This window comes from Haliotis asinina, chromosome 5 (assembly GCF_037392515.1).
Source record: "Haliotis asinina isolate JCU_RB_2024 chromosome 5, JCU_Hal_asi_v2, whole genome shotgun sequence".
Lineage (NCBI taxonomy): Eukaryota > Metazoa > Mollusca > Gastropoda > Lepetellida > Haliotidae > Haliotis > Haliotis asinina.
Window position 1 is genome coordinate 21,980,815 of NC_090284.1, and position 72,089 is coordinate 22,052,903.

A 72,089-nucleotide genomic window follows, 5' to 3' on the forward strand; every position below is an offset into this window, starting at 1 on the left:
TGTAACTGTGATTCATTTTCAGTAAGATCAAGCCTGCATTTTTAAACACAAATTCAGGCTTTTTTTATGTCATACAACTATATTGTGTTATGGTCTTCGCTACCATTCCGTTCCGATTTCTCAAGCTCCATGTTCAACCATGTTTTTTTAATCGTAGAACATTTGTTATTTTAAATTATGACTAAATTTCTGCAATCGCCAGTGGCAGAAAGGTTGGTCCGTGCAGATAGCAAAGATACTGTAAGTTCCCATGGTCCCTTGTGTGTTGTTCTACCTTCAGGTGCTGGTGATCGATGGCCCTTTTTTATCCTCTATGATAAAATCGTTTTACCTTAGCTGTGATACCCTGGTAGTTTTCTATTCATCGTCAAAAATTTTACTTCTTAAATTTACTAATATGAAAGATGACAGTTGCTTTCTCCCGTGATGATATGGCTGAAATATTGCCGATGTGACGATAAATATTAACTCACTCACTACCCCACGTACTTTTCATAATGAATTACTACATACGTGTGATTAATTGTACCACACGTTTCTCCAAGACATTGTGTACGCTCAGCATTATGTACGCTACTGCAGGTATGACGGTGATCTGTAAATAATCGAGTCTGGACCAGACACTCCAATGATCAACCGTATCAGCATCGATCTACGCAACTGAGATACGATGACTTTTGCTAAACAAGTCAGCTAGCCACACCACACCACGCATGCGTCACTGAAGATAAATTCTAACCCGGATCTTCTCAGGTCTCAAATAAAATGAGATATTGGGGACATTTCACGGACAATACGTAACGTGTGGCGGGGGTGTGTCCTGCTACCTAAAAAACCAAACGTGGACATTACTGTTAATATATAAATCAGGCCATTTCAAAGAAAACTAAGATACAACGCTCAAGAGAAGACCGTGCTCAAATAGTAAACCAGGCATTAATTTTGAAAGCCCGAGACCATCGACCTGAAGAAAAACTACACCAAAACACAAGATACAGATTGGACTGCCTTGGGTTTTGTATTGACTGTGCTCTCACAATTCAAGAGTTGATGGTTGCACCAAATCTCAACCTTGAATTCAATGAAATTGGCAAGAGTAACTATTTTCGATTCAAACACAAGCTACTTGAGCAAATCAACACTACTAAAGTCAACGCTACTAACACTTGTACACAGTGGCTCGGTTGTGGAGAGTTATTGAACGGCCCACTAAAACACGATAATGAACTTGAAACAAATTCTCCCTTTTTTTCTTTTTTTAAGACAGGCTTAGGCGTACTTTCTGTGAAACGCCTCCTGTTAAGATCCCCGTGATGTCCCTATTCGGTTCGTAAATAACACTAAATCAGTTCACAAGCGGAAAAGGGTGGATTTTTTGTTTCTTCTGGATGTAGGTGTTTTCATCAACAACACAGTTACGAACAACTTTGATCAATCAGTTTTAGTTTTCAAATAATAGTTTTGTATAGTTCTGTATATAATTTATCACCAGCAAGCTCAACGGGACACACGACTCTTCCTTGTGACTCTCTTTCAATTTAACGTAATTATACTAGTCACTTTCAGGGAGTGTATTTGTGACGCTCAGTAGAGAATCATAACGGATTATACAGAGGATCTTGACGATGGAAAAGAATGTTGGATATTCATTATAGAAAGCAATAATTTTTAGATCGGCATTCTAGAAGATGAAGAATGAGGACATTTTTATGGATATACAACATCTTTATTCTGTATGGGCGATGTTTCGACATCGATTCTAATGCCACTAACTCACTAGGTGAACAGAAACATTGAAATCTATATCGAAACTTACGTCCATGCAACGTGTCTTCATTCTTCAAATAATTTACAAGGTAAGCGAAAACCAAGGTAGGATTTCGAAACCTCAGATATAAACTAGCTTTGGTCAGATCTTTTTCATTACATAAGGGGCTGGGTACAGGAGAAATGATATTGTTCAGGGGTTATGAGACTGACTACAACCCATAACTAAAGCTTATATAAGTAGTCTTATCTAAACAAATTATATTTTTCTTTTTTAAATGAAAGGTCCCACTGGGGTGATAGTTTAAGAACTTGAGGTAATCTAAACATGCTTCATTTAGGACTCTACCACTGCAGGAATGACTGGGATGGGAAAATATTGCGGTTTGGGGACTATGAGAGAGTTTATCTTGCCCACGCCATTGCCTTGGTGAAATGCGACATGCCTTAGGGCAGTGTGGCTGGCTTATGACTACACCAGCTTGAAAGACGTATTATTTACCGTCCGATCGGCATGCTGCTAGCTATGTAGCGTACGGTATATACTAATATACTAAAGCTTAGTCTCTGAATATCAATAAGTTTGATAGTAACAAATAACTCCATTTGACGAGCCTAAGGAGATAGGAGATTCAGAACTGGAGGAAATGTAGACTTGCTTCATTCAGAGCTTCTGCACTGCAGGAAGTGCTAGGCGGGCTAGGCAGAGAGGGCTGGTTCAGTGACTATGAGAAGGACTACACAGGACAGGGTATGAACACCCATACCATAACGTAATCACGGTGTTTGTTAAAACAGGGAGACTATGTTGTAGATTATCCCTGGTTATAAATATTGGACTGTGGGCGTGAGCGAGTGTAGTTCTAGGTCGCTTTTAGTAATATCCCAGCAAAATCACATAAGAAAGAAAGACACTAACTACTGTGGGTAAATATATACCTACTCAAGAACACTGTTGTATCCGGGTCATATGGTACGAGTCGACAATATAACAATGCATGACGTCACATGCTGGTTTTACCATGGTATACGAGCCGAGGACAGGTGCCTGATCAACATATCGGTTTTTAGAAGGAGCTCGTTCCTTACAAGCTACACGTCTGTATTGTGACTCTGACTATGTACATACGTCACTGTTAATCCGTGGAATCTCACAAGTGTACTTACGGAAGTGAATCGAGTATGTGGGTGACTCGCTAATGTTGTGTAGCTTGAAAGTATTTTACTATATCCCGAAAGATATGTTGTGTTCGAAAGGCGCTCCTCCTTAAAATGTAATAGTTCGCACGTCTTGAAACTGTAACAGGAAGCATTACTTGTGATGCTAAACATTTCCACATACACTTGCGTACGCTCACACACGCAAACAAGCGTATATGTACGTACACATACATACAAATGCGTACACAAATATATGTATAATTACTATGATAGAAACACACTGCGCAGTAACAAGCGTACACAAATATATTATAATCGCACGCACGTACGCTCGTGCGAACACATCCGTACGCACACAAGCGTTTAAATGCTGCATGAACATACATAAATGCGTCTACTGAGATTATTGTTTCATTTCTTGATTTCGAAACATGACCTTTCTTTTGAAAGGAAAGGACATTGTATGTCGATGTCTGATTTAATTCTAAATTCTCAATTGTCATCCAAAATGTGTGTGCAATTAGTGGTGCAGTTTAATTCCAGATAAACCTTTTGTCACTGACAAAAGGGGCAATATTCTTCCAGTATGACCAACGTTTTTCATTATATTCCAGCAAAGTGGCGGTATCTTAGTTTGTAAATAATCAAATCTGGACTTAACAATCCACTGATCAACAACATTAACACCGATCCACGCAACTTGGATACGATAGCATGTGTCACCTCTCGCGACAGGGTTCGTTGGCTGATGGCCATTTCTAACTCGGATCTTCTAGGGCCTTTCATTTTAAACCATACAGTATTAATTGAGTGAAATGGATTTTATAGATAAATAAAGTTTAACATTGTGAGGCTTTTTATTTCTTAAAGGAGACCAGGGAATGATGCACTAGGGGTCACATGATCAACGCTAAAGATAAATCATGCGTGTCTCATCCCAGCTTCGTCAACATGCCCATGTCACAAGATACGTATCAGAGAATCATACATTTATTACTAAAGTGTTTCTTTCTAAAATCGTGAAAGGCCACTGAATTCAGAAATGTTGTTTAAGACTGTGCACATAGGTTTCATAAAAGTTGTGAAGCAACTCTAATGGTCAGTGGGTTACCTCTTACGAATATATCTTGTATGTTATCAAAATACTCTAATACTATTTGATACTTTACCCATTATAAAACGATTACTTATGATAATACACCGATTAACTTACAATGAACTACTGAACCGTGTTTCCCTTTAAATAATTAAAAACTTCATTAATATTACAAATATGTCGGGGAGGGAATATTTGTCAAAACTCATATTTCATTATGACGGAAAGCTTTTGTTTGGTTGACACTGAACGTAGGCAGGCTAAGGGCTGACGGTGTAGGATTGTCACTTTTTACATCACCAGCCACGCTCGAGTGAACAATGAATCGGGACAGACATGTTTTCACAATGTACGTATGATATGAAAGCAAAGAGAGTACGACGGCTCATCATTTGGCTTTCAATTCTTGAGGCTTTTACACGAAAGGAAAATTTCACCTTAAAATGGTAAGTGGGATTACGAATGTACAATTGTGAGTGCGGGAGTGAGAAATGTTATTCTGATGACTAAATCAAGATGATATAAATGAATTAATATTGCTGAGTGTCTATATATGTATTTGCATGTATGATCTTTAATATTTTTAGTTCATTCATTCATTCATTCATTCATTCATTCACTCATAAGAAAGTATACACTTAATTCTTTAAAGAGGAGCTATTTAATATTTATTTGATTATTCCCATGATAAGTGTAATATTGCTTCTGATATCCGAATATCTTAGATCTGCCTCGAATGACCCTAAGGCCTTCCTTTTGGTTTCCTGTTTAAACACCATCAAACATGAACGGATATCTTCTTTTGCTGTGTAGTTCATTATTTTTATCCATTCATTTTGATGCACTCAATCATTAATATTAAGTTGTCATAAGGAAAATAATTTGATTGATTACAGTAAGAATTTGCATCGCTTATTTATTATTTTTCACTGTATATACTTAAACATATTCACAGAAAAACTTTTCACATATTCTCTGGTTTCTTAGCATGCCTACGAATATGCTACGGTCTTCGAATTCTGAGGATGTTGGACCTTACCCAACCCTTGAAATTTATTTGTGTGTGTGTGTGTGTGTGTGTGTGTGTGTGTGTGTGTGTGTGTGTGTGTGTGTGTGTGTCTAGATCTGTCTCTGTGTGTGGTTACATTCTGCGTCTGATATATGTGTGGTTACATTATAAATCTCACATATATGTGAGGTTACATTCTGCGTCTGATATATATGTGGTTACGTTATGCACCTGACATATGTGTGTGGTTACATTCTGCGGCTGATATATGTGTGGTTACGTAATGCATCTCACAGATATGTGTGGTTACATTCTGCGTCTGATATATGTGTGGTTACGTTGTGCATCTGACATAATTATGTGTGCGGTTACATTTTGCGTCTGATATATGTGTGGTTACATTATGCATCTGGTATATATTATGTGTGGTTACATTTTGCGTCTGATGTATGAGTGAGGTTACATTTTGCGTCTAACATGAGTGGTTACACTAGGATACTCTTGTCTTTTTGGACTTTGGTAGGTTTTTTCATGCATTTGTAATTCAAAACAAAATGCATTTCCAAAATTTCCAGTTTTTTCTGTTTTATGAAGCACATTCTCAAGACAAGACTCATACTCTCCCCATCTTCTCAACCCCGCCCTTGTCTTATCTTGTAACACATGCTGCGTACCGACAGTTCTTCTGTGGACAAACACAATATCACTGACCTTAGGTCAGCGCTGTGACGTCACACCTCGTAGTTCGTGCTAAAGGAACATCTTAACACAAAAAAACATTGCTATAAATAAATGTGGGTCAGTGTTGGCGTGTCCTTTTGGTGAATACATTTGTTTACATTATCATAGAAAGACCAGGTTAAAAAATCTCATCTCCAATGTGTGAGGTTACATTATATTAATAGTTCAACGATGAAAACAACCATGACTCAAGGATATAGAAGCATCTCCTTTGAGGGAAAATGTAGTAAGAATGATAAGAATGAATCTCTAGTCCGTCAACCTAAGCTCAAGTTGTCTTACAAATAGCAGCACATTTATGAAATAAACACGTTTTGTGTGTGAAAGCAGGTTATTCGGATAAGGACAAACTTTATGGATGAAAAGCTTTTTTATGGATGAACAACTTTTTTGTTCATCCATAAAGTTTTTCTTTATCTGACTCTCCATCTTCGAAAAATGCCACTCAAAGAAGTTAGGTTATTCGTTGAATTTGCGTTGATTATGCATTTAAAGTAGCAAACAATTCAAATGAACTGTTTTGCAAGAATATGAAAACGTATATGAAATCCTTAATCGTAAAGGATTAAAGCATCCTTTCTTTCAACCAAAAAACCGGGTTCGATTCCCAACATGAGTACATGTATGTATGTATGTATGTATGTATGTATGTATGTATGTATGTATGTATGTATGTATGTATGTATGTATGTATGTATGTATGTATGTATGTCCTATTATGACATGCATTTTATGTTATATTTTAGCATCGCATTACAATTGTGTTAACAAGACATACATTTAATTCAAAACTGTACGCTGAAGACTTCCAAAATGTACAATAGAAATTGGACATAAAAACACAAAGTAGAGCTGTCGTTAAAACACAAGGCATCAGTCTGAAGGGAACGTACGTCTATGGGGAGACCATTATTTTCCAGTGACCATGATCGCTATGAAAAAAACTGCGCACTTCCATTGTCCAGTGAGATATGTTTCATCATTACATCCCACATCCGTATCAGTACGTGTAAGGTACGGGGTAAGGCGAGCCCCATCAACTATGTATGACGCGGACATGATGTAGTGAGGCTTGTGTTTCACACAACTCCACCGCTTTGTTTACACGCTGACTATAACAGTCATCAGTTTGGATACCTCGTTCACTGATATCGAGCGTATCTTGTTATTAAAGGCTTGGTTTACCAGTAAACGAAACCAAATAGAACCGCAGATATAATCTAAAAGTATTTCGGTCCGTTGAAAATGATCTCATTATGATCTGCGAGGTTGATTTGAAATGTAATAAGTCCGTTTATTAGAAGAGACAACCTATGCTGATTGTAGGATGCAACAAACAGACGCAGGTGATATCACGCCTTAGTAAGGCTCAATCACTTAAACGTTTGAGTGGATTTTATAAACAACAAACGAATCAATTTTAACAAGACTGGGTTACTGACAAGGCTGTTTACTAGCAGCAACTGCAAATTTGAGCATTCTCTCATCACGCCAAATTTCAGGTGAAATTCCATCCACAGATAAGATGTCTGAAACTCATCCCAGGTTCCTGATGTAGTTGGAATAATGGTGAATGGCATGCAACTATCCCATTCATCAACATCCCAGTCGGCACAAATTTTAAACTGTAAAATAACGAAAGATGGTAATTATATTAACTTCCTTCAGTGGGAGTTAAGAAGTTAAGAGTCAGAGGACAAACACATGAATGAACACCTCATTCATTTGTATCAAACATCTCATCACCTAAATATATAAGTTTTTCTTCCATAAAGTTTGTCCTTATCACTAAAGTTTACTTGTAAAGAGTGGAAATATCAGTACAACAGACACAATAAAGATGCTTTACAGATATATTTCAGTCTGTCTTCATCAGTCCTTAAAGCTCTATTTCCACCCGTTTCATCGGCATTCTTAAAGTTAGTGAGTAAGTAATGAAACTTAACACGTGATGACTGTGTAAGAACATGCACCGACATATCGCCGTATGCAATAAACAGGAAGCTGAAGTCTTATGCTTCATCGCACCATCTCTAACAACGTGGCTCGAGAGAACTTTGGGTTGAATACAGCGGATGTTTAATACTCTCTCTAGTATGTCCATAGAATAATTCACACCATGTCACATCAAACCTATATCACAGCATGGGGAAACATGTTTGATGAAGATGAGAACTGTCCTTTTAAATCTATCCTTAAAGAAATGTGTAAGTCTCTATATCTTCTTAGTAACGAGTCTAATTTGGGTTTAGATGCAGGAGGATTCGACTGTTAATAAGATGACCTGTCTACAACGTGACTGATGCCGTCTGAAGACTCAGAACCGATTCCCTCTGTCCTGTGTCTAGAGGTTAATGAGCACAACCTATCATGTCCTACCAGATTCAGCGGCCACAACACGAACCTATTTCCTGCTTTAAAACGTATTCTTCAAATGACAAGTGTTCCGTATGTCTTCATACGCGTGGCTACTGCTTGTGATATGATTAATTGTTTGATTTCGATTGTAGTCGGGGTTTTTTTCGTAATGTCTTAGGGTAATCGTCACTGGAGAGGTGTCATGAACGTGGAAATCTGTGTACCTGTGGCGCTACAATCGATGGTGAGATGGATTAGGGTGATGTTGACAGTTGTTTATTTTGTTGGTATGCCCAGCCATGTCTGTTTCGTGTCACATGCCATATGTAACGATGTGTCTGTCCTTGATGTCGATGTCTAAACCCTTATATTTATGTCCTGGATTGGATATTTCATAGTAGGAGAAATAGCGAAATGTCTTTGTGTGTGTGTTTCATGGACGCATAGGAATATGTTTCAATAATGTATTTCGACATGTAAAGGATACACATGTACACGTGTTTTAGTAACGATATGCATACTTCAGTTAGGGACTAGTTTGTCTCACAGTCCCTGAACCACATTATTATGCCCAGCCTCACATACAGTGCGACAGCCTTAAATGAAGCAAGTCTACATTTCCTCAGATTTAGGGAATACATGTGTTAAATTATCACAAAGGGATCAAGTTTCTCGATGGAGTTACAAAATGTGATGAACCCAGAACCATACAAATTGGTATCATGTATTTGACTTTAGCTTTAAGTATGTAGACGTGTGTGAACAAGGAGATATATAGTTCAATTACTATCATGTATGTATAGCTCAAGGACGGAGACGTTGGTGAACAAGTAATGTATAGTTCAATTAGTATCATGTATGAGACGTATAGCTCACGGACGGAGACGTTTGTGAACAAGGAGATGTATAGTTCAATTACTATCATGTATGAGACGTATAGCTCAAGGACGGAGACGTTTGTGAACAACGAGATATATAGTACAATTAGTATCATGTATGAGACGTATAGCTCAAGGACGGAGACGTGTGTTAAAAACTGGAGGTAGTCTTCAGTTATGGACACATTTCACTAAATAGACGCATAACTCAAGAAAGAATGCATGTCCACCATGCATGTCAGTATAAATGTATGCATGTGTCAATAACTGGATATATGGTGATGGAGGCACATGTACCTCAATAACGAGATGCGTCTTTCACGGACATGCATATATGTCACTGGCTGGATGCATGTTTCAAGAAAGCATGCCGATTGATTATTATACATTTACTTTATGGACTTGATATTGTCCATACACTACAGTGTCACTTACTCCTTAGATTGTACATGTTCAAATTGTACATGAATGTTACTGTTAAGACTCAATATTTCTGATTGTTCATTCTGACCTACATTCATAATTTGGCAGCATGCCTACATTTCTATCAATATGTATCGAACTAGACTGTCATGTTTAGATATTCCAAAAATAGGAATGTCAGTGTTTCATATTATGTTTATGTTACTCGAGGCGGCGTAATCCATCATTATTTTATTGTCAAAAGCAAGAGTGAATCTTTGATCAGTCTAGATACTGCTCTCAGCTATTTAACTTACATGTGTAGCCACAGAGATGTGAAGGGGAGCCGCTCCACTGATGACTGAGTAAGCTGGGTTTAGCAATATTCGGGCAATATCACATACACTTCAGTAATAACATTTATTCAAATCAGCATGCATTAAGTTTGCAGAGGCAAATGGCAGATGCACTGGACGGGGTGGGCGAGTTGGCTAAGGCACCAGGCTAGTAATCCAACGAGATTGAGGTGTCGGGATCGACCTCCACTAGTGACCGTGTGTCACAGAATCTTGGGGTCAACTTTGTGTGCAGACTCTACACCGTGTTGTCACAACCCCAAGTGTACACTAAACAACCCTGTGCACTTAAAAGAACCCACGAATCCACTGGTGTATGACCAGATGGTAACCACACGAATAGGTGCAAACACCTAGACTATGTGTCCTAGTCCATCCAGCTGTCAATGGGTACCTCGTTAGGATAAGAAAGTCACAATAACGTCCGTGCACCTTGTGGAAGCAAGAGTTGGATACTCCTAAGGGAGTTGAGATTGACAATATGATGTGCCGTTGAGACTGACATCCAGTGATCAAGGGGAAAATGCCAGCGCCTTGAACAAGCACTAGTTGCGTGGATAAGCGCGCTATATAAATATACTATAATGATATCTGCGTGATGTTTCTGTATATTTGTATATAAATGTTTGTGTTTGTTTAACACCACCCTTACCGATATTTGAGCTATATACTTCTAGTCGCTCCCTACAAGAATGGGCTGCTGAAAACCAATTTTAACTCGTATCTTCACAAGTACGTCAACAAGGAACCAAGAACATGCAAAGAGTTTAAAAAATTGTCACCCTCGTTTTCTAGTTAATGGAATCAAATCTATACTCGCATCCCACCAATATCTACAGTAAAGGGAAAATATGAGCATATATGCATGGCTACGAAACTGCTGTTCAAACAGCTGACTTGATGACAGGCTGTACCACAGGACAGTCTGAAGTATCGTGCTGATGACATGTAGGCTTGCCTCAGTCAATACACATACATGAGAACCCTGAGGAAGGTAGATGTCTGTGTTTATATTAGCCTCTGTTGAAGCAATGTTTTCTTTTCTCAGTCACAAAAGGGCAGACATGTCTGTGCAATTGTCAATGGAAACACCTTGAAATCTAGACCTATATGACATGACCTTGACCTTCATACCTTTTGGGTCACCGATCATGGTGTTACCCTACGTAACATGTACCTCACTTTCATGAATTCAACTGTATTTAATGAACGCTTTATCATCCTATTTTATTTTGTGTTATTGTGAGACCAAGAGTATTTGAGACGTATTTATTTGACACAGTACAGAGAAACATCACTGTTGGTCATGCAGTACATGTGTAACTACCCCTTTTGTTGTTTCTAACGTTACGTACTATAAATAATTATAGATACCTCCCTATATTTCTTAACATGGCCTGAACCTAGAAAAGAGCAGACATGTAAGGTTTTGTGACTTAGTATCATGATTGCCATATTTTAATGAGATGTAAGTAAAGCCAGTGCAGTTGCATCGCCATGAGTTTAGGGATGCGGCGAGCAAAATTATTCTAGCAGTCACCTACATATTTCACATGAGCTTTGGATGAATTGTATATATTCTTATCTATAATATACAGGAGACTGTACTAAAGAGCATGTTCAACCAGACAAACGCATTTATTTCACGATGGCGTTCAAGATCTCCGCTCCTTTAGCGCAAAATAGTATTTTATATCTCCATGATAATTAGCTAATGTATTCAAGGAACGACTGAACAGAACTGCTAAGAAATATTGACTAAACATACATCTGACATGGGTGGTATTTAAGACCTGATAAAAACTTAAATCTGAGTTTTTACTTAAGTTCCAGTTTTACTCAAATTCGAGAAAAATGCATTTCCCAGAATGAAATGAAATCAATATTAAACGCAAATATATAGAAGTCAATTTGAGTTTGGACAACAGATTACTTAAATCGTTTTTAAATGCAGTTTAGTTTTAAAAATCAAAATTGTCAAATTCGGTTTGAAAATTGAGTAAAAACTTAATAGTTTTCGAAAAACATCGTACCAGGTTTAGGTAGTGATCTAATGCGGTTCCATATTTTTCAGCCTCGTCAACAAAAATGTCGGTTACGTCTTTGATCAGTGTGGTATTCTCATTAAGCTAGGATTGGGTTATGCCCTTGGGTTCATTTCAAAACAATCAGTTCTAAACTCTTTTAACACAGATAAGAGGACTGTCACATCATACCATTAAGCGAGGTTTATACATACTCGTCCTTAGCGAACCTGTGAAGATCCGGGTTAGAACTGAACATCAGTAACCAATCAATCAATCTTTATTCATCTTTTGATTACCCAACTGGGAAATGATAATGACTGTCCTAAATAACAGCAAGGGATAAGATATCTCTTTGGGTGATAAGCGGTATTCCTCCTGTTGATCTTTCAAGACTCCATAATAAAATCCTTTGCTTCTGATGTCACATACGGCCCTCTTCAAAAGTGGATGTCGTCAGAGGTGGTCGGGTGGTTAAGTTCACTGACGCGGTTGACACATGTCATCGTAGATCGATACTCATGTTGTTCATCAATAAATTGTCTTTTCCAGACTCGAGAATTTACAAACCGACGCCATATAGCTGGAATATTGCTGAGGGTAAAGCTTAACTCATTCACTCGCTTGGCGAAAGTGTCAAACAAGGTGACACATTACAGGTCAATAGTTCGAGTAAAATTGTTACACGTGAGTTTTACATCTATTGATCTGACATACAGTTTCTCACGGGTCTTTTTTAACAGATAAACAATCACTTGTGATGGTACACATGGAGTATGTAAGGAACATAGATGATATCAGCATGTTAGAAAAATGACTACTATTGACCAAGGGTGTCAGAGCTGGGCATGATAAATAGACAAGAAGTCTTCCCTCGCGGAACATATTTTGTTTCAAAGCTTCTTGAACCCTCAGGCCTTCCTACGTTTTAAACCCATCGTTGATAAATATTAGTAAAGTCGTGAGCAAATAAGCGTCGCTTAATCACTTCTTCTGTTTATATTTGATCATAAGAGTGAACAAGTACTTCACTTCCTTAGGATATATGTTTACTGTGTAAACAGCACAGAAAGTACATTGGGAGTGAACGAAGTTGGACACGATAAACATTGTTTGGAAAGATACATCATCGGATTACGTAAAGTGATCAGTGGGGAACAAACGGCCCAGGTTGTCTGAAATGTTTGGGAAAGCATGAGTTCAATGGAACCTCGTCGGTAGACTCAAATAATCCATATTACTCGTTCCCGTTTACCTCAAACCTGTGGCTCGTCTGTATTGCTAGGCGCAAACACGAAGCATGAATAGTAATTCTAGGTGAATTAAATGTAGCTAAGAGTAGAGGAAGCCCAGTCTCCGGGTTAAACTAGGGGTAGACAGTCGACTCAGCCATGGTAGGTTGTAGCTTCATGTTTTCTATTTAATTGACGTCGATGTGTAGGTATTTGTATGTATATGTCATAATAGCTGACTGAATTTATCATTACAGATATTTGTATAACAGATACGGTGACATTGTCTATGGAAACAATAATATGTCCCCTGGAGAGATCTTGTGTTCGTAAATATGTACTAGAGGTGGTCGCGTCCTTCTAAAATTTGATTAATTTTAAAATCATCTTATCCGTTATATGAGAAGAACAGCTGACGGGATATATGGAGGAAGTTTAAGAAAAACATTCCTCGAGTTGCTGAAGCTATTGGTGTGTAAATCTGTCAAAATTTAACTGCATTGTTAACGGACATAGGACCATCGCGAGAAGTAAACTGATCAAAACCATGTTTCTAATATTCTTGTTTCTAATATTCTATTCATGACGAATTGTTGGAACCGCTACTCATGAAAACTGTTCAAAATGTAATGCAGGACAAATTGTAGATATAACAAAAAGTCATTTTGGATCAAACGTTGCATTTAAGAAATCATAAAGCATATATTTATAAATATATTAAGAGCACCCAGCGTGACTAAATATATGATATAAGGAAGTGGCATACATGACAAAATGTGACCAATTATTGGATATATGGCATACCTCAACACATTTAGCTTTTTAAGTTGACACGAATGGTCCAATGTTGAATATGAGAAAGTGTCATATTAACGAAAGTAACAAAATATTGGGTATAAGAAAATATCAAGAATGACAAAATGTTGTCTATAAAATATTCGTTATAACGAGGGAACATGTCTTAACAACATGGATATAAGAAAGTATTAAATTTTGTACAATCAAGTATAATATGCAACTAAGTGACTTGCATGGCACAGTGTAGAATATAATAAGGTGACAATTACGTCCAACTGTTGGATGTAAGGAAACTTCAAGCATGACAAATTATTGGGTATAGTGAAGTGACATGCAGTACTAAATGCTGAATATCGGAAAGTGTCGTCTTTCAAAAAAAGGATACTGCAGCATAAAATGCTTGTCTAGATCCTAAATATAGGAAAGTACCATGTTTGATAAACGAGAGTGTTAGGTAAAACCAAGTGCTGGTTGTTAGAAAGTGCCGTTCGTGACCAACAAAATGTACATGCATAACAAAATGTTATATATAAATTTTTTTAAATGGAATTTTATATGAAAAGGTGTTACTACAAAACTTCAATTTACATAAGACAAAAGTGACATATACGTATGTCCTGCATGACACGAATATAGGCAGACTAAGCAACATCAACATAACACGTGAGGAAGTAGTGGGCAAACCCCAAATTGAAATACTGACCCAATTTAAGAAATGAATTAGTACATTCGCAAGGCCAAGACGTCATATTGACCGGTTCAGCAAATTCTGACGTGTAACGTAATGTCGAATTATAACACAAGATATTTTTTTAACCATCAACGCTGACTGATGTTATAAATATTCTTACGATCTGAACTTGAAACCTCCTGTTTGAAATTGATACTAGAAACCATATTTACGTCATGGGGAAGAGTCGAGTTTTACGAACGTTCCCAAATACTAAATATATTGAGCTAACCATTGCTTCAATTGATATTAAGCTTCCAGTCCTAAACATCTACACTACCCATCAAAAGATTAGACTCACTAATGTAAATGTAGCAATTGTTTCAGTCAACTGTTCTAAACTGGATTTTGCAAAATGTTCCTTACTGTTTCAATGTACTGTTTACACATGATATCTTAAACATGTACTGTTTACACATGATATCTTAAAATTGTACTGTTTACACATGATATCTTAAAATGTACTGTTTACACATGATATCTTAAAAATGTACTGTTTACACATGATATCTTAAAAATGTACTGTTTACACATGATATCTTCAAAACAAATTCGTAACGTTGAAAAGATTATTGTCATCAATCGTGAAACTCAGTTACCAAATCTCCGTTAATTCTTAACAATTATTTCCAAGCTGTTCACTTGCACAATATTTGCACATGTTTTTTAGCAGTTTGTATGATTCTTGTGGATTTCATCTCCATATGGTTTGCAGTTGGTTCCCCCAAGTAATAGACTAATTCGTCTTTGATGTAAACACACGTGCATGCATATAGTGAATGTTTTGAGTAAGTCAAAAGTTTTGATGGGTAGTATATGTGTATTGCCCTAGGTCTGGGTAATTGGTTATTCATATCACATACAATGGATGTAAGTACAAAAGTACATTAAAGGATCATAAATGTGATCGAGCTGTCTTGTTCAACTGACACCATGCACAGTAATCCCACGTGTAATACATAGTAATCGGTCAGTAAACACACCACGACATGATGCCCTGTTTATAGAAGCTACAGTACATAGATCAAATACTCCCCACTACACACCTGGGCTCTTTTAATTACTTGAAGGTGTTGGGATGTTTTCTGAGCTCACCTCTTAGGTGACCTCGACCTTCAAATGAACGTGTAGACAGGGCATGTTCGCCGTTGCGTCAACAGACTCTGTTGTGGTTTTAGTGTCTTTCCACTCCCTTTGTTTGATGTTTTATTTGCAACAAAGATACGGATAGCTGTGTTGGGATGAGTTGAGATCTGACGCCAGTGTATCCGTACGGGTAATCCCAATAGTGTATATCTGCAACTCAGAGACTTAGACTGTGCATTCGTTTGTATTCAGTGTAGATGTAGTATGTAGAAACACTTATACCCTATTTGGTGTATGAAAATGTTACTCAGTGCTAAACGATATAGTTGCCTTTCAATGTCGTTCATGACAGTATGTATTATGAATCCCGTATGGAGTACAATAGATGTTACACGGGCTTTTCGGTGAGGAAGACGTTGTCTATCAATGTAGATCTAGCATATGGCTACGGGTATTACCTGTTTGACGTATGATATACACCATCGCCGAGAAAATCGTTCTCGAATCATCAGTTGTGAATACCCAAACCAAGATGTCAGATTATTTTTCAAATGTGTTAAAAATGTCTGAATAGAAGTGAATGTGAGTTGAAATCTTTGTCTTGTGGAAATGTGTTGCATTTGCAATGGGTGCAGTAAGTGAGAGTAGTTGATACAACAATGTTCAGTTCTAGTCGTACGTAACCTTGCCACCTCTACAATTCGGCACGTTGTTCAAACCGGATTATTTCATCAGTCCCCAAAGCGTGCCGGTTTAGACAGCTTGCACTGTATGCTACTACGGATCTTAAACAGTGTAGTGGTTGTCTTTCAATGTGGATCAAGATAGTATGTTTAGTGAATCCTGTGTGGTGGATGGTCTACAAGTCGGGTGCTCAGTGGATGTCTTTATTTGTTGATCTACTATGTGGATAGTGCTATACCTTATTTGGTACATACTATATGTTCCTAATTATAAGGTGCATAGGCGGTAAAGCGTCTTTCAACATGGATCAAAGTATGTCAGTACAGTTCATTCCTGTTGATGTATGCACGTTTAGACGGGTGCTTGAACGGCGTGCTGGTTGCCTTTCAAAGCATATTAAAATAGTCTGTACAGTTAATTCTGCTTGGTGCATATCTGTTATGCTGGTGTTTCGACAGTGAGGACGTTGTCTTTGAATACAGATCTAGTATGTCGATATATTTGTTCCCTGTTTATTGTATGATATCTGTTACCGCGGTGCTTAGACGGATGGAAAGGTTGTCTTTCAATGTAGATCTAGTATGTCGATATATTTGTTTTCTATCTGATGCATGATACCTGACACTCACACTGGGTGAGTGAGTATGGTTTTACACCGCTTTGGGCACTATTCTAGCAACATCACGGCAGGGGACACCAGAAATGACCTTCACACACTGTGAGGAACCCGGGTCTTCGGCGGGACTAGCGAACGCTTTAACCACTTCGCTACCCAGTTGCCCCATATCTGACACTAAGGTGCTGAAACAGTAAAGAGGATGTGGAGCTGTTATCTGGATACATTCCATCCCTTGGTGTACAGTGTCTGTTGACTGGTGAAAAGGCGACATGGTTATGTTTGAATGTTAATGTAGTTTATCAATATTGATAATAAATGCTTTAATGACCTAATACATCGTTCAAGCCGAGGTCACACCCCTGTTACTGTAAGTAACCGAAAAAAGGCGAAATTATTGTCTTTCGCTGTCATTTATCCTTCTTGTGAGACTGTTTGTTCCCTGATGTTACATCTGTAACAGTTACATCTATAACTGTGAAACTGAAATGAATATTCGTTGACTTTTAGTGTGGACTTGGGGTTCGGACCTCGGTGGCTCTATTGACTGTCTTCGTTCTTGCATCAGTCCTGCAGTGTAATGGTAAGCGGAGTGTACACGTCTTGACACGAGATAGTTAAAATCCTTTAAATACCATTTTGACAGTGTGACCTTTCGAAATATTGCCTTAGTGTTTGTATCTGCACAAATGTGGTAAAGAAAGTTTCATATTTATTTTAATTATGTAGACATATATGATTACTTTTGCAAATTCTTGCAAAGTTTTTCCTTTTTACATATATCGTGGACATTTCATTGACTAATAACGGTAGTTATCATACCTTGTCTTTTAATACCAATCGCGGGTATGTACATTTGTTTGTTAGTCCAAATTCATCCTTGCTTAGACAAACATCTAGTCTTTGAAAGGAACATATTTCACAGAAACAAATGAAATATAAAAAACAATGAAAAGTAGGCCAGAGAATAGGCCATTTGCAGAAAATGCGGTAGTCTAGATCTGCCACAAAAGTTCGATTTACGTGAGTTGTATTGGACACATTGTCTCAAGATCTGTATGACAACTATTGGTTGTAAATGATGTAAGTGTTCCTGGCGTCTGTAACATGGATCACGTGCATATGGATCACATCTCTACCCTCAGGTATGACCAGCTTCAAGCGGGTATGCTACTACACAAGCTGGAGCCAGTACAGACCAGCTGGAGCCACCTTCCTCCCTGGGAACATTGACTCCGACCTCTGCACCCACATCATCTACAGTTTCTACCTGTTCAACGAGGGCAGCTGGGATCTCCGGCCTGATGAATTGAACGCTGGGTCTTTGTAAGTATTACGTTGATTGGGCTCCAACATGGGCGCTTTTGAATAGCCAGTAATTGGTTTGGGAGAGAGACGTTTTGGTAACACTCGAGAAGAACATCTACGATAACGTGCTGATTAAAGGTCCCCACGGACTACGTAGCTGTGTTGGGGCAGTGGGGTAGCCTAGTAGTTAAATCAATCGCTCTTCAAGCCGAAGATCCAGGTTCGATTCCCCACATGGGTATAATGTGAAAAGTCCATTTCTGATTTTTCCCCCACATAGTGTTGATGGAATATTGATAAAGCGGGGTAAAACCAAAGTTACTCACCCACTTACTCATTGGCGCTAGGCTCAACAAAAACAAATTCCCACTTGTCTGGACAAGTATTGAAACCACTAGGCGCATTGGGTTAATGTGACATTCCCATCCTTACGTGTTACCCCTTCAGAGCTGGGTTGACTGGGACACATGCTCACAGTAGTTTGTCCAAATTTAGTGCACGTTGCTGTACCCACAACAAGGTGTTTGCACGTATTCATGTGGCTACCGTCTGGTCATTTACCAACGACTTGATTGATTAATTAATTAATTAATTAATTAATTAATTAATTAATTAATTAATTAATTAATTAATTAATTAATTAATTAATTAATTAATTAATTAATTAATTCATTCATTCATTCATTCATTCATTCATTCATTGATTGATTGATTGATTGATTGATTGATTGATTGATTGATTGATTGATTGATTGATTGATTGATTGATTGATTGATTGATTGATTGATTGATTGATTGATTGATTGATTGATTGATTGATTGACTGGTTGATTGACTGGTTGATTGATTGATTGACTGGTTGATTGACTGGTTGATTGATTGATTGGTCGATTTCATTTGAAATTTGATTGAAATCATTTCTTTTAAATCGAATCTTCCAAAGAATTATCGTCGGTGGTTATTCAAAAACAGGATGTTGATTTCTGTATCTTAAACTTACCTAATTTGTAGATGTGATCCTTGAAGATCTGGGTTAGAATTGGTCTTCAGTAACCCATGCTTGTCGTAAGAGGCGACTAATGTGATCGGGTGTTGAGGCTCGTTGACTTTGTTGACACGTCGGTGCTCATGCCGTTGATCACCAGATTGCCTGATCCAGACTCGATCATTTACAGACCGTCGCCATATAGCTGGAATCTTACTGAGTACGCCACGTAAAGACTGTTTCCAAATGTTTTGCAGGTTATCCGGTCTCACTGCGCTGCGCAGTTCCAACAATGAGCTGAAGATCATGATAGCTGTTGGCGGATTCAGCTTCGGCTCGACACCGTTCTCTAACATGGTTACCACTAGAGCCAACCGAGCGGCCTTCATTTCCAGCGTCCTGTCCACTCTATCCAGGTACAGTCTGGACGGCCTTGATCTGGACTGGGAGTACCCGGGAACAAGAGGAGGAACGACGGAAGACAAAGACAACTTCGTGTTGCTCTGTCAGGTGAGGCTGATACCAAACTACGTTTCTTCACATGATTGACACGTGAAGATCCCGGGGTACAACATGCCTTCAACACATGCTTGCCATAAAAGGCGACTGTGCTTGTCATAAGAGACGACTAACGGGATCGGGTGGTCAGGCTCTCTCACTTGGTTGACACATGTGATCGGTTCCCAAATGCGCAGATCGATGCTCATGTTGTTGATCACTGGGGTGTACCAGACTCGATTATTTACAGACCGCCACCATATGGCTGGAATATTGCTGAGTGCGGCGTAAAACTAAACTCACTCACTCACTCACCCTTCACATGATTACCTGGTCTGGTTTGTTATTTTACATCACACTCAGCAATATTCCAACTGTATGTCTGTGGTCTGTAAATAATCGACTAGGCAATATTGATCGACGGTATGAGCACCAATCTATGCATTGCCATTTGTCAAGCAAGTAACTCGCCTCTTACGCGGATCTTCACGTGTATGACAGACATATTAGTGAGTTCGGTTTTACGCCTCTCTCGACACTATTCTAGCTGTATGGCGGATGATTAACAGGTACTAGTTAGGCGTATTCTTTCCAAAATCAGTAGTCCCAATGGACTGGGAGATTAGCTTGACTGTGCCACATCGTAAAACACCCGCAATATCAACCACCGGGTTGTCTAATCCAGCAGTCGTCATGTAACAAGGAATCTGGTCGTTTCGTTAAAACAACACGAAGTGTACAAACGTATCTGTTCTTAGATCAACCGTGCCCTTATCTGGGTTACACTTTCTCAATAAAGTACAGATTCTAGAAGGGGGTTTGAAACGCATCCGGGATTCGAACCCGCACTCTCAGACTGAGGCCCCTAATCACCACTAAGTCAGCGATTTAACCCACTCAGCCACAAGTTTCCGTAAGGCTGAGTGGGTTAGACCGCGGACTGGGCATTCACTTCTCCGAATTATAACTAGACAATTCTTTGCTTTCATATCGCTATGCGCTTCCTGTTCCATGTTATCTACTCACTACAATTACATGACTCCAGTTCATATACGTGTATTGGTCCATCATCTGACAGACTTACAAAGCCAAAGATGTATAATATGATTTCAACTTCTACTTTCAGGAGCTGAAAAATGCCTTTGAGCCATACGGCTACCTGCTGTCCGCAGCCGTTCCTGCTGGATTCCAAAACATATACGCAGGCTTCAACACCGAGTCGGGAAAGTAAGTGAGTGAGTAAGTGAGTTTAGTTTTACGCCGCACCCAGCAATATTCCAGCCATATGGTGGCGGTCTGTAAATAATCGAGTCTGATCCAGACACCCCAGTGATCAACAACATGAGCATCGATCTGATCAATTGGGAACCGATGGCATGTGTCAACCAAGTCAGCGATTCTGACCACCCGATCCCGGTAGTTGCCTCTCACGACAAGGACAGTCGCCTTTTTTAGCAAGCATGGGTTGCTGAAGGCCTATTCTACCCCTGGACCTTCACGGGTCGGAAAGTATGTGAACAGTTTATTAATTGGCCGGAATCACAGCTACTTATAATGTTTGTTATGGCGTTGTTGTAAGTTCCTGGTTAAGCCCCAGGGATATGAAACGTCCTTATCTGTCAGAAAAAATATAAAATGATGAAATCTGTCAATTACTTAAAAAATGCCCACCTGCTCTTCACGTAAAAAATATTCCAAGGCAATTTCCACGGCAAATAATCAATTCATGTCCTTGAGTATTTTCATGCTATATTTCTCATATACATTTCTATTGATATTTTGCATGAACCAGTGTGCAAATAATGAAACAAGGCTACATTGATGTCTGTCAGTACCGTGTTTCCTTATTGAATTTTCCATCTACAGGCATGTCAACATAAACGTATGTGTTAAAGAAAATACACTATCACTTCAAACAGTATTTGACAAAATGCCTTTATCAAAACAGTACTAGACGCAAAACATTCATCTAAAAACGCAAAACGTTAGGTCTATAGCTATACTGAACAGCAAAAGAAACGCATGCAAGTTTCAAAAAAATGAAATCTCACAAAAGTAAGCGTTCATGTTTATTTCTTCTGTACCACCCATCAAGAGTTTAGAGTAAGTGTAGCCACTTATTTCAGTCAACTGTTCTAAACTAGGCTTTTGCAAAATTTTCCCGACTGTTTCAAGGTACATGCATTGATGTATTTGCAACAAATTTGTAGCATTGAAAAGATTATTGTCACGATTTCTGTGAATGAAAAATTGGTGAATTCTTAACAAAACTATACTCCAAAACAAGGTTATTCACATGCACGATATTTGCACATGTTTTTCAGCAATTTGATTCATGATACTCATTCAGTTTATCTGCATAAGGTTTGCAGTTGATTCCCCAAAGTTGGTGGAGAAATTTATCTTAGGTGTAAATGTATGTATAAATGTAACATATAGTGAATCCTTTAAATGAGTCTAATCTTCTGATGGGTAGTAAAGCAAAAAGCCAGAGTTGCGTTTCTTTTGCTGTTCAGTATATGATACCTGCCTCAAAACATAACCATCGAACTAACCATTTATTGTTTGTTTCAATTTTTGTCACCATCAACTTCATTTTGCCGAGCAGGTTTAGACTGTATTTTACATATAATATGAAGGTAGAGATTCCTGGATATACTTACAGGTACTTAGACTTCGTTAACGTCATGGGCTATGACTACTACGGCCCCTGGGATTCGACCACTGGACACAATGCACCATTGTATCCTCAGCCGGACGACCCCAATCAACGTTATACTTTGGTTCGTACTCACTGCCCTTATAACTTTGTTACGTACTTACGATCTTCATCACTTTCCTACATACCCTCGGCTGTGATAACTTTGCTACGTACTTACGATCTTCATCACTTTCCTACATACTCTCGGCTTTGATAACTTTGTTACGTAATAACAACTTTGATACGTACTTTGATACGTATGGCTTTTATTACTTTGACTGGCACGTACTAGGGGCTTTTATACCTTTGCTACTTACTTTCAGCTGGTATTACATTGCATCGTACTCACGACCATCATTACTTTGATAAGTACTCTCGGCTTTCATTACTTTGGTACCTACTCATGACTTTGATACTGCTACGTACTCATGGCACTGATAACTTTGCTACGTACTCACGACTTTGATAACTTTGCTACGTACTCGCGACTTTGATAACTTTGCTACGTACTCATGACTTTGATAACTTTGCTACGTACTCATGACTTTGAAACTCCATTGCTTCGCAGCAGCGATGTCATTTCCCACGACAATCTTAAATATATACCAGACACCAGGTGTTATATATATGACATAATATACACCTCAAATGTAGCAGCACTGTCGCATTTTTCCACGCTCCCGTCTTCCAGCGATATACCCAATAAGTCATATAGGCGTTGTTGAGCTCGCGTTACGGAAGTTTATAAAATATAAGAGGACTTCCAAAAGGCAACTTTAATAATAATACTGTCATGTGAATAGAAATATTCAGATGTAATATATGTCAGAGTTTAGGAGTTTACCGTACAAGTATATACATTTATGTATTTGTCGCTAGGGTGATGGCAAGAAACCTGTGGTCTCGGGTTCGAATCCCAGGTGGGCAATGACTCTCAGTAATGCTTCTAAACTTTTATATAGCATTTAGAAGCGATGTTGAGGAAGGTTAAGATTTATGGATCTGAACGTTTGTGATATGAGGAGCACGAGACTAAGAAAATACCCCGAAACGTCAAGTTCTCTTATTACATAAGTTGACATTCATATTTTTCCACAGAAATTGTTATTGCTTGGTTTTCCTCCCACGTGAAACAAACACTTCGTGGTATAACTGACATATTGTTCAAAGTGACATTAAGTCCGTTCATTCAGTCATATAACGTGTGTCCATTATGTGCTTTTTCAGACTGAAACTCTTCGAATCTACAACGAAGAACTTGGGATTCCAAAGTCAAAGCTGATTGTTGGAATGCCAACATACGGCCATGTATGGACCCTGGCGAACCCCTCCCAGAACGGCGTCGGATCACCTGGCACCCCAGGACCAGCAACACCCCTCGTGGCAGCCCCGGGGGTCATCGCATACTTCGAGGTAGGCAACCCGTTTCGTGGGCAGGGAAAGTGTGCTGAGAAAGTCATAATGTGTAAGCGAAACACCGCTGTGTCGAAGCTGACCTGTATAAATACTTCGCGTTATCCGACGTTCGACACAACCGCATAATGATGGTTACTACGAGACAAGCGTACATTCGATATAAAGGTATCTGTGGTTGGTAAACTCAGGGGCGTGGCGTAAACATCAAGCATATTACTTTTGGACATTTATATATTTCAGGTCTGCAGCAATACCTCCTTCCAGCGCGTGTTTGATAACGTAGCTCTCGTTCCATATGCTGTGTTTGGACCCGTTTGGATCTCTTACGATGACGTTGTAAGCTTGGCCATCAAGGTAGGTTGCACATCGACAAATAATTACACTAGTCATGACAACGTTAACAAAGGCATGGTAGCTTCAACCCCTAGGGGATGTTTGTGATAAATGTAATCTCTCTGTAAACTGTTGATCATTGCCCTTCTACAAGTGAAAAATGTCTTGTCCGAGTTTACAAATAACAAGCACAATAGTTTGATGAGTAGAATGTCACTGTACTTGGACCCTTGAAGAATTGGTCTAATTGGTCTTCAGTAACCCATGCTTGTAGTAAAAGCATACTGATCGATTTGGGCGGTGAGGTTGACTGACTTGGTTGACATATCGTACCCCAATACCGTAGATCGGTGTTGATCACTGGATTACATGGTCCAAACGCGACTGTTTACAGTGAGTTGCCAGCTGGAACATTGCTGAGTGCGGCGTAAAACAAAAAAAACCTGGTCATTTATTCTACATACAGAAACCAGTGTTGTTGAATGAGTAGCAAGTTTCAACAAACATTCTGAGATAAACTAGCGCTTCCGATCTATCCCAAACCGAAAACATATGTTACTCTATAATGACGTTTTTCCTTAAGAATGGGCCTTTGTTCGAAACACACCGTCTAGGTAAAAGATACCTGATAGGATGAGAAGGCATTGTAACTGTTATATAATAACAAAATAATGCAGCTTTGACTGGACATTCCCCAAATATCTGAAAATTTCAATTCAAGTGCACACAAGGTAATTGAACGTGGTAACAGTGCACATGACATCTGACCTTGACATGTGTTGTTGTTGTGGTAGTTGCTGTTGGAGGTGGAGGTGGAGGTGTTAAAGCCGCCCTCTTAGCAATTTTCATCACGAATTCGGACAACCTTGATTTCTCATTTCTGTTTCTTAATACGGAGAAGAGAAGACAGCTTCAGATCGTTTTCAGTGTGACGAGGTCACTTTCCTACAGATGTCGACCTGACTCAGAACCTCAGCAGGTGCTAATGATGAGGCACAAGTAATTCACTTTCCATCAAGCTACATACTGACAGAACTGTCCAATACTCAGAGGACTGACCACTGATTAATGGCCCTGGCCTCGTCATCTTTCCTCTTTCATCCTGTTGACTAATTGGCAGCTTCAAATAACGACTTAATATAGTGGAAAGAGGGCAGGGTGGCTCCCTTACGTCGTGCCTGAATATCACACTCGTTGTTCATTACGAACATTGCTTGTCCAGTCATCTCAGTTCCAAAATGTACTCTTGGTCAGTATAGGAGGGAATCCATATTGGGTCGCTAGTTCGCGTGACTATCATATAATATCAAATTGTATACCTAATTTCTCAGAATGACAGAATTACAATATGTAAACGGATCCATTTAGAACTTTAGACCAGTGTGATCAGCTTCTATGGGTGACCGTTATTCGTCAGTGTTTAATATTTGAATAGCTTTTCTTTGTTGTTTAACCGCATTCAGCAGTATTCCAGCTAAATCACGACGGTCTGCAAATAATTCAACCTGGACCAGACAATCCAGTGTTCAATAGCATGAGCATCGAGCTGCACAAGTGGGATAGAATGACATATGTAGACCAAGCCAAGAAACCTGATAAGTTGCCTCTCATGGCAAGTATGGACTACTGAAGATCAATTCTAACCCGGACCTTCACGGATGAAAAGATTTGGATAAAATTGCTTTGTAGTACCTTTGTGACATAGATTTGATACAAACTACCAAAATCTCGACTCCGTTATGTCCAAATGTATAATTTTCTTACGAAATAAACCGAGTGGATCACCTGAGGTGTCGCCTCATAGCTGTGTACCATTACACTCGACGTCCTTGGCTACAGAAGCTACAGTAGTGCTTCCATTTCGTATACAGGGAGATTCCTGTTTCGTATATGTACTAAAGTGTTGCATACACGATCATTTTTGGTATGAATGTATTGCTCCTTACACGGCACCCGTGAAGATCCGGGTTTGAACTGGTCTTCAGTATTCTAACCTAAGCTTGTCCTAAGATTCGACTTGCAGGGTCGGGTGTTTAGGCTCGCTGACTTGGTTGACACAAGAACTGATTCTAAAATATCGATATAAATATTATTGAAGCACAATGTCTGTACAAAGCGTAGTTCAGTAGTGTTTATGGACAACATGTTCACCGCCCTGGAGTAACTTAACATTTATAGCTTAATTATAGCTTAATTCTGTCAGTAAGTTTTCGTGAGGCATATGTTATAAACGAAAATGACGTCATCCTGAATCGTCGTGACTTAAGAAAAACAACGAAATCCGCTGAAACATAATCAGTCTGGTTTGGGGTTAGCTCAAAAACATGACATGAACTTCTTGAAATAACCTTTGCGAAGCACAGATTTCTAGATGTCTGAATTATACAAGTGGTTGACATGTAAATAGAACCTTGTATCAATGATTGGCGGTAACTAGCAGACTTATATGCTTGGAGACTGGCAGTTGAACGTGTAATCAATGCCAGCACACCGCAGACATGGCAACAGGTTCAAGAATAAAATAACACAGGAAACAATTACTTAGCACCTTGGTTATAATGCCCCTGGCAATAATGCCATCCTGGATATAATACCATGTTTTTGCCAGAACGGATATCCTGCCTATATAATACCCTGGTCATAATGCCAAACACTGGATGTAATGCCATCTGCCAATGTTTTTTGTCGTTTTAGTTGTTGTTTTGGGTTTTGTGGTTTTTTGTGTTTGTCTGGTTGGTTGGTTGGTTGGCTTGTTGGGTTTTTTAAACAAAGAGTCATTTTCCCCTGGTTATAATACCAATTACACGGGCTGCATGTAGTATTCATACCTTAACTGGTTAATTTACATTACTCACATTACTTGTCTTAATACATTAATGCTTCAAGTAGTCTTGTAATCCAAAACAGGAAAACACATGTGACAATACACTTACTGCCACCTACAACATATCACCTTCAGCCCCTAGACGCTGGGATTATCCAGTCATTCAAGGCTCATTACGGAAGACATCAGTTCAATCACCTTGTTGATTACACAGGTCCCCTAACTGACCTACCTGGTTATAATGCCATCCTGGAAATAATGCCACGCCTTTGTCTGGCAAAACGGTAGCATTACAAAAAGGGTGTACAGTACATAAAAGTTAAATCTAACTAATCACATTACAAAACCAAATATAAAAGCAAGAATTTATGGATGTTAAATTTATTTTGATGGACACGTGTTTCGAAGTATATCCTTATTCCTCCATCAGATGTATGAAAGACTATAGATGTACAAGTGAAACAACAGTGACAACATATCATGAGCAGCCAGCAGTTACTAAGCACAAAATTGGTAAGGTGTATGGACAAATGGGAGCCAGGGAATGTAATTCCTTGCTTGAATGATGAGGTAAATATGAGGTAATATTGGTGGCATTTGACACCACCACCATCATCGCCATTCACTACAACAACAATGTCATCAACGACATCGTCATCGTCGTCGTCGTCGTCGTCGTCGTTGTTGTTGTTTTCTTCATGTGGATATTTCTGGAATGAATGCCCTTGTTTATTGATGTTCTCTGATCTCTTGTATTTCTCCAGACTGATCTGGTGATAAACGAGGGTTACGGGGGCGTCATGTTCTGGTCGCTGGACTTTGATGACTTCAATAATCTGTGCGGTGGAGGCAGATTCACACTCATCAACTCCGTTAAGAACAAACTTCTAGAAGCCACGGTAACAGCGTCTACTTCAACAACAACTCCTACACCAACTACGTCTACAACTACGACCACTACCACTACTACTTCTACAACAACCACAACTCCATCTACCACCTCTACAACAACGACGACAACTACTACAACTACAACTCCGACTACCATGTCTAATGGTGAACCCACGGACGATGAAGACTGCGATTATTATACAGGTAGATATTGATACACAACATTTTTTATCCTATCATCTCCACACTTAATGCGATAATTTATTTTTACATATAAATGTCACCAGTTTTTTTTTAACAAAGACTAACAAATCAATGATAGGATGGAGAACATTCTTGTATATGGAAGCTTCACGAGGCTATAAAGACATAAGAGAGAGCTGCCACCTACAATTTTGAACAGTGAAATGAGAGTATGCATATGCTAGTATTAATGGGATCGGTGTGGGTTTTTTTGACATATTTTATTCAATACTGCAAAGGTATTGGGACCATAATTAATTATTTTCTTAGTAGCTATTATAATCACGTCTGTTTGGAAAACAAGATGGATAACATTTGTTGCACACGACCTGCACTATTCGCTAGACAGAAAAGTCATTTTTGGTATGTGTTACTCGACAACAAATGAACATTTCTCGGGCTTAATTCGATAAAGACTACGATGAGTTATACTGCAATTGCTTTTTCTTATGTTGTAGATCCCTCTCAGGCAAATAGCAGGTGGTGGTATTATGCAAACCCCGATGACTGCGGCCAGTACCGTTTCTGTTTTGGAGAGGTTATCTGTCTTGGGTTTATGAACTGTCCTCCAGGCACTCTCTGGAACCACAGAGCTCTCACCTGTGATCACGCCGGCAAAGTCACATGCGCGTGTGCTGAACGAAATGATTAATGTGACTGCTAAAATTTATTATTTTTTTTTACTATTCTGCCAGGAACATATACCGGAAAAATTCATATGTCAACGCTATCAACACTGACTATTTAACATGTTGGAATGAGAAATACGAAGGACGTAATTTTATTTTTTAGAATCTGATTTCGTGAAAAAAGACCTACACCCACGAATGTAGTGTGTCATGTTAACTTGTAATATGTCAATAAGTTAATGATAAACTTAACACTTGATGTTGCAAATAGTCCCATCTGAAGCATATCCATTGATCAAACAGCAGGTGTATTAGCATGTTTGAAAAACTTACCAAATGCTGTGCCCACATGATATGGCCATGTTTGTTTCTTTAAAGAGAGGCTACGCTTGTGATTTTTCATCAATGACGACACAGAACGTTACACTGTCACCTGTTACACCATCAACAGCGACAAGGCCCCAGCCATGGACCATGGTCCATAGTACAAGAAATAAAATTGTTCATGTACAAAATGTGTTGTTTGTTGGGGGTTTTTTCATTAAAATACAGCAGTATATTTATGAATACTCTTAGACGTTTGTACTATATTACTACTTGCACAACAATCAGTTGCAATTTGCCGTAGAAAATTGCAGTTCCGTAGTGGCTGAATATCCGACGTATTGGTTCTTAAAGGGTTTTCTTTATACAGAGGAAACCGCCTGAGTAAAAACCGCTTAACTAAACATATCGGATAAGTAAACACTGTTCTTTGGTCCCGGAAAACTTCTTCATTAATTGTCACTATTTGAGTCCTGTTAACTAATATTGGATAAGTATATTAAATTCGGTTACTTACTTACTTCTTAAATATATTCCCAATTCCACATGATTCTACATGTGTCGCACTGAAAGTATGTATGCGTGCGAGTGTGCGTCTGTGCGTGTGCGTGTGCGTGTGCGTGTATCGTCTGTATGCAGTTCGAGGACGTTACGGGTGGGGACGAGTAAGAAAAGGTTGGCATGGGAAAGAGTAAATACTTTCAGCATTGTTCCAACAATATCACGGTGGGTGACACCAGGAATATACTTGACGCGTTGTACCCGTGTGGGGAATCGAACTCAAGCATTCGACTTGGTGAACGAACACTTTAACCACTAGACTACCCGACCGCCTCTGGAGGTGAAGCAGAAGTCATTGACCACAGATAACACGTCATGGTGCAGGATACAAATTGTAAACCAGCTGTGGTTGAGATGAGCGTTACATGCCGCTTACGTCAATAAATAGAAGCAACAAGTGATATAAGTTACAAAACACCAAATGCTTACCCACAGACTTCTATAGTAGCCTTATGTTTGTTTTAAATAATCCAGGCCATCAACAGCCATTCCATGAACACATGGATACAACCTTGGCCCTTAAACTACAATAAAACATAATTTCTGGCCAACATTTCCGGCTAACTTTCCGAGCACGGGAAGCTGAACACATCAATCTCAGTTCCGCACTAAATGTCACCTCCTTGTAAATATCTGTACACACATAAGTACATGTACAACTCATGGTGATAAAAGTGACAGTACTAAATGCTTAAAATTGTGATAAATTCTTCATAACTGGATGGATGCGCTATTAAAAACATGCACATCTTACACTATTTCATCCAATCACAGCTGTCACAAGTCTCCGTCTTACATACGGCACTCGCTCAGGGAGCATGTGATTTTGATTTAGTGTAGTGGAGCCTATAACATTGTTGGGGATGAAATTCTGTAGATACTCGTAACAATGACCAGTTGTCTCATTCCTTTACAATGTGAATTGTACCTAATTACTTAATTTCTATTTTTGTTTTGTACAATATGAAGTATGGTCAAGACAAGTGATTGACACAATGAACATCAGTTTATTGAATCTGACCTCCCAGCAAACTCCTACCCTATTCTTCACAGGTCGTTCATATGTGTTGTGACAAGGGTATATGGTATTTTTTTAATCTGTCTACCGTTTGCTTACAATCAGCATCATTCTTGGTTGATAGTTTGAGCACGCACCAGACTACTAGGATTTTTTTAGGTTTAATGACTTGGGAATGCTTACTGTCCAAAACGCTGTTTATGGCGTTAATCCTGATTTCTTCAGCAGTAAGACAACGGTGAAAGTTTGTAGAGGATAAATATTGCCGAAATACGCCTAAATGTACAAGTAATCCGTAGTAAACCTCAGTAAACCTAAAAAGACAGAAAAAGTAGCGTAACATTCCATGGTCTGATTTACACGCCTTCGCAGTATGGCTGAGATTTAGAATATAGTCCTGGTATAACATTAATTCTCCTTAATCTAGATCAGCTCTTCGATAGAGATACAACATTATTAACCCAGTTATGTCGCAATCTGATCTCAATCTTCTGTGTGAGCCACTCTCCTGCTTGACGGGCCGAGTAAGGTCTGTCTTTCATGTGTCCATCTTAGGATCCGTTGATCCCGACTAGCATCCTTGACTTAGATAAATGTTTTTCAGCGCTTGTTATAACACACACAGGGGTCAATAGCCAGTTTAATAGTGCAACATAACAGATTTACAGATAGGCGTGGTAGAGTCGTGAAATCTGTTCAAATCTCATCGTGGGCAATTCTTGTGCAAGTAGGTTACATACTATTCTTCAATCGCCCAGTAAGGCGTTAAACAGCGAGGAGAAGCTGGTGAATCTTGAGGTACACTGAATCTCAATTCATTCACTGACTCACTCACTCACTCACCCATACCCACCCACTCACTTAGTGTTAAAGTTGATATGACTGGAATAAATAAATATTTTGGACAAAGAAGGGGAGTTTCAATCTTTTACTGTCGCTTCGAAAGATCTTGAACTTAATTAAGTTGAGCTTTATTTTATCGGTACATATGTGTAAAAATCGCCTGCTTTGGCAGTAGGAAGCAGAAAGAGTGAGACTGTGAGTAACATCTGAGGTACCCCAGCTCTCTTAAATTATTACTGGAATCAAGATTCCGAAAATCTATAATAGTGATAACTGCACAGATCCTTTGCCGTAATGTTGTAGGTGAAGAATAAGCCGTTCAAACTGATGCTGTGGCTCGGTTGGCCGTGTCGTCTTGTGCGAGAGTTGTGTCCCTTGAACACCCCGGAAACTGTGGGTTGGAATCTACAATGGTAACTTTGTTTCTAGGTTAGTGCTAGTGGGTTTCATTAAATCAGTAAAAACCTGCGAAAATCGGGATTTCGTCCCCTATTCAACTGACACGCAGTGATATACATTGAATTTATAGTAATTTGAACTCAGTTAACTCACCCACTCACTCACTTTGCCTGAAGTTACACCTTTTTCCCAAACCTTAAGTTTGTGTCTCTCTTGTGTATCATACCGATACAGTGAGTGAGATTAGTGAGTGAGTTTTAGTTTATCATTAGCACAATTCCAACTATATATGTATATGGCGACGGCTTATGAAAAATCGACTCAGGACAATACTGTCCTGTGATCAACAGCATGAGCATCGATCTACGCAACTAGAACATAATGGCATGTGTCAGCCAAGTCATCGAGCCTGACCATCCGACCCCGTTAGTCTTTTACGAGCAAGGGTTGTCTAAGACCATTTCTTCAAGGGACCACTGATACCCATACAGTACAAGACGCCATTGTAGTATCGTCTTGGATGGGTTCGAATCCGTTAAATATAATTTCTACAATATGCTATTCTGTATGCACAAGGCTTTCTTTAGACTTAAATCCCCCACTAAACTGATGCTGACCATCTGTGTTCTAGGTAAAGTACATGTGGGAAGATTGAGTATTGTTTTTTTTTTAGGTGTACACAGTTACCTTTCTTAGATCTGTCAGGATCTGTCCACTTTTTGTAATAGTTTTTGCATCTTGGCTCCTGAAAGCTACTCGTACTTTACGTACACAACGTAACACAAGTAACAGGTGTAGCCTCACCTTAGGAAAGTCAGTGTGTTCAAATTTGAGTGAGTGGGTACCAGGTAGGATGAAATGATCATATGACTCTTAATCATATAGTTGGTCAGCATCACTTCAAGCTGCCTTCCCACACAAGCGAAACACTCACTCACTTTATCACACTCATTCTGTCATTCACTCTTACTTTTCCTATCATTCTGTCACTCATTCACTACATCACACCATCCCTCACTCTGTCACTATCACTCACTTTATCGCTCTAACTACCACACGGTCAATCTGACACACTCTCTCACTCACTCACTCTATCACTTTCTCTCCCAGTCATACTTTCACTCTAACACTGTGTCACTTTATCACTATGTCACTCACCTCATCATTCTATCATTCAGTCACTGACTTACTCATCAAAGATCTTTTTTTCAAGAGACGCGTATCGCAAGAGTGTTCTTTTTATAACGTTTTCACCCGAGCCGCTTCTTCAAATCGTACGTCACAGATCCCAAGCCTGTCTGTAGAGTGATGTGTTTTCTTTCTCTCAGAGACTGGTATTAGCTTGAGGGAGGAATGAAGGAATTACTGGACTTGAACACCCCCTAACTGTTCCAAATTATTCATCTTGGCATTTCATATCTTGAAGAATGGAAAATGTGAGAGAAGGGAACGTAAAATCGCTCATCGCAATCGATACCGCTCTCAGAGGACTTGATACGTTTAGAAAGTTCAGGTAGTATGTAGTCAGTGAGAGGACTGAGCGTTCTTTAACGCGGTACGGTTTTGAACGCTACAACCTAAATCAGGTCGTATCAGCATAGAGGTAGAAGAAAGTAATGCGGGTCTGAGCACACATGGGCGGATCCCACCCCCGCCCCTTTCTCAAAAACCTGTATCCGCCCCTGTCAGACAGATGGTGCTGGCAAACGTAGAAATCTAAGAATATATTTTTAAAAATCAACGAAAAACAACAACGGGGTTCTGGCGTTGCTGACCATGACAACTGGACGATCTTGCCTACCCAGGTAGTTCGTGATTAGGTAGGTGGTAGGTTCCTAAGGGTAGTCCACACCATGATGTTCTTGAACACTAATAACGCGTTCAGACCCTGCAGATGGGTAACAAGAGGTACAATCGCATACATATTTGTATGACGCAAGCGGAAGTCAACTCGCAGGACATCCGGTTCGCGGGTAGACGTTATATGCACACCGCTCCAGACCCGTAACGATCCTGGAGAAAGCTGATCTTTAGGAACCATGCTTGACGTAAGAGGATCAGTATAGCTGTTAAGGTATATGCATTTCTCCAGCCCCAACTGCGTAACGATCCTGGAGAAAGCTGATCTTTAGGAACCATGCTTGACGTAAGAGGATCAGTATAGCTGTTAAGGTATATGCATTTCTCCAGCCCCAACTGCGTAACGATCCTGGAGAAAGCTGATCTTTAGGAACCATGCTTGACGTAAGAGGATCAGTATAGCTGTTAAGGTATATGCATTTCTCCAGCCCCAACTGCGTAAAGCGGTACTCATGATACTAGTCACTCGAATGTCCAGATTCTGTTATAATTTTAATTAGGTTTTTAATGGACGCAGCGTTAAACAAAAACATCTGGAGGACAAGACAATGCATTACTCACTGAAACCCGCCTACGACCATCATACTAAAGCCCAGAGACAAACTATCTTCTTGAGCATTTCTGTTTGTTGTTTGACGCCACACTAAGCATTATTCCAACTATATAACACTGGTCTGTAAATAATATAGTCTGGACCAGAAAATCACGTAATACACATCACGCGCATCTATCTACACAACTGGGATGCGATGACATGTGTCAACCAAGTCAGCGAGCCTAACCACCCGATCCCGTTAGTCGCCTCTGACGACAAGCATTGGTTGCAGAAGACCAATTCTAACACAGATCTTAAAGGGTCTCTTAAGCATTTTAAGTACGTCTTGCAGACGTAGTGTCCTATCACACCCAGACGACGTAAATCAATACATCGACGTGGCCCATTGCCCTATTAAACATTACAAAACTATTATAATGCTAAATACAATCCCCTATGAGAACACCTTGTTTTCTAACCACAACACCTTCAAAAGGTATCTCTCCAGCATCACCACAGGATACAGTAACACAATAAGGTTCTGCTGACGCGGAATAATAAAGAAATCCTTTCTGGACAGACTTTGATGAAGCTTTATTAACGGTCGCTGGGCAGCAGTTAGGGAGATGGTATTGACCAGGGAAATCAATAGTAATTATCGATAGATTCATTTAACAGCGAAATATGCCGCCAACTTTATTCAAGCCATATTGCCAGGATCCCCCCAACGACACAATGGCATTTAGAATTGATTTCCACTTACAGCGTTGGTACGTTAGCTACCTGGCTTTGAGGAGGGCGCAAATACTTGGGACACACTTTAGCTAGCCGTCGTAATTTATCACAAGCATATTAAACTTGGGAAATGCACTGGGAAATGCATTGGGAAATGGAATAAAAAACAATATTTATATTACGGTTATATAACCTAGATTGGGTTTTTGACGCTGGTTGAATTTGCCGTGCCAGTACTTTAACCATGTTTGAATTGCGGTGGCTGAAAATGAAAAAAAAGACTTGTTTCATTAAAAGATGAGTTGTTGAAGGGTTTTGTAATTGTTATTGCTTTGTTGAGGTTTGTTATTTATTTCACATTTATAATTTCTTTTCTTTTTCTTCTTCTTTCTGTGTTTTAATGTGTTTGTTTGTTTTCAGGAGAGTTTTGCTCGTTTAGTGTTTTGTTTGTTTGTTTGTTTGTTTGTTTCTGTGTGTGTGGTGGGTGGAGAGGGACATTGAGTTTACTGTGTTTACAGCCTAAGGTTTTTTTGTAACGTTCACAATTTTTGCTCCTGCTCCTTATTTTACACTTAAACTTTCCTTCAATTGGCTGTGTCGATCTTGGACTAATCTAGAATTAAACAAGCAATATGTTTACAGCTCCGGTTATAATATATGCTTCTCTCTTGTTGACTGTAAGTTAGTTACAATCAATCTACACACCGGTGAAAATATTTGCTATTAAGGGTATTGTACAATTCTATCCTGTGTTCATACTGTACAGAAACACATTCATTTTGTCTTACGCAGTTACATTCTCACGTATAAATGTTCAAACCCGTAATCGATAAGATAGTGAAATCTACACTAACGAAAAAAATTACTGTGCTTGTTGTAATTGTGTAAATGTTATGTTATTGAAAATAACAACATAATATTTGGTCAATCGCCTGATCAATATTTTATCATAACAAATTCAATGAGAAAAATGATACCTGGTAAAAGGAAACACACCCTAGAAAGCGGGACACATCCTAGAGGAGAGTGTAATACCACAAAGACAATATCAATAACGAGTGTGTTCATCGTGTGCGAGACTGCGACAGAGGCTGCGAAGACGTCAGATAATTGAAAACTGCCTGCAGTGTTGGTCGAAACTGAAAGCCTACTTGAACTTGCGTTACTGAATGGTTCTGATCCTGTTGTAGGCGTCAAACCATCTAATCCCCGACATGTTCTAAGGGTGAAAGTTCTACGAAACACTACAGCAAAATACGTTAACTAGTTAAGTTATTGTAGGATTAGGATAGGATGTATGGACAGCACAAATCCACGCTACTAGTACATGCTGAAGGCGCTGGTATTTTTTCCCATGATCATTGGGTACGAGTGCTACTCTGTATTAGACATCGAATAAAATTGTGTCGAATAATATTCAAATTCTGTCAACTGTCAATTCTGTCGGTTTGTGTGATTTGTGTTTTCATTTCTAAACTGCTTGCTCATCATTTCGCATTGTTTGAATACCAAACGTATGCATTCCTATCGGACCAAAATACATGACTGTCAATAAATGAAAATTACTAGTTGCTTTCCATTACCATCTCATTTCAATGGACATGAACCTACAGTCGTTTAAATATAATGGCTATTAGTATCCTATTCATGTAGTTAGGATCTTGTTATAGAATTATTTTGTCAGTCTTTGTTTTGAAAGTTGAGTTAGTGAGTAAATGGGTTGGGTTTTAAAGTTGTTTTAACCGGTCCACAACCTTTGCTTTATTTAAAGGTAGCCTAAATGGTTAAAGCGTGCGATCGTCACGCTGAGGACCCGGGTTCGATTCCCCACTTGGGAACAATGTGTGGTGCCTATTTGTGGTGTCCCTCGCCATGATATCGCTGTTATATTGCTAAAGGCGGCGTAAAAGCATACTTGAGCACTCTTTTTTATAAAGTGTGTTTATAGGTCGACATCAATGATCATTAGAAGTGTGCTTCAAGCATCATAAGCATGGAAATTCTAAGATTCGAACCTACGACAGGCAATTACTTACATAGCAGTTGTACCACCACTCCGTCAACTTCTGTCTTGATTTAAACCGATGGAATACTATCATGAAATCAACGAATTTATATTTGTGGTTCCAAAAAGTCAATTCGTTAAATATCTCTTGTCGACGGCTCTACGGACCTATAAGGCGGAGCTGTATTATTGCTTGAGCCAAACTAGTGGAAACATTGCATTTTCTGGGACACTCGATTCCTTACAAATATAGAATTTATGTCCCGTCACCGCATCGTGCCGATATTGTCAATACCATTTGTCAGAAACATATCGGATTATGTCGTATCAATTGACGACAAACACTTCAACCTTCTCAAGGAATCGACATGTATACGTTCCCAAAGCCCCCGCCATGACGGTTCGTACTGAGCCAAGCAAGACAGCGGTTGCCAAACTGGACTTTTTGTGTACCCTATAAAACGGAAGTGCTTCCGTTAAACAGTTAAGAGCCATTATGCAAATGAGATTCATTGCATGGCGGTAATTGAAAGACTTGCCACAGACCCGTCGCCAAGGCAATAAATACACAGCCGTAGAATCACATTATCAATCACCAGTGAAAATATCCGCAGAACAATTTCTAATCAGCTACATAAAACAACCAAACGCAATACCATAGCCACACATTCCCATGCATACGATCAGTAAGGACCACCGATTTGGAACGTTTCTGGGACATGGAGACTTGAAACTGTTGTACTATTTTCAGTCTCCGGTATGGATTGTTCCCAACTGACGTAGAGAGCAATCGACTCCGAAGCTGTAAAACTACATATTGGTATCCATTAAATGTGTGGGCAATACTAAGATATAGTGAGCTGGTGCCGTTCAGTGAGAACGTTCTAATTAGAATGTTGGCATCTATTCTCCCATGACAGACCAAATGGGATGGGAGATGCCGATATTTTCCGGATGATGAAGCACGGAAGGATTCCCTTCTAAACTTCATTGCAAATGGTCAGGACTTGATGTCTGTGTTCACAGATGAGCTTCCCGTTTGAAGGCATCACATGCATTGGACTTTGTCTCTTGAATTAATCATAGAATCACTGAGCATAGTAGACGCGCTACGTAGCAGAGAACGCATGAAACCGTGGCAGTGATTGTGACGTCACCTCTCACGGGAATCACAGCAATGGGCACCGACATAAACACACTTAAATGCAGTCTGACGAAGATTATAAAGAAACTTTGAAGAACCTTGTGGCTTTTTACATTCGTCTTACCAAACACGTTACACGTGACTGTTGAAGTGCTATGGAGACAGATTGACATATGCTTCTGGGAATGGTTTTATCGCGGATGTTTCCTCACCTTTGTGTATAAAGGAGTTACGCGATGGAATTACTGCACCTGTCACAACTGCAGGCATGGTTCGCTGCTGTCATCATTTCTGTAGGATTCCTTACAGGTATGTTATAGATGGATGTAGAAGAGACAGACAAATAGACACTGACAGACGGGTAGATAGACAAGGATAGACTGACAGACGGTAGATAGACAGACAAGAAGAGACTGACAAACGGGTAGACAACCAGACCAGCAGAGACTGACAGATAGATAGAAAAGTAGAAACTGACAGACGGGTAGATAGACAGACAAGCAGAGACTGACAGACGGGTAGATAGACAGACACGCAGAGACTGACAGACGGGTAGATACACAGACAAGCAGAGACTGACAGACGGGTAGATAGACAGACAGGAAGAGACTGACAGACAGGCAGACATGCAGAGACTGACAGACGGGTAGATAGACAGACAAGCAGAGACTGACAGACAGGCAGACATGCAGAGACTGACAGACGGGTAGACATGCAGAGACTGACAGACGGGTAGATAGACAGACAAGCAGAGACTGACAGACAGGCAGACATGCAGAGACTGACAGACGGGTAGATAGACAGACAAGCCTAGACAGATAGACCAGTAGATGGACAAGAGAACACGGACAGCCGGGTAGACAGACAGACAAGCAGAGACTGACAGACAGATAGACAAGCAGAGACTGACAGACAGGTAGATAGACAGACAAGACGATAGAGTACACAGGCATTTTGACAGAGGCATGTAGACAGATCGTCTCAAAGAGGCACATAGACACATATGTTCGAAGAAGCAGGTAGACAGTGGCGCTTAATACGTTAGAATGAAAATAAGAAAATCAAACATTTTTATTGCTGTAACGGTAGAAGACTAAAGATGCTAGTGAAGAAATTCCCACGAACACATGCTGAAAACGTTACATTCTGTATCAAGGATTATACTGAGGATGAGTGAGTGAGTGAGTTTATTTTTACACCGCACTCAGCAATATTCCAGCTATATGGCGGCGGATTGAGGATGAACGATGGAATCATATTTGATATTTGAAACTACCAGGTGTCAATTACAAACGAATGTAATATCATAAATGTTAATGTTATTCTTTGCTAATACCATCATTTATATGTATGTGCTGAAACGTCAACGTATTTAATAAAATGCATACGGATAACCAGCTGGGAGTCTACTTAGAAACAGCGTCCATTTGGGCTAAATAGTTAATCACAAAAATCACAAGCCCGCTAAAATCAGTTATCAGTTATGGCCTTAGAGAAAAGCATACACATGTAAGCCAGTTATGGAATAAGAAATACGAGCAGGAGGAAGGATGATAACAGGACCGACTACTACTTTTACTGTGTCACATTGTGATCATGTCGAACATGCATGTTCATTATAAGTGTAAACCTAATGTCTCTAAAACCTCAAAACATGCCGTTATTTAGTGTTCCTGCATTGAAACTTGTTTCATTCAGCATATTGTGCCATGTTATATTTTCTCACACTTGCGCATAATGTACACGTGTGTATATGTAAAACTGTAATCTATCAAAAGAATAAAAATTCATTTTAAAGTTCAGGAGAGGTGTATATATAATGATCAGGAGAGGTGTATATTACCATACGTCCAGGGATAGTGTTACTGTGTTGCAAAAGATTTCTGCCAGATATTATTCAAAATTAAAAATTTGAAGAGGTAAACAGACTATTTAGACTAATTCATGCGCCCTTAAAAAGCAACTAAACGGTCAATATATACTATGTATGCAACGCCCAAAATGTCTGAACATGAATGGATAGCAAGAAAACATCCATTCCTTCACCCACGAACATCCAAAGATGGCAATGGTGCTGGTAAACGTTTGAACCGGGCCATTAAATATATAAATACATTGGAGCCAAACCTTGAAATGCGAAATAATTCGCCCAAGCAAAGAATACCCCAAGAACGCCAAACTACAAAAAAAAACCTCATTGCTTAACGTTTTATCATAAAGGTCAGTATTTCAGTAGAAGAGTAATACTAAATTAACATGCAATTTCATAACAGAGATGAGTTGATACTCAACTACAAAACAGTAGCACCACGACAACCATACACTGAAGTAGTCAGTAGCCATACTACAAGAAGTAGTAACATTTCAGATATAATGTTACGTCAAACACTAAGTAACATGTCTTTGGGAGGCGTTGTAGTAGTTATACACCTATACATTGATGTCAAACTAGAAGGAGAAGCATCACTGTCATACCTTGGAGCCTAACCACAATACGCTGTTGCAATATGCAGTGCATAAGGTAACGCCCAGTCACCAGGAGGAAGCACAATTGCAGGATCTCCTTGAAGTCCATCCAGAAACGTGACAATTTTGTTCTCAAAACTTCGACGTCCAGCTATCAATATTAACAGAGCTTTGAACATAGTGAAACATTGAAGATGACAAATTTAGTTCTTCCTTTAAAGTTCGGGAAGATATATATTCTAAATCTGACTTAACATGAGGCCATTGTGAAGAGTAATGTCATCAAAAGATATAACCATCTTGGCAAAATATATTCTTCTATCCTTTTGAGACATCTTAGCGTATGTATATGCGTATGGGCATGTGTGAACATCTTCGCAAATGACATTGCGTCCAATGGAGGCCTACCACGACACTGCAATATTTGCATTGATCGGAGGTAAAATCGATATGCAATGATTTGGTAGATGCTTATTTAACTCCATCAACTCAATAACATAATTACAGCAGTAACAGTTGAACGCCTAGTCATCAATTCCTGCAGATACCACAGAACAAAGAAACACCAGCAGTCAATTTCCCCTATGATTAAAATCAATAATTCAAATGTGATTATATCCATTAAACCTCCAAACGTAAATCATCCATTATTGTTGTTTCAATTACGTAATAAGTGTGAAAGACTATACAACACAGGTAAAGTACCTTGCAGATGAGATTTCTATCGAGCGGTCCATAAATGCTCAATGTGTTTGTACAACGAGGGTGACAGTATAACCAGGGCATTGAAACAGCGAAAATCAGTGGCGAGATTAACGTGGTATTGGAAAATCGGTGTGTTATTTTAGCAGGGCAATATTGTTCCATAAACGTGCTATCACAATACCAGGATGACCAGAACATTTAGCACAGTGAAAATCAGTTGAGAAAAACGTGGTACTATAATACCAGCATGGCATTATAACCAGGAACGTTTGTACCGCAGAACTCCAATTTTGGATAAATGTAGCATTATAATACCAGCATGGCATTATGACCAGAACATCTAGCAAAGTGAAAATCAGTTGAGAGATAAACGTGGTATTATATAACCAGGATGGCATTATTATCAGAACATTTAACACAGTGAGAGTTAGTTGTGACATAACAAGTGTTTGCACTGAGACAAACATGGTATCATAACCATGATTCGGGATTACCTCTTCACAAACACCCGGTGTCTTTTATTCACATCATTTCCATCACTAATTTGCTTTCCACGGCGTTCTTGTGGATACGTTTGACACTTAAAATATCTCACTATATACGCTATCACTACTGTGGGGTTTATATTACGTATAATATATTATGTAGGTAATTTGCATTCAAGTGGCTCTAATACCTGATGTCAACCTGATAAAGATTCATATTGCTGCTTGGTTTGTTGTTTAATGCAATATTCCAGCTATATGGCAGCGGTCTGTAAATAATCGAGTCTGGATCAGACAATCCGGTGATCAACGTCATGAGTATCGATCTATGCAATTGGTTTACGATGACATGTGTCATAGCCGCCTCTTACGACAAGCTTACGTTGCTGAAGACCAATTCTAACTCTGATCTTCATAGAATATTGCTGAGTATGGCGTAAAACTAAACTCAGTCACTCATTACAATATCGGCTGCAACTTGTTTCAGTTGACGGAGCGACAGTTCCTCCCACCTATCAGTACATCAACAGTCTAACCTGCTATGATTGCTCCGAGAACACCAAGGATGCCAACAACTACTGGGATCCCTTCACGCCCTGCCAGAGTAACCTTAGTGCAGTACCACTCAGGCATTGTCACTCTACAGACAAGTACTGTAAGGTGAGTCTCTCTACAGACAAGTACTGTCAGGTGAGTCACTCTACAGACACGTACTGTAAGGTGTGTCACTCTACGGACAAGTACTGTAAGGTGAGTCTCTCTACAGACACGTACTGTCAGGTGTGTCACTCTACGGACAAGTACTGTAAGGTAAGTCTCTCTTCAGACAAGTACTGTAAGGTGAGTCTCTCTACAGACAAGTACTGTCAGGTGAGTCTCTCTACAGACACGTACTGTAAGGTGTGTCACTCTACGGACAAGTACTGTAAGGTAAGTCGTAACTCTGCAAAAAGTGCTGGAAGGTGAGTCGTCAATCCACCAACAAGTACTGCAAGATGAGTCACTCTATAGATAACTATTGTAAGGTGAGTCGTTACTCCACAGGCAAGTTCTAGAAGATGAGTCGTCAATCTACAGACAAGTACTGTAAAGTGAGTCACTCTACCAACAAGTACCGTAAGGTGAGTCATCAATCCACAGACAAGTATTGTAAAGTGAGTCATCACTCCACTGACAAGTACTGTAAGGTGAGTCGTCACTCCACATACAAGTTCTGGAAGAAGAGTCGTCAATCCACAGACAAGTACTGTAAGGTGAGTCACTCTACCAATAAGTCCTGTAAAGTGAGTCCTCAATCCACAGACAAGTGCAGTAAAGTCAGTAGTCACGCTACCGACAAGTACTGTAAGGTGACTCACTCCACAAACAAGTACTGTAAGGTGAGTCAAACTGTCCTACTGCAGATATCTGTAGTTACGGTTAGCAAATCCTTCTCACTACTGTCAAGTGTTAAAAGCAAGTCGTTCCGCTTGAGAGAAGTAGCCCGCTATCAAGTCACGGAATAAGTAATTAAAGGTACGTGACACTGTCACACTTTAGATTAGTACTGTAAGGTGATTCACACTGCCTCACTACATACATGTAATGATCCATAGCCTGCATTCTGAACACTTCTATCAATCAAATAATGCATAGCCTGCATTCTAAACACGTCTAAACTGACAAAGCATTGCTTGTGCATTAATTTAGAATTTTTATAGATTGCATTCAATACACGTCTACCAACATTAAAATGCACAGCTAACATTCTAAACACGTCTATCATGCTAGTAATACATAGCCTTCTTACACGACCACGGAACTAATAAGCAGAATCTGCATTAATTATATATTTTTATAGATTCCATTCTAAACACGTCTATCAACTTTAAGATGCACAGTTTGCATTCTAAACACGTCTATCACGCTAATAATGCGTAGCCTGCATAGTTTGCATTCTAAACACGTCTACATAGCAAATAAAGCAGAGTTTACATTAATCATATGTAGTTTTATAGATTTCATTTGTAAACACGTCTATCAACTTGTAGATGCACAGTTTGCGTTCTAAACACGTCTAAATTGATAAAGCATTGTTTGTGCATTAATTTAGAATCTTTAAAGATTGCATTCTATACGCGTCTACCAGCATTAAAATGTATAGTTAACATTCTAAATACGTTACATATCATGCTAGTAATGCGTAGCCTGCATAGTTTGCGTTCTAAACATGTCTACGGAGCTAATAAAGCAGAGTTTACATTAATTTACATATGTTTATATGCATTCTAAACATGTTTATCAAGAAAAATGTGCATAGATAAAATTTTAAATACGTCTATCAAACTTTGTTAGTTGTTAGCTTCAATTCTAAGGCAGCCCTGAAAAATTAATGGTAAATTTCTGTCTATGCTGCTCTTGATACTGAAAACAATTGTTTTCGTGGTATACATGCCACTACGTGCACAGAGACAACGCTGTAAATTTGATCCTATTTAAAACCTGGTAAGTATTTTAAACGGTATACATATGCATTGCATCGGTTCCTTTACAGAAAAAAAGTCTGAAATACGGTCGAATAAATGTTTTGTCATTCAATACGTTGTGATTGATTGTTCTGCTATATTCACGGTAATACGTGTTCAATGAGCACATGCAGCGTTGCGTTGACAGGTGGAGATGATTTATTTTGAAACTAAAGCATATCTGATTTCATGAACATAAACCACTGCCAGTGATAGCGTTTCACAAAGAAGGACTTTAAACACTCAAAAACACGTGTAAACAAAGGGGTGAAATTGACGGTAGGCGGACTTTTGAAGTCTAAGCAAATAGATCTATGTAAAAATGAGGTTTGGAATTGGATACGTCAGAATTGATTGAATCATGTTGAATTGTGTCCTAGTAACACATACAAATATATTCAGTTTTAAATGGGTGTTTGAAATGATAATTCACAATTTAATCAGTCTACATTTAACAAGGATTCATAACGTAGCTTTAAGGGTGGAGAGATAGCATAGTGGCTGAAGCGTTCGTGTGTCACTCCTAAGACTCGGGTTTGATTTCTCAAGAATATAATGTGTTGTCGGTGTCTCCCGCGGTCATATTGCTGAAATATTGCAAAAGGCAATGAAATATAAACCATAATCACTCACATCAACATATAATTGTTATATGGGAGTACATACTGAATCATCTGTGTGCATGTGCGTGTGTGCGTGCGCGCGTGTGTGCGAGCGTGCGTGCGTGCGTGTGTTGTAACCGGAGACCCGGGTTCGATTTGACAAATGGGTACAATGGGTGAGGCCCATTTCTGGTGGCCTCCGTCCTGATCTTGCTGGAATATTGCTAAAAGCGGCTTAAAACTAATCTAACTCAGTCATTTTTGCAATTGACAAATATGTCAGATATAATTCCCCATGGTGTTGAAATGTAAAGTTTGTTCCAGTGTATGTTCAGGGGAACAAATATCTTGTCTTTGCATTCGTTTCTGACGGATGCCACAGATGGGGCAGGATACGCTTACATTTTAGCAAAATAAACTGTTGTAATAAAAGACAAATAATATGGATGACACCCTCTTGTTTGTTGTCTTGAAGTGGTCATCCATATTTTTTGTCGTTTACTTCAACACCAACTTCTAAATTTCTCCCAAGAATCTGAAAATCCTGGTATCATGACTATTATTGTAATTCATATGATATTAAATTATGATTTAATTATAGTTAATTACGAGCCGTTATTCCCCGTTATGCATAGAAAACCATACAAAGGTTTACAGTTAGTAGAAGTGCCTATATCCTTCGAAAAAGGTTCTTAATGTGTTCTCACAGCTTCACAATGCCCATTATTCTTGCTAATACAGAACTATCCAACTTACTAAAAAAATTTAATTCATTTACAAACACCCAACAAATCCAAACTGCAAGATTTGTTTTGCAGTTGTGTGTACTTAAACCAATGCAATGCCATTACAGCACACTCGTGTACAGAAAATGAACAGGTTGGTTTTAGAGTATTTTCAGCGTTTGTATAATTGAAAACGTTACGAAAACAAAAGCGTCCCCAGTTTGTTATCTCACAACGAGCTGGACACGATTCCCCACTTATCTTAGTTGTTAAGACTGAATTAGCTGTGGGGCTGGAAGGGGAAGTGTTTATTGACGCTCAGTACGTGGCCATATGTTTGCACCTCCTCATCTTTGGGGTTGGAGGGTGGCGGCTCGGCTTGTGAATACCATTGGTTTAATCACATAGTGTCATGGCAATAACGTTAAACCGCGTGTGGTAATCAGTGCTGGTTTAAATCGCCCACAGCAGGTAACCATGCTGGACTAGCATCTTTGTGTGACTGGCTCATTTCTCATTGGCATAATTGCTTTTCGAATGGTGGCAACTAATCGATATGAAGTTGATCGGCTTTAATGATGATTAAGTAGATAGATTCATGACTGGGTCTATTTTCACGTGTATTGACGTAGAGTGTTCAAATATTAACTCCCTCGCTTGACCTGGCTTGCTTTATTATGTATAGTTACTATTTCATGCGTTTACAACTAATATTTGCTTAAGGACCAGTCACTCTCTGAATATGTAGTTCTACCCGGACTGAAATAGCTTAAAAGACAACATTGTTGTGTTATGGGCTTTCGGACATATATACCGTGTCCCTGTCTTCCACTCGGGAGACGCCCATTCATCGAGACTCTTCGAAACGGTGCTCAGGATTAGCTTAGTTCGATGTACCTTAAGGCGTGAGTTTGAATCCCCAATTTGCCCACCCAGATCATGACCATGTTACTTGTGAGTGGGTGAGTGAGTGTTTACGCCGCTTTTCAGCAATGTTTTCAGCAAAGGGTTTCACGCAGTATACCAATGAGGGGAATGGAACCCGGGTCTTTGGCGTGACTAACGAACACTTTAACCACAGGGCTCTCTATTATGCTTTTAGTTATACATTCTGAAGACAGACCACATATTAACATCCATTTCTTAAATGTAGCTCACCCGCCATAACACACGAGTAATTTGTCACGAAACATTTCCAGACATTGATGGCAGGTTTCTGTTTTGATTTTAATAATGCCATGTTGTCGCCTGAACACAAATATTAGGGACCAAGGTTCAGGATATTCTTTGGGTTGGTTGGGGCGTTGGGGCATTTTATCGAAACCGATTCTGACATGAATGGCATTTACAACAGATGTTTTAGTGGATAAACATTGATCCTTGCAAGATACATTTCACCTATTTAACCTGGTAGCCTCTACAAATGATTTTATATTTGTTGATGGTATATCGTTGAAAACCAATATAGCTCCTAACAAACCTCCTCTGTGTAATGACGTCAAAACGAAACAATAGCTCGCCCTCACAATAAAACAATCGATTGTTCATATGAAACTAATATGGTTTCGGGATCAGGGACGTTGAGTTCTTTATCTTAATAGAATATCAGAATGCCTGGTCTTTTTCATTATCAATAGACGTTACTCCTTCATCCGTAAACACAAGCGGCCTGTTTGCGGCACAAGGGTGGTGTGAGTCAGATTTCAGTCACGGCATGAGATCGCGTATGGCTTGCGTATGTCAAATACGCCCAACTCCAAATTCAAACAATTGATAGCAATCAAACCAGAAGCCCACACATTTGGTAAAATCACAAGAAGAGATGGCATGTGTTATCTTGATTTTGTAAACTTTACTGATTTCCTTACTGATCAAGGTGGCGTACATGTATATATTATTTGTATTTTTACAGTTTAAATTTGTCTATTGACATCTGTTATCATGAGATTAAGAATGTCAAGATTTAATGTTCTTCTAATCGATATTCAATACAAAATGAATATAATTTACTCTCTGCCTATCCCATCCTAAGCAACAATACGTTTGTTGACAAAATTCAATTCAGTACAAAAATGTAGAAACCATGACTGAATTTGTATGAACTCGAAATAAAATCCTTTGATCGGATGTAAATTTATTGTTGGGAGTGAGGTCCTTGGTAAGGCGCAATGTTTGGCTCAATGGTGTTTTTTACCATTTACTTACCAAATGGTGTTGATTACCTAAGGGTGTTAATTGTCGGTCTATCGACAGAATGTATTACTAGAAACATTATAAATAGCCCTGTGGTTGAAGCCATTCGTTCGTCACGCCAATGACCCCTGTTCAATTCCCCACATGGGTACAGTATGTGAAGCCCTTTCCAGATGTACCAACTGTGATGTTTGCTGAAAAATTGCTGAAAGCGGCGTAAACTCACTCACCCACTGATATTTGTATAAGGTCTGGGCCCACTTGCACAACGCGATGTTAGGTCTGTAGTTTAATTGTATGCTAAGACTGCTCTGAGGGCAAGAATGACCGCAAGGCTTTTATTATGTGACGATACGAGTCAGCGTAATATTGTAATTCTCGGCTGAATCCAAGAATCCTGAATTTACCTGTTTTCACCCGCGTAACAGACACGTGAAGAAATGGCGATAGGTCAGTTTCGTTTATCGACCACATCCACCGTCCCGGAAACAACCCTGTCCACACAAGATACAATATTGTTCTTGTATCTTCCCATCCTGATATCATTTTATAAAATCGATAATTAATCATATGATATACTAAATATTGATCCCCATTTTGGTTTGATTACGGTCAACACACTTTTGAATGGCAGATATTTTCACAAGCTAATAATTTCCAATGAATGAACACAATGAGTATATTTAGGTAATAAAGTATTTCAAATTTGATCCAAATATGAATATAGATTATATTTGAGGGGTTTCTTTTGTAAATAAAAAACACGCATCGCCAAATAGTCTAGTGTACAATTACTGTTATTTGCCTTCCATCCAATACCGGACAAATGAAATGTGGCTTGGGAAATCGATACCAATTTCATTGATTAGGGATTTGTATAGGAAATGGATCCCAACCGTGTAATTGTCAACCAGTATCGGGTCAGCCAGTGTGAATGGTTCTCATGATGTCCTGAGTATATTCACTGTTTGCATTATCTACCTATCACAAATAGGAATTATTCAAGTTGCAGTTGAATAGATCTACATCGCCGTGAATGAATATTGAACTATTTATCTAAATTATGTCTAGTAATTCTACTTGATCAACGATCGACACATTGAAACCGAACACGTCTTTGGTAATCAATTCACTCAAACTCATGAGAGGCATTTCGACAAATATTTAAGACTGTTGAAACCTTTAACCATTATAGGTCAACCTTAGGATCTGAAGAACGTATGTACAAATGTTTGACGAAACAAATGAACGCATGTACAAATGTTTGACGAAACAAATGAACGTATGTACAAATGTTTGATGAAACAAATAAGAAATGGTATTCGAAGGAGATTCGATACAGGTTATGTTCGCTGCTTTGTAACTTCATTGTGTTTTACGATCCCGATCCTCAAAGCGTTCATAGTACTACGTCATACGCACGTTACTATAGCACGTAACATTACGAATGCTTTGTGGATCGGTGCCCAGGGCCTAGAGTTTCGAAGCTATTTTAGCGCTAAGATAGTCGTAAGTCAATGTTAATGAATTGCACTTACGACTATCTCTAACTAGCTCTAAGAGAGCTTCGAAAATCGAGGCGCAGGACTGTTTTCATCCTAAAAACCTTTCGATAAAGTTTTTAAACTTTCAAAACCGAATTTTAATTATTTACTTTGCTTTCCCCGTGCTTAACAAATGAAAAATCGATATGTAAATTAAGGTGCATAACTTAAAAACAACAGCATATTTTTACGACAAAAGATTCTGAGGCAGAAAGATTTGTTTGCATTTAATGTGGCTTTAGCGTAGTTCATAATTGATCATTTTGTGCGGTGACATTTCGGAACTGCCTTGCAGCGCCGGGGACAGGTAATGGCAATCGAAAGAAGCCAATATTTACAAAACATTAAGAAAAACTTAACTCAATTAGCAATGGACTGTCCTCGTGCTGTACGGTTCAAAAAACACTTTGTTATGTTTAACACATGAAAAGACTATATTGATACAGTAAGCAAGCCTAATTGCCTTTCTGTTCCAGATAGACATGTAAGGACAGTAAGTGCTTTTGGAGATTATCCAGAAATAAAAGAAGTTAGAACCGGTTATAGAACAACTGACATACATTGCGTTAAGGGTGTCTGACTAATAGCTCGCACTCTTTCGATTTTTTACTTTTCAGGGACTTTCAACTAAGGCATCAACGCTCTCTGAAAAAGATGATGGATCCGCCATTTTATGTTTGTTTTACACTTTAACATGCGGGAAAGTTTGTCTTCTCAATTATAAGTAATGTTTCAAAATATAATTGACCGATTTTCCTTGTGGATACGTACGGCGAATTGGAGATGATCAAATCAGGACTTGGACAACCAGGGGTGGATATTATGACCACCGATCAAAGCTTGTCTACCGTATCCATCGTCATTACGTTCGTTAAGAAGGATTTGATACGGATTAATTTATATTGCAACTTTAATTTCCTAACACATACGTAATCAGAAAACGCAATAAACATGTATAACAGAAATCACGAGAGATTTTACATGAGTAAAGAATTTGTAAATCTGGAAGCAGGTGAATACCTAGATACGACTACACTGTTTCAACAGTAGCTCCTGACCGATGATGAGATCCCAAACATGTGCCAAATGTTGACGAATTTGTGTTCTTTACGTGACAAGAAAAATGAAAGTTTGTCAGTTTTATCTTCTTCCACACCTAACTTATTGCTAACAAACTGGGATTTTATCACAAATTATATCAGTTAGCGTCAGATAGCCGTATTCTTGGACATAAACTTGACCTGGTCATGTTGTCAGGGTAACAGCTTGCAAGATATTTTATTCCAGAATGGCTTGCTTTGGGTGTTTCCACCGAATCAGAGGAAGTGTATATATAGCAATCTATTTATCAAGTTCTATTTGAAACAGTAGGATTTTTTGTGTCAACCCTGATTTCCAGTGGTCCGTTAATATGATGTTCTCATCTGATTTACCCTTTATGTCAAACTGAATGTCTTCCTGAAGACTGGGTATTCCTTTGCACTGGCGTTTTATTTTCAATAGAACCACTTAGGGCTAGTTTTTAACAGATTCATCTGAAGATAGGTGTTTAGCGTAAACCGCTTGATTCTTCTAGTTCTAGATCTTGTGTCGTTGTTCAAGTTTGGTTTGACTTTATACAGATCACTAAATATTACCTAAGGCTAAAGACGACGAATTATCACGCAATCATGGTGAAGTGCGTGCTTTTCTTCACGTAGAACCTGAAAGCCACCATTTTGGTTTCTCTACGATTGATTTTAGCGATCCTAAGTTGGTCATGAACACCTTAAGTTTACGACTGAGGTGGGTAAGATTGGTTTGTGGAACGGTATGCTTATCATAATGCCATGTTATAATGTGGATATTGGGGGTATACGATTGGCGTAGGGCTAAGATCTGTTAGTGGAACCCCATCCTATGCTACTGGGAAATTCCACCGCCAGTAAAGGTGAAGGTCACGTGAACATGCAAAGTCGCAATCTGAGGGAACATGTGTTTTCACAGAATTGGACATTCTGACATAGATAAGATAATAACTGAACAGTTCTCTAACGTGAGATACCACATGTCATTTGCACACGTTAGCCATGAGAGGAAAGGCGTCGCTGAAGCGTTAATCTGTTTCCCAAGATGCCAATCAATGTCTTAATTAACGCCACTCAAGGATATTCATTTGTGCGTCACTAAATCCTGTCTTCAATCTAAGGAAAATTAAGTTAATTGACTCGTCGTACGCTCTGTAAACGATGTAGTCCCGGTCATATCCTAAGGGGATAGCTCAAAATGTTAAATAAGTCGTGTTTATATATTATGTAAAACATGTCTTTGTTATATAACAAAACATCTCAACTCGCTATTCATTCGCTACTCAAAACGCCACAATGGAATTCCACTTCTGCTACTGTGTTAAAAACGATCCTTGCTAAAACAGAGCAGTAATAAAGGGCCCTCTGTGAGATAAACAGGGCTTTGAATCAAAGACTATCTTGACAGCAGTAATAGAAATGGATTTCCGCACCCATTTTATCATTGTGTCTCCGATCCGTGAAGATCAGAGTTAGAATTGGTTCATCAACCAATGCTCGCCGTAAAAGGCGACTATGGTTGTCATAAAAGGCGACTAAAGGCTCGCTGACTTGGTTGACACATGTCATCCTATCTCAGCAGCGTAGATAGATACTAAAGATGTTGATCACTGGATTGTCTGGTCTAGACTCGATTATTTACAATCTGCTGCCACATAGCTGGAACATTGCTGCCTACACCACACAAACAAGCAGAACAAATTATTATCGTTGCTCTCAACTCGTCTGTTTCCGTAACCTGCTTCAAAACGTTCGGCTTCTCCCGAATTAGACTGTTTATGTAACACATCTGACATTTACCCTGTTCCTTCCAGGTGGAGCGTGTGACGGTCAAGGGCATGACCATCAGCATCAGTAGAGACTGCACCGCTGAGTGTAGATACGGCTGCAGAGCCTCCGGATACGGCGTCACAAAAATCAGATGTATATCCTGTTGTAGAGAAAACGCTTGCAACACCGACAACGTGGGCACTAGGACGACTTTGAGTCCAACGACATTGGCAGCAGTGATGTGTTATTTCATTGTAAACCACGTTGTAAGGTAGCACACACGTGCGTTACATGTGCGAAAACAAGTCATCTTGAAAGGGAAGGTATTTTTCGACGAGGGCATTTAACAGTGTATTTGTGCACTACATGCAAACCGTTACCTTGGCAACAGTGACACAAGAAAAGTACACTTCGCTAGCTGCCAGGTGTGAGTCAAAGTGTATTGAATAACATGGATCATAAATGCATGGTACATTATTAAAATCATATGTAACAGACAATCAGGGGGTGACTATAGCATCAAACAGAATCACTTTCATTGAATTTATTTTCATTAATTAACATACGTAAAAGAAATATATGCATACCATTATGGTCGTCTCTGTCTACATTCAATTACCAGGTGTTTTTCATAATTCAAAGCTTTAAGTTTTCAAAAAACGAAGAAAGAATTTGGATGTGAGACATGCGTGGACCAAAATTGCGGTATTACTTGTAATGTCGCAGTAAGTAAATAAGTCGCATTAAGAATATCGATATTAGCTGGGGAAGCGGGATAAAGGAAGTAGTCATCAAAGCTCTTGTGCACCACGGCGTGCTTGAAGTCACTGATAGTGGGTCTCAGCTCCAAGTTCTTACTATAATGTTTCTATCCTTGCAATGGACATCACCAGTCTTAGTCTTTGATTCGTAAGACTTCTGCTAACAGAGATATAAATGCAACACTGTTCAAACCCGCCTCAAACCAAACCGACTCATCACGTCACCTCGTCACAGGGTAACGTAAATCGACGGATGGATGACGGGTCTTTGGTCTCCAACACAGATCATCATCAACTCCACATCCTGTTGACAATCCAGTCTCTGTCTAACTACCCGTATTTCGAGGTATTGGGTGACGATGAAGCAACTGCCATGTCAATATAGTTACATCACAACAACACATCTAGTTAATGGAGGTTTACGAGAGTAGGACTTACATGTCACTTTTAAATACTTAGATTCTTCAGATAGTGAATGTAATGTCATATTATATATGTTTGAATCATTGACGACGCGTTGCCAAAATGCTCATCACCATCTCACGGGGCAGACTGAACACAAACACTTATAGTTTACCTAAATATTTGCGCAAGGCGAGGCTCTACATTTTAGTAAAATCTGTCTTGTTCCTTCAACCATTGTATGACTCATGAGTACGATTAAGCCATTTCAAGCCTCGTACCGTTTGTCAGCTGTCACCATTACCACCACAAGAATTATTATCAAAGTCATGATTAGGTCTGTACATTGAAACACAAACATTTGACATTTGACAAACTTTACCTTCTCATTCCATAGGCTTTCGCTGTAGTGATTCTCTCACGTATTGTAATTCATTTATATGTTACATAAAGATATTGTATATATTGTCAGTGATAATTTATGCAATTGGTGAATATGGTATAATAAAATCAGAACATTGAGATTGTGATGAGCCGGTTCATTCTGTGCTGAGACAATCACAGAACTCACAGGAACACACTGATAGTGAACCAAATGCATACACGCAAAATGCATGCATAAAGAAAAGCAAATACACACACGCATGCGAGACCTTAACTGAATGTGCATACTCAAGAGGGAAAATTACACACACTCATACTGAGACTGTATGAGCACACACATTCACACACGCACGCATGCACACACGCACACTAACGCGCGCGCATGCATATACTTCCATGTGTACACACCGGGGCATACAGTACACACAGGCACTTAGACAAAAAGTGACATACATATGGATCGAGGTGCACACAAACCCTAACACAAATGCAAGTGCAGTAAAACACACTACTTTCATACAAGCATAAACAGTAATACACACGTACTGTGATAAACACACGCAAACAAACACTCAGATAAACACACAAATCACTCTCAGAGAAATACAGTCTCAGACACACACTTATACACTCACGTATTGTGGCAAACACGCACAAACTAATACTGAGACACGCACAGTGAAACGCATGCACACAGCGAAATACATTAGCATACACACACGTACTGAGACCAACAAACATGCACACACACATACACATACACACTCACTCACACACACACTGAGACAGTAACTCTCACACAAGGCGTGTTGTATTAGAGTTTCTAATCCGTTTATAAGTCAAAAGGCATACAGTCCCAATATTTATTCAGCAAACACCATTATGTTTACAACTGCTTCAAAGGCAGCGACCATTTTATGGATGCAAATGGATGCAAATGTTCACTGACCTCCAACTATGTGGACTGACTTCGACAACACAAATATCCCGCAGGGACCAGGCAACCTTAATCACTTTTGGTACAACAGCATTTTTTTCATTTGGTTATTGAGTACACGGGTTTATTCTATTGTACACAATGCAATTCTATTACCTTGGAGCTGCCGGTGATGTGGTTGTCTTTTATGTGGGTTATGTAAATTGTGAAAATGACGTGTCCTTACATTCATGCGAATCATGGTCCTTGGCAAATCTGGAGGAATAAGAGGTACCACCTTACATTGGTCATCTATGGCAGTCTTTGGGCAGCATCTTACAGATGGTATAAGTCGTACTATTATGTCGATAGTTAAACACAGGTGCGGGTAGGGTTCGGATGCGTAGGGTTCAGATGCCAGAGTTCCATAGAATTTTAGATCGTTTTAACAGTTCGCCAGATAAGCTGGGCTGGGCTGGGCTGGGATGAGGGGGGAGAAGTAATGCTACATTTTCGAAACCTACAAACATGGTCACAGAGTTGACACACCTCGCACATGTTCGGGGCGAATAGGATTTCAAAATTTCGATTATAAGTTTCTGTCGTATCGACGAAACCGTGCAATGTTTTTCATAAATCACATATATCTTGGTTACAAACAATCGAATCAGCGTTCAAGATTTTACTTCCGATATGAGTCAACACAGACAACAATTCCCAGGTAGTTAGTGCTCATGTTGTTGATCACTAGATTGTCTGGTACAGATTCCGCCGCGGTATAGCAAGGATATCGCTGAGTGCGACGTTAAAAACGAACAAATAAAAATCAGTAGGGAGTACGCTATAAGTTGCTTGATCAACTGTGAATACATACGAGCATTTAGCGGTGGAAATGGCGAGGTGTGTCTATTCTCAGCACACTAACGAAATGAGGCTGAGTATTGACAAAACCACATTGGTCCTTTGAAGTGCAGCAGACAATACGTACAGCAGATAAACATGAGCACAATTACCGTTTTCACGACTTTCATTGGTATGGTTTCTGTCAAGCTGAAAGGAACCATGATTCGTTGGTCGACCGTGCTTGATTCTGGCGTGATGGGGGACACGCTGTATAAATACCCGTGAAATAGGGTGAAGATTTCTGTATCGAAAACTGGACACACTGATACCTGTATGCCTTCACAATCTATTTTGTCGATACCGTTTGCACTGTTTGCACTAAAATGAACTGCTAACTAGGAACCTCTTTAAAAGCTTTGATAAAGCGACCGTGAAATGGTCTTCGGCAACCCATGCCTGTCGTAAAATGCGTCGAACGGGATCTGGTGGACATATTTTTTCCCGTATCCCAATTGCGTAAATCGCGCTTTCGACCACTGGATTGGACTAGTCCAGACTCGACTATTTACAGGTCGCATTCCTGTACCTGGAGTATTGACTACTGCGTAAAAGATGCAAACAGACACAAACAAAAGTTAAAATGCAGTACGTTGTAACAAATAAATCGAGGATCTATAAAACCTTGAAACTTTGTGTTCCACAGGAGACTGCCTCGGGCCAGCTTTACCTATACAACGTACCTTCCAACCTTAGAGTTGCTATGTGGGCACATACTAATGGATTTCAGTATAGTGTTTCACCTGAATTATGTATACCTATATAAGTGTTACAGTACCAATTGAACCCAGAAGAAACTTTGAATTCAACCGTCTCGAAGGGAGATGGAAGCCCAATACAGCTTGGTACAAGATCAGGTTTCAAACATTAAAGTTTAATTATGGATGAAATCCACAGTTGCGCTTGGGGATATTCTCTATTTGGGGACGTTGTGCAGAGTGACGTCCCTTAGGCTTAGCAGGATCACTGGCTCGAATCTTTGGGCCCAGTTTTGCGAAGCTCTCGTAAGAGTTAGATCTCGCAACTTTCGTCGTAGCTCTCGTCCCTGCCATACCGTAACATAGGAGGTACCATTGTTACGAGAAATGTTAAGAGATCTTAGACTTACGAGGGTTTTGTGAAACGGGAGCCAGGTTTCCTCTGAGGAGCATAAATCCAGGAGTGAATGAGTGAGTATGGTTTAACGCCGCCGCTTGTAGCAATATTGCAGCAACATCACGGCGGGGGACACCGTAAATTGGTTTCACACATTGTACTCACGTGGGGAATGGAACCCGTGTCTTCAGCGTGACGAGCGGACGCTTTAACCATTAAACTACCCCCGCCGCCCTATATATCCAGGATAGTTTTTGACCACTTCTAGTTTAGGACGGTGAGTAGTGTTTGTTCATCATGCCGAAGACCCTAGTTCCATTCCCCAAATGTGGTGTACCCCGCGGGGATATTGCTGGCACTCACTCACTCACTCACTCACTCACTCACTCAGACGTACTCGCGTACATGCAACTCGCAGTAAGGCGAGCGAAGCGTGTCGGTTCTGCATAATCAATGATCATCCGTGTGCTCTGACGGGTATCAATATGTTCGATACTCATTAATCATGGTTCAAGAGAACCAGGTCACACGGTATTGTGAGCCTTTGCAGATATCCGTCGCCGTTCTTGTAATTTGTACACGAGTAATTAATGTGCACTTATGCGCAGTTTTTACCCTTGTATCAATAATGATTGTGGGTGAGTTGAACTTAACGCCTGTCTTAACAGCCCAGTAAACTACATGTGTAATGGAGTCAAAGGTACCATTCACTTTAGTTGGTTATTACTGTAGCTCGTTATGAGCACATTTACTAAATATTCTGCAAATACTAAATATTCTGCAAATACTAAATATTCTGCAAATACTAAATATTCTGCAAGAGACACGTACAAAAAGTATTTCGACGTGTCCGTAGTTCGTAATAAGCATCTTTACTGAATATACTGCCATATAAACATTGTTCGATATGTGCGTCAGTTCGTTCTAAGCATCTTAACTAAATATACAGCCACTGTCAGGGACTAAACATTGTTCGATAATGTCCGTCAGTTTGTAATTACCCTAGTGGTACGTGGTTTTGTTTCAGTTTCAGCAACAAGATGAAGGAAAGCTCAAAATGAGTTACAAGACAATGAGTATGGAGAAATAAGAAACAGTATCATGATCAAACCTCGCACCGATCATTGTATTGTAGCCTGATTGTTTGTGTTTACGTCACAAACTCACTGGGTGCCATGATGACGTCAATAAGAACTATAAATCCAAAAGATTATGCCGTGTACAAAACGGGAATCTCACAGGTCACGTGATACTTTAAGTCTTTCAACGTAATCTTGCCTCTGCTTATCATTGGGGCTGTTATGTGTTTAAACTTCATATTTTATTTGTTTCAAAAAGGTTACCTAGTCAAATGTTTAAAACAAAATAAGTTTGATATGTTTTATTTTACAAATACTGAGAGATAAACGATTTTGACGTCCTTTTGTATGAAGAATCGGACTGAAAATGATCGAATGGAGGGTCTAATATCGACTTTCGAAAAGAATCGAGGTCCGCGTGAATCGTTGCAACCCTGCTATCACTGGATTGTCAGGTTCAGACAAGACAATTTACAGACAGCAGGTATGTATATTTAAATGGATTCCTCGAATGGCCATGGAAGGATCACAGACTTCATCTAAGAACAATATTTACCAAATATATCTGAGTCTAATTAATATCGGTTGTAGGGTGTGTGCATGCACGCGTGTCAATGAAAGAGTAGCTTTGGTGATAATACGTACGCCTGAATGCCTTTACACCCATGTGGTATTCTGTCATGCAAATTATAAACTGAGACCCCCCGCGCCGCACGGTTCTATGATCATATTGATCCACCATAATGGCATTCACAGACACATGTTTGAAACTTTAATACTTTAAGTGAACGTCGCTGTTAAACGATAGATCCTGTTCCAGCCGTCTGGTATTAGTTTGGCTTTAAGGCTCTTGGACCCTCCCATGGGCTGAAATACTCCCATCAGGTAAATATTGTAAACCGTTAAATGAAATCACTATGAAAGACTATCAAGGTGTGTGGACGCTTTTGAACTAATACCATCCTTTAAAATTGCCATGAACAAAAGATCTTCTGTCAACCGTTGAGGGTATTCGCTTCATTTGATTACATAATCTCTGGATGAAGGAGTTGCCAGTATCGATGTGATTCATTTTGTATGAGTATTTATGCACTTCGATGAATACATGTATTATTTAAGAACTGTCTTGAATACATTTTACTTCATGACGTATAAGTGTAAAATGTGCACAACTCGTGGCCGATTCATACAAGGTATGCAGAACAAGTTTTACGTTACCAATTCAATAAACTCGATACAAATAAAAATCAATTCTTATAAACAAATACACCAACAATACGGACGGTCTATGTATGTCATCATGAACACACCAATATTGAACATAATCCGTGCACTGTATTATCAACAAATCAGGAAACAGTAGAGGTCTGGTTGCGGGAATAGCTCGGATTTTTTTTTTCGGAGAAAACAAACACGCAAAAATATATTTAAGACTATCAAATAATTTATTTTTGTTTATGTTGTGTTAATGTCAAAAGTTGTGACACCATGATACATACACGACAAAGTGGTGGGTTTTTGTAGTATGTTGTCTATGCTTGTCCTTTTTTTTTAATTTTGGGGGAAGGGGCATTGGTGATTTATCTCACAGTAAGAATGATATAGCTGAACGATCCGGCTCAGGTATACTAAAATGTTGTACATGCTCGTACGGGAATCTTCTCTTGCATCATGAGCAATGATTATGTCAGCCCTTTACAATCCACTCGTAAAAGATCTCTCTCTCTCTCTCTCTCTCTCTCTCTCTCTCTCTCTCTCTCTCTCGCTCTCTCTCTCTCTCTCTCTCTCACACACACACACACACACTCACCAAAACCCGAATTTTACCACGACTTCCAAATTTAGGATGAAACCCAGCCGTCCTTGAATACCATGATCCCATCGACCGAGTACACGATGACCCCAACATGTCCATGTGTACGAAGGACGAGACACGATAATCTCTTCCGTTTCTAAAGTTCATTGAAGATTCCACAAGCACCAGCCACTCGATCCCCCTTCTTCTGTTACCTCTGAGGTACGGGAGCTATTTGGGTAACGCAACCGTCCCTGGATAGCTGCAGGTTTGTGTAATATCAAACAGCAAATAAGTTTCAATGACAACACTTTTATTTTGAGAAACAAAACAACACATTGTATATGAAAATATGTAACAAAACTGTATAACATGTGCAGGCAAGATATGTTTGTTGTAATACATTTAACATTGAGCCAGTTGGGTATTTCAAGCTGTTACTGTCAATATTGAGGTTTTAAACAGCTGTGCTGTCGTTATTGAAACAGGATGGTCTCTCTCTTCAAAAGGAGATTTTGGTAATGGCATTTAGACCGTCATCAAAGTTATGTTTCTCATTATAATTTGTCAGTAAATTACCGTTCTTTTGTTAGGTCGAGTCCAATCTGGGATTCGAACCATCACTGTCAGACTCAGACTCCAAATCCCCAGCACACTAAGTCAGCCATTAACCAACTTAGCACTTTCGTAGAAGCAACGGTTTCCGAGAAAGTGAATACAAAATATGTTAAATATTGAACCAGTTTGTAATATATCTGTGACACTTTCATATGGAACTTTGGTGAACTATTGTCATTGTGGGTTGTTTTTAAATACAATACTAACATGACAAAACGTTAATGACGACATGAATGCTCACCCAGGACACCATAGACGTACTAAAAATGACAAAACCTCATCCAAGTATTTGAGAAAATCGAAACTCAATATTCACTAATATACTGAGGGAAACAAATAAGGGAACACCACCGCATGACAGTGTTCTGATGTTCATTCTCAGATTTCCTCCCATGGCGATATTCTAAGCCGTGATGAAAACTGGAAAACGGCAAAAGAAAACTTTCCCGTGTTCTTTCATTCGTTTCTCTCAGTGTATAATAACACTTCATGATGAAACGTAGGACAAATGTGAGGAAGGGTTTCCACTCCAATACAACCAGAGATGACTCACAGCTCAACGACGTTATCAGTATATTCATGTGAGTTGTAACATCTTAAACAGCACGGAAGGTTACTAAAACGAACCACGGACTGTTGTAAAGATGTCATTGTATGTTTGGTTTTGAATTTTAATTTAGTTTGAAGTGAAAAGGGGCTGACATGTATATACGATACAAGACTGTGACTATTATGACAAGGAATGTTACAGATGATTATGCATTTGATTATTGCATGTGCATAATTATTCATGTGCATTTGCAATCAGCATTGGCATACTTAATAACGTTAATTTAAACTAAACCAATCCCCATCCCTCACCAACCTCAGTGGCAGCGGCCATGTCTTTAACAGATGTCATCTCTAAAGTACAAAACCCATATGTTCTTCAATATGACCTTCAAAACATAGCGTACATGGATATATACCATCTCGCCGTACACTATCCTCTTCTAAACTTTCACCACCCACCCTGGAACCCGTACCGTGCTCCCACCCTGACCCCATCCGCCACCTTCGCCACCATCTGCCGACACCATCCGCCGACAATATTCCACGACTCTATCCTGTCGTGCAGCCAGCGAGGTGTTCCCAGTTGCAGGCGTCGACCTTGACATCCCAGTGAAGGCCGCTGGGGCAGTCCCTCGAATGGCGTTGTCCTTCGTGGCACTCTATGTATTTCTTGCAGTCATTGTGATCAGGGTAGTAATGGTGCCCTCTGCTTGGACATTCGATGACTGAAAAACAACAAGAGTTAAATATACACCTGAAAAATGTTCAGCATCATTCGGGACTACATACATTATTTTCTATCGTACCCAAGGCCCGCAAGACTGCTTAGCGAATCGTGCGTTTAAGACAATTTGGACACCCTGCTCTTTCCTTGACCGAGAACCCATGATATGACCCATTAACATACTATCATTGGTAAACAAGTACACACCATTCTCTTCCCACAGAGGTTACTTGTCATATCTTCCTACGAACCTCTGTTCTAATACGGCCATATTTCGCGGTTCTCATAAAATACCCCAGCGGCAAAAAATCAGCAGATTTATCTCCCTTTTTTCTGTCCAATCAGAACACTTGTTACATCGACCTAGATTCAACTTGATAAATGCAAGCAATGTGGAGAAAGAAATATGACATGACTGAGTTCTGTCTAGAAGAAAACTTTGAGTATCTAGGTTCTAGTTTTCACGATGCAATTACCGAGATCTTGCGAACGATCACTTTTGAAACAAGGTCGCTGATTGCACTACTAAATCTGATTGCCTCCAATCACGAGCCTGAAAACACTCGCACCATGAAAGGGTCGTAACAGAGGTTACGTAGGAAGATATGACAAGTAGCCACTGTGGGAAGAGAATGAAGTACACACATGAGCATTAATTAAGCACCACCAAAAGTAATTGTCTATTGTAACAAAAAGCGATCAGAAAAGAGAAGTCAAATAGTGATATCTAAATACACATTCGGTTAGCATGAAATTAACGTGCTGACTCAAATGCATGCTTTTCATGCTAAAGTTCTGTCATGGTGCAAGCTACTGTGGGGTATAGAAAGGTGAAAGGAAGTATTCTCGTTGCTTTCTTATCGACGCATCAATAAGAGAACAGTGCTGAAATTGAACTTTTTTGACATGCCGAGGCGTAGGCTTTCTGAAAATACCAGATGGCAGATTACTGGTATGCATGAAGCTGGTTTGTCCTGTCGCAGCACTGAGTCCTGATTGAATATCAATCACACTGTCATTAGTCGCCTTGTAAGGAAACATGCGGCCACTGGTTACGTCAAGGATCGTCCACGATCAGCAAGGCCTAGAAAGACCACTCCCCGTGGTGACAGTGCCCTAGTTCGTCTAGTAAGCCGCAGGCCCATGACCAATGCCATAGATCTCAGAGAACAATGGGGAGTAGGTGTTTATCTCTCAACCATCACCATCCGAAGGAGGCTCAGGTCCGCTGGACTCCCATACTCACTGATAGACACAAGGCTCAACGTTTGACGTAGTGTAATCAACGGCAAAACCACAATCTGAGGACATGGCGCAGGATCCATTGGTCCGATAAAAGACATTTTCTTCTTCGTATTACGGATGGCCGTTGGCGAGTTTGGAGAAGGAGAAATGAGACTTATCAACAGCGGATGATCCATGCGGCTGAACCCTTTGGCGGTCTTTCTGTAATGGTGTGGAAGTGTATCTCCTATGACTGTAAGCTAAATCTTATCACCATTCAAGGGACACTCAATGGTCAGAGATACCAACAGGAAGTACTGGAAGCTGCTGGTCGGCCAGTGTGTTTATGGACGATAATGCTAGGTCCCATTGTTCCAGAGCTGTTATCGCATACTTGCAGAACAACGCAGTTGACAGGTTACCTTGGCCTGCGAGAAGCCCTGATCTCAAACCAATTAAGCATTTATGAGACCATCTAGGGCGTCAAATTCAAGTAAGGGATCCACCTACAGGAATTAACCCAGGCTCTTCATGAGGAATGGCAGAGGAGTCCAATGATGCGCATTCGGCGTTTGATTTCCAGCGTGAGGAGGAGGGTTGCAGCAGTTATCCTTGCGAGGGGAGGACAGACCAAATACTGATGTCACCATTACTGTTGGCTTAGGATTAAAGGGTGAGCGGGGTTTTTTTTTAGAACTTTGTGTACGCTGGGGCACGGACATTGTCCGTGTGACCATAGTTTTGGACATGATTATTGATAACGTTTTTAGTGCCCCCTTATGACCGCCAATGAATTACAGCCGAAAGTAGCAGCAGTGTTGGTAGTTGATGGATTGACACTTTAGGTGGTTCATTTAACGAAATTATAACCATGTGTTTGGTTTCCATATCATGAATGACCAGTGTGTTGTGTTAAACACAGTCTTATAGCATGAAAATGGGTGGTGCTTAATTAATGCTCATGTGTCCACATTAAAATGAACAAATGACAAGTATGAAAATTTTCCATATGCATTGTTGTTTAAGTCTATAGTCATCAGTTTGCCAGTTATTTCACGGCGGTCTGTAAATAAGCGAATCTGGACTAGACTTTACAGTGACTGACATCGATCCACAGAACTGGGTTACAGTGTTATACATCAACCAAGTTAACGAGCCTGACCACCCAATCTCATTAGTCATCACAGGTTTAGAATTGGTCTTCAGTGAACCATGTCTGGTGTTATCGACATCTAACGAGATCGGGTGGTCAGACTCACAGACATGTTTCGCATGTCATCGGATCCCAGTTACGTAGATCGATGCTCATGCTGTTGATCACTGGGTTGTCTGGTCCAGGCTCGATTTTACACCGATCACCTTCATACAGCTGGAATATTCCTGAGTGCGACGTTAAACAACAAACTAATTGTCTTAGAGATACAGTGAGTTACCGAGTGAGTTTAGTTTTACGCCGCACTCAGCAATATTCTATATACTATATGGCGAGGGTCTGCAAACATTGGACCAGACAATCCAGTGATCAACAGCATGAACATCGATCTGATAGCATAGTTGGGAACCTATATCATGTGTCAGCAATTCAGCGAGTCTGACCACCCGATTCTTACGACAAGCATAGTCGCCTTTTGTGGCAAACATGGGTTGCTGAAGACCTGTTCTACCCGTGACCCTACTCCGGATCTTTAACGGGTCAAGAGATACAGAACATTGAGGAACCTGTCCCGGCCACACGCACCCTGAACAAACAAACCATTAGTCACCTCTTACCACAAGCATGGTGAGATCAGTTGTACCACGCACTTCAGGGGATACCCGGTACTGTTGATACTTGTTATAGCATTGTGTATTTGTCTCTCTACTTACATTTCCCGTTAGGTATGAAAGGCTGGACACGGGGTGTCTGTTGATTCACGACGACAGTGGGTTTGGGTCTGAAAGCACCCCCGCCAGGTCGTGGACGTGTGGGACTGGGGCGGGGAGGAGATGTGGGTCTGGGAGTCGGTCGTGGGGTGGGGGCTGGTATGACCACGTTGCCCAGTTCTTCTATGGCCGCGTGGATGAGCGGGTAGTTGCGGGTGGTGTAGTTACACATCTTGTTAAAGTCGTCCAGAGCTAACGACCAGATCATGAAGCCTCCGAGGTCGCTCTCCTTCATCCATTTGATCTGCAAGGAGTGAGTGTGTGAGTGGGCGAGTGAGTATGTGGATGGGTGGGTTGAGTGAGTGAGTGAGTGAGTGAGTGAGTGAGTGCTATCAAACCAAGAACACAATAGAGGTGAATCTGGTGTTCAAACCAACGAGCAAAGTACTTATCACGCCTAAGGGAGTCAACTCCGCTCACGATTTACGGCGCATTAAACGAACGTGCCACCTTTGCTCCTTGTATGCAAGAAATCTGTTTATAGTGAAAATGTTACATCTCGTTCTTTTTCATGAGCCATGATCTGCACTATTTACAAGAAATTGGTTTTACCGAATAAGTATGGGGTGCAGTTAGGGATATTCCTTTTCAAATTATCAGTTTCATAAGGATTTGTGACACCTCTGCTGTTTGCAAAAGGTTCCGAACAGGATAACGCCCCGTATAGTATTCCTCAGGAAAATGCCAATGGTTGAGTGGAATCAATATAAAAACATTTTAAAAAATCGAATCTGAAAATCCGGACAATCCGGATCAATCCGGATTGAGTTTGAAAATTAATTAACATCAATACTGACATTTAGTTAAACGCCAATATATCGATCGCTACGCATTCAGACAGTAATTGTATTTTATGAAATACTCAACTATTGTGCATCGATATATTGATCTGAAATGGCTTGGGGTAAATTAAGTGGATGGATGTAGTTTATAATAAATATTATGATATCAAGTTTATACAGCCAATTACCTTTGCCTTTATGCTGCGCTCGTTGTCGTAACCAACCCAGAAATTGTCCTTGACGTAGAAGGGGACCTCCTGGTCTGTGTCGTAGTAGACGGTGCCGCGTTGAGCACCGTTGTAATCGTTGTCGATCTCCATGCAGATCTGTTGACATGGACAAGTTTAACAAGGACAATAACACGCATACGAGATCTGTAAGCGTTAGCCATGAGCACAGAATCTCTTCACATATTTGCGCCCCCTAGTTTAAATCCAGTGCCCTGGTTTTGACGAGTTTATGTAAGTTGTCTCAGTAAAGCATTATAACATTGAATACCTTCGTGCAATCTATTTACTATTTCAGTTGTGTCCAGGGTTGACAAATAATTGAAAGGTTGAAGATGGCATACTGTTGCTAAACTGTTGGGAAAACATCAATATCATCAGATTTCGGAAGTTCGTGAGTCAGGGATTATGCTGATGCTTAGTAAATTACCATGGAAACCATACGCATACGCTCTACACATTGCCCGCCGTCGAAGCCAGGACATAATATACGGGCTACCACCAAACCAATATTCTACCACACACCCATTTCGACAGCGCGACGCTCGCGCTCTTGACCTGATTACATCAAAATATTGTTCACTTTTACAATCAATTTATCATTCCGTTTGTGAGATGAGCGAACATTTGCTTTATAAGTAGTACAAAGTATATTATATCAAAACCCAATCAGGTGAATTAGGAATCGTTACAGTGGCAATATACTTGCAGCTATAAATTACATGGAAACCTTATAATCGTGATCCCTACAGGCGGCTTAACGATGAAGCTGTTGTCTTCGCGAGAAGAAATATTTGTTGTCTCGAGGCCGTCTCGGCGTTAGGTGGTTTTACAACAAATATCAGCACACGGTAGAATTAACGGTTACCTTTCGTTGGGATACATATTGACACATATCTTCAAACGCTGTTCAAATCGTCATACCTAACAAGCATGTAAAATGTATGTAAATGTAAATGCATACATACTGGGCAAAAACAGTTAGGGATATATGCAAATTTTGCAATTTTGAATAATGATCTATTTATTCATTGACGCACTGATAAAATATTAATCATACAAATATCAATACCCCTTACTTAGTGTGTCCAGTATATTTTGTATTCCAATGTGGGGAATTCTTCATACAGTGGAAGCTGTCAAAACCGGCATCTGTCCAATCCGGTTGTAAATATCTTCCTAAAATCTCAGTTTTGTTTGTGGATTGTACATTTGTCATCAGCTCTACAATCCAGCACGATTGTTGCTTCACTCCCGATGTGTGCCGGTTTAGACAGATTTCACTATACAACATTTGACTTCATTTACAGCATACTTTGACTGTGTTCAGTAAAATTTACCTCATAGTATGCCCAGAAGCCCCCCTCGCGTGTGTATGGTCCAGGAATGCCTTTGACAGCAGGAGCACCCAGACCGTAAGAGCTAGAGGTCAGCTGGAAGCTACGGCCATATGACGCCAGCCCGACAACCAACTTGTGTTTGGGAACACCCGCCCTGTGCCACCACTTGATCGCTTCACGCTGTAGAACAGACACACACAAAATTAGGGGGTTAATTAAAAACCTTCAAAACAGACTCATTTTGTTTAAAAAATATGTAATCTGGTTTTATAGATCAAAACAGACTCATTTTGTTTAAAAAATATGTAATCTGGTTTTATAGATCCGTATTACAGAATATGTTTGTTTTAAAAATGTTATGTCACATGTACAGTAGTAAAGTTTGTTTTTCTTGTCATCTAATGTCTTGTTTATATATTGCATCTTTTGTGTGCACAATATCGCCGGGCATTCGTTAGTCGATGGTGATGAAATTAAGAAAGTTATGAAAGTTTTTTTCTGATTTTCAATTGTTTAGGCGACTGTTGTTTTTTTAAGAAAAGCTGGTATTGTGTTGTTTCCGAATCTACTGTTCAACTGTATACTTTATTTTGTGCGTCAGCCCATCTATGGTGAAAGTATTTGGATTGGATGGAATAAAGGATGAGTGATAAGTAAAGAATAACCATTGTTTTCACAGCTTAATGATGAAAGATGGTCCAGTATAATGCAGATGTTTAGCACAGACTTAATGTTCACTGATTTCGGTTAAAGTTGTTTTAGGCTACTTTCAGAATATTTGGACGGTTCGTAAATGATCTTTCGCTATTAAACTTGGAATCGAACCGTAGACTTCGATGAGACGAACGAACGCTTATATACGAGGTCAGGCAATCACCATTGATTGATTTTACGTTGATGGTCAAGCATCTGTGTCGGCACAGCATATAATGTCCATCCTATTGGTCAGTTACAATGGTCAGTTACAATACTGTATTCCTTCAGTCCGAACTTCCTTGTCCAACAAAAACATTCAGTCGACCTATGTAAACCAATGGTTTGGGGTCATTAAATACTCCAGCCTCGCTCCTCGTCTCTACATCATGCTACTCACTATGTTAAGGTACTTGTCATCGCCATCTTCGATAGGGGACGCGTTGAGGGGACTGTTCTGTCCCACCTTGTTCTCCCAGCCGCCGTGGAAGTCGTAGGTCATGATGCTGAAGAAGTCGAGGTAGCTGCAAACAGACGGCAATAATCTGAACAACTTCCGTCTGGGTGAGGAGATTTGAACAAGTCTTTTTAATTAAGACGTTTTAACTCATGGGCTTCAAGTTCATACATAATCTGTTTTTATTAAAATAACAATACAGGTTCTAGAAAGGTACATGATACATTGTATTGAAACTTCCAAACGCTCACTAATGAGAAAAATTAAAATTAAAATTAAAATTAAAATTAAAATTAAAATTAAAATTAAAATATTGTACACTGTGGACAACTGTTTCAAGCCGAAAGAACCCCTTGTGTCAAAACGTATCAACATACTTGTTAAGGGCAGGAACGTCGTAGCCGATCTCCCCCTTGTATCTGCTGGCGGGGACTGCTGCCGTGAGGAGGAGGGGCTCCCTCCCCGCCTGTTGACTTTCCGTGATGAAGGCATCTTTCAACTCCTGAAGTGTAAGTGCGTGAATTGGATTTAAAGTCACTGTGATCGGTATGTCAGCGTGATGTGGAATGAAAACCCGAGGTCATGTGGGTGTCAGGCACTGGGCCACATGGGATTCAGCTCTTAGTATTTGCCTACTAAAGACAAAGAGGTGCAAACACTTAAAAAATGAAATACATTGTTTCTAAGATGATTTTTTTTCTGTTACGAACGTTATTTATATGGTAGGAGAGTATCCCAGTGATTAAAGCGTTCGCCCGTGACGCCGAAGACAAGGGTTCGATTCCCCACATGGACACAATGTGTGATGCCCATTTATGGTGTCAATTCACTCACTCACTCTCACACACTCAATGGTCGGGGTGAACTGTATCTCTCTCACCTTGCACAAAGTCACTAGATTACGTCTATCTGCTGGCATTCCGCCTCTCTCTGCCGGATATTCCCAATCAATGTCAAGGCCGTCGAAGCCGTTTGACCTCAGATAGCTAACTGTGCTGGACACAAAGGTCTTCCGAATCATGGCATTGCGGGCCATCTTGGAAAACTTGATGCTTCCAAAGTTCCATCCTCCAATAGCTAACAGTGTCCGCAACTCACTGTTTTGTCGTTTCAGTGATTTAAACGTTTCAAAACTGAAAAACAAATCAGATTCAGAAGGCTATAAAATGTGAACAAATCACAACCCCTCGTACACATACCAAAAAGCACGAACTTTATTATATTTATTACTTTACAGTTTTCCCAAATGATGTGCTCAAACATGTGAAAAAACATATTTGCCTAATTCACACTGGTGGGCATTCTGTAGCATACTGCATACTGCGTGCAATGTGGTTTGTTTCAGTGAATAAGTGGGTGAATTAGGATTTGACAAAATTTAAAGCAGTGCGTATCATTGGGAGGAAAGCCCGGCATGGTACAGCTTCAAACACACGACCATACTTTACTGGCGTGTCTAAAGGGGGCAACTGTGTACAGCGAATTGCATGGTCCAGTGCCATATAACGGCTTCATGCAACACATACACACTGTCCACACAGTAGCCTTATCTTGACTAAGTGTCTAAGTCACAGGGCACAAGACCTGGTGGTAGTCTTGTGATCTGTAAATGCAAGTGAGTGAGTGAGTGCGTGTGGTTTTACTCCTTTGTTTGGCAGTATTCCAGCAATATCACGGCGGTGGACACCAGAAATTGGTTTTACACATTGTTCTCGACTCATTTGGGGAATCGATCCAGGGCTCTCATTATGACGAACGGACCCTTTAACCATTAGGCTACCATACAATTATTGTTGCTTACATTTATAATGACAAAGGTCAGGCATTTTTGTTTATAATGATAAAGCTTAAGTATTGCTCTTACTCTTTTGAGTCATGATATTCGTCCAGTTTACGAAGATTTGCGTTGTCATCAAAGTCTCCGAATGCAAAGATCAGGTGGGTGCAGAGGAACGGGTCTATGTTATCTGCTGTAAACTTTGCCTGTTCAAGTCGGTACTTTGACCAGTTGGTGAAATAGCACACTCGTTTATAGTGGCTACCTGTGAATAGAAGTATCATAACCATACAGAATTGAACAAAACACACTCGTTCATTATGGCTACCTGTGAATAGAAGCATCATAACCATACAGAATTGAACAAAACACACTCGTTCATTATGGCTACCTGTGAATAGAAGCATCGAAACCATACAGAACTGAACAAAACACACTCGTTCATTATGGCTACCTGTGAATAGAAGCATCGAAACCATACAGAATTGAACAAAACACACTCGTTCATTATGGCTACCTGTGAATAGAAGCATCATAACCATACAGAATTGAACAAAACACACTCGTTCATTATGGCTACATGTGAATAGAAGCATCATAACCATACAGAATTGAACAAAACACACTCGTTCATTATGGCTACATGTGAATAGAAGCATCATAACCATACAGAATTGAACAAAACACACTCGTTCATTATGGCTACCTGTGAATAGAAGCATCATAACCATACAGAATTGAACAAAACACACTCGTTCATTATGGCTACCTGTGAATAGAAGCATCATAACCATACAGAATTGAACAAAACACACTCGTTCATTATGGCTACCTGTGAATAGAAGCATCGAAACCATACAGAATTGAACAAAACACACTCGTTCATTATGGCTACCTGTGAATAGAAGCATCATAACCATACAGAATTGAACAAAACACACTCGTTCATTATGGCTACCTGTGAATAGAAGCATCATAACCATACAGAATTGAACAAAACACACTCGTTCATTATGGCTACCTGTGAATAGAAGCATCGAAACCATACAGAACTGAACAAAACACACTCGTTCATTATGGATACCTGTGAATAGAAGCATCATAACCATACAGAATTGAACAAAACACACTCGTTCATTATGGCTACCTGTGAATAGAAGCATCATAACCATACAGAATTGAACAAAACACACTCTTTCATTATAGCTACCTGTGAATAGAAGCATCATAACCATACAGAATTGAACAAAACACACTCTTTCATTATAGCTACCTGTGAATAAAAGCACCATAATCATACCGAATTAAACAAAACACACTCTTTCATTATGGCTACATGTGAATAGAAGTATGTGTTTATGTACATTAACAAACCGGAAATACTTTATGTGCTGCCATTATGACCGATCACGAGAAGGTTTTTACTTTTGAAGAGCAGAAAAGTTACTCACATGATGATTACTCAAATAACAATGGCAACTACATCAAAAACATCCCGTGCAGATCTATAATAGTTTGTCTCGAATACTACAGGTTCTAAACACGAACGAATCCATGAGATGTGGTACCATATTGCACAGAGATAATTTATACATTTTTTTAATTAAATCAAATATTTTCATTTCAGAGCTGTGAACTTGATCTTATGTTGAAATACGTTGGATTTGTAAGTCAATTATTCCGGAAACATACAATAGGACAAATTTTGTGTAAAAAGTCACTTTTCTGCGTCCGGTCATAATTATCCTATTCCTTGCTGCAATAAATCTTCGCAAATACCATTCTTAACCTTGCTTGTGCATTTACATCTTTAACAGCTTCATAATTCAAGTGTTTACCATATCTCAACATAACTATAAATCTCAAACATGGTTTCATTATTAATGAGTTTTTTATCCAGGTAAACCATTATTTTAAGCAGTATAACGAATTCAACCAACGGACTTGCATGGCAATAAAAGACAAACATTTCCATAATTACCCGTAATAAATTTTCAGGCAGTATACAAACTCCCAACCATACACAATATGAGAGCTTTTCGTATGACATGTGGACAGCCACCCAAACATTTGACAAACAAGTCGACGGTCTGATGAGGTAATGAGCATAAAAAATGGGACAATTACTTGTAACCAGGTCAGTGAGATGACCTGTGCTAGATTAGGCTGTCAACATGATGTTATGTTA

At 39.6% G+C, this 72,089-nt stretch overlaps 3 protein-coding genes across 3 annotated transcripts in view; 2 read left to right on the forward strand and 1 right to left on the reverse strand.

Annotated features, from left to right (window-relative positions):
* Positions 1 to 4,346: 4,346 nt before the first annotated feature.
* Positions 4,347 to 29,282, forward strand: LOC137283734 (chitinase-like protein 4). The gene is made up of 10 exons (XM_067815400.1): positions 4,347 to 4,470; positions 17,449 to 17,521; positions 18,084 to 18,264; positions 19,490 to 19,742; positions 20,857 to 20,957; positions 22,396 to 22,513; positions 23,659 to 23,844; positions 24,088 to 24,201; positions 27,769 to 28,099; positions 28,597 to 29,282. The coding sequence occupies exons 1-10, from the start codon at positions 4,468 to 4,470 to the stop codon at positions 28,788 to 28,790; spliced, it is 1,554 nt and encodes a 517-aa protein (XP_067671501.1). The 5' UTR covers positions 4,347 to 4,467; the 3' UTR covers positions 28,791 to 29,282.
* An 8,428-nt stretch (positions 29,283 to 37,710) lies between these two features.
* On the forward strand, positions 37,711 to 53,937 carry LOC137284188 (uncharacterized). The gene is made up of 3 exons (XM_067815911.1): positions 37,711 to 38,500; positions 42,335 to 42,507; positions 52,297 to 53,937. The coding sequence occupies exons 1-3, from the start codon at positions 38,428 to 38,430 to the stop codon at positions 52,525 to 52,527; spliced, it is 477 nt and encodes a 158-aa protein (XP_067672012.1). The 5' UTR covers positions 37,711 to 38,427; the 3' UTR covers positions 52,528 to 53,937.
* Positions 53,938 to 59,876: 5,939 nt separating this feature from the next.
* Positions 59,877 to 72,089, reverse strand: part of LOC137284601 (chitinase-3-like protein 1) — a 16,756-nt gene continuing 4,543 nt past the window's right edge. The window contains exons 3-10 of the mRNA XM_067816483.1: positions 69,989 to 70,166; positions 69,005 to 69,257; positions 68,502 to 68,626; positions 68,068 to 68,191; positions 66,975 to 67,154; positions 65,596 to 65,733; positions 64,569 to 64,869; positions 59,877 to 61,479 (exon numbers count right to left, since the gene is read on the reverse strand). Of these exons, the coding sequence (XP_067672584.1) occupies positions 61,304 to 61,479; positions 64,569 to 64,869; positions 65,596 to 65,733; positions 66,975 to 67,154; positions 68,068 to 68,191; positions 68,502 to 68,626; positions 69,005 to 69,257; positions 69,989 to 70,166 (1,475 nt within the window). The 3' untranslated portion in view covers positions 59,877 to 61,303. The remainder of the gene's footprint in view (positions 61,480 to 64,568; positions 64,870 to 65,595; positions 65,734 to 66,974; positions 67,155 to 68,067; positions 68,192 to 68,501; positions 68,627 to 69,004; positions 69,258 to 69,988; positions 70,167 to 72,089) is intronic.

Excerpts from the sequence above, each read along its gene's own strand:
- LOC137284188 (XM_067815911.1), top strand. The coding sequence starts at position 38,428 with ATGGAATTACTGCACCTGTCACAACTGCAGGCATGGTTCGCTGCTGTC. Across the intron at positions 38,501-42,334 it reads TTCTGTAGGATTCCTTACAG|TTGACGGAGCGACAGTTCCT; the intron begins GTATGTTATAGA and ends AACTTGTTTCAG. Across the intron at positions 42,508-52,296 it reads CTACAGACAAGTACTGTAAG|GTGGAGCGTGTGACGGTCAA; the intron begins GTGAGTCTCTCT and ends TGTTCCTTCCAG.
- LOC137283734 (XM_067815400.1), top strand. Across the intron at positions 17,522-18,083 it reads ATCAGTCCTGCAGTGTAATG|GTATGACCAGCTTCAAGCGG; the intron begins GTAAGCGGAGTG and ends CTCTACCCTCAG. Across the intron at positions 22,514-23,658 it reads CCAATCAACGTTATACTTTG|ACTGAAACTCTTCGAATCTA; the intron begins GTTCGTACTCAC and ends GTGCTTTTTCAG.